Here is a 72,089-nt window from a genome sequence, read left to right as displayed (position 1 = left end):
AGGGGTGTAGTTTTCAAAATGGGGTCATTTATGGGGGTTTCCATCATTCGGACACCTATGAGCCTCTGAAAACTTGGCTTGGTGCAGGAAAACAAAATGTACTTCAAAATGTATAAAATTATTATAACACTTGTAAGGCCTCATGCACACGACCGTAGTCATGTGCACAGCCATGATTTTCGGGTCGGCTGGCAGCGGAGTGTCACCTGTGAGCCGCTCGCAAATTGCGGGCCGTGGTCCTGGCCACGGCCATTATTTGCTATGAGCCTGGACCGCAGAACACGGCTGTAATAAGATATGTACGTACCTTCTGCGGTCCAGGCCTCTGGGCCATGCACGGACCGTGGAAACCATGGTCGTGTGCATGGCCCCATAGGAATGAATGAGTCCACAATTCTCCCGTGGATTTTCGGGGGAATTGTGGCTGCAAAAGCACCGTTCGTGTGCATGAGGCCTAAGTCTCCTAAATTGCTAAAAAAAAAATAGTTGTTTTTTTCAAAACTTCTGCTAAAAGAGTAAAGAAATGTATATATATATATTTAATAAAGTGTGCGGTATGTATGTATAAATGGGACATATTGCAGTTCAAAATAGGGAAAATTAAATTTTTTATCAAAACTTCATACATTTTTGTAATTTTTTATTAATTTACGCAACTCGTATCCGTCTACTTTTACCACCTAAATAAAGTACAACATGTGATGAAAAAATAATGTCAGAATTACTATAGATATGCAAAACTATTGCAGTGTTATTGTCTGATTAAGTTACACATGCCAGATTTCGAAAATCTGGCTTGGTCATTAAGGCACTTTCTGGTCTGGTCACTAAGGGGTTCATTTTCACTATTGCCAAATGACCATACAATTCTGGTGTCCTTACTTTGGAAGGGGGAGTCGGGAAAAAAGATCAGCCATGAACACATGCCAGATCTAATTTCATCTTTCTTCCTCGAGTGGATGCTCAAGGGTGTCTAGCAGCCTCAGTACTCATTAGGCTTTCAGGAAATTAATGTATATGGGCAGTTCAATTCATCCATAATCAGATAATAATTAGACCCATAGTCATAACATCCTGAGTGGCAAGAACCTTACACTGAAGACAAGAGCTTCTTGACTGTAAGGAATGCTACAGTAAAAAAAATTATATATATATATGTAACATCCCTTTGGGCCGACCTCTGTAGGCATGGTGTAGTGTAGTTCTCACCTCACTATGGCGCAGTGCCTCCACCCGAATCTTGCTAGGAGCTCTATAGGAAAGCAGGAGGGTCTTCCTCTTCTGCCAGGGGTCGACTTGGGAAACCCCCACCTGAGCTCAGTACACACTCACAAGCGGTTATGGTGAAACTACTCGACCGTTTTATTTAGGGAAAGGTAAACAAGGGCGATCTGAATAAGAATGATGCAAATAAAGAAATAAAGCACAAATGACAAAACAGTTACAGTTCTGTGTGATTGACCCCTCGACTGATGTAATAGACTGGTCGCAGAGAACCACCATGATCCTGATACAGGACTGCCCCGAGCCCCTCTAGGGAAGCATCCACATGCAGAACGTATGGCTTGCTGGGGTCCGCATAGGCCAACACTGGAGCCTGTGTAAGGCAGGACTTCAGGTTTTCAAATGCCTCATCACATGCCGGTGTCCATCTTTCTCCAAACGGCTCATTAACCTTGAAGTAGGCCTGCTTAGCTAGCTTCTTGGAGTGAGTTGTCCCTCTAGGACAGGGGTCTCAAGCACGCGGCCCCTGGGGCTGTCATCTACGGCCCGCAGGACACAGAGCCGCTAGTATTGGCTCTGCTCCGAGACTCTGGAATTCCCTGACATCGCTGTCCACGTATGAACAGCGATGTCTGGGGCTTCCCCAGAGTCGGAGTCCCGGGCAGAGAACTAGTACAGGCTCTGCTCCGGGACTCTGTGGATTTCCCTGACATCGCTGTCAATATATGGACAGTGTGTCAGGGTCTTCCCCAGAGCGGAGTCCCGTGCAGAGCGCTAGTATCGGCTCTGCTCCGGGACTCTGTGGATTTCCCTGACATCGCTGTCAATATATGGACAGTGTGTCAGGGTCTTCCCCAGAGCGGAGTCCCGTGCAGAGCGCTAGTATCGGCTCTGCTCCGGGACTCTGTGGAATTCCCTGACATCGCTGTCCATGTTTGGACACACGATCTCTGGGGCTTCCCCAGAGCCCCGTGCAGAGCGCTAGTATAGGCTCTGCTCTGGGACTCTGGGGAAGCCTCTGACATCGCTGTCCATACATCGACAATGATGTCAGGGGCTTCCCCAGAGCAGGAGTCCCAGTGATGTCAGGAGCACAGCTGGAGTCCCAGGAAGAGCCTACTAGCGCTCTGCCCGGGACTCCAGTTCTGGGGTTGCCCCTGACATCTCTGTCCATATATGGACAGTGATGTCAGGAGCAGAGCTGGAATCCCAGGCAGAGTGCTAGAAGCGGTTCTGCTCCGGGACACCAGCTCTGGGCAAGCCCCTGACATCAATGTGGTAGCATCTGCGGAGGGCATTGTGGCAGCATCTGTGAAGGGCACTGTGGCAGCATCTACAGAGGACACTGTGGCAGCATCTACAGAGGACACTGTGGCAGCATCTACGGAGGACTCTATGGCAGCATCTACAGAGGGCACTGTGGCAGCATCTGTGGAGGGCACTGTGGCAGCATCTACGAAGGGCACTGTGGCAGCATCTACAGAGGGCACTGTGGCAGCATCAACAGAGGGCACTATGGCAGCATCTACAGAGGGCACTGTGGCAGCATCTACAGAGGACAATGTGGCATTATCTACAGAGGGCACTGTGGCCTAATCTAAGGGTGTGTTGCAGCATTTACAGAGAGCACTGTGGCAGCATCTACAGAGAGAATTGTGGCAGCATCTACAGAGGACACTGTGGCAGCATCTACAGAGGACCACTGTGGCAGCATTTAGAGAGGGCACTGTGGCAGCATCTACAGAGGGCACTGTGGCATTATCTACAAGTGGGAGTGTGGCAGTATCTGCAGAGGACACTGGCATTATCTAGGGGTGTGTTGCATTATCTACAGAGGGCACTGTGGCCTTATCTACAGAAGGCACTGTGGCCTTATCTAGGGATGTGTTGCATTATCTACAGAGGGCACTGTGGCAGCATCTACAGAGGACACTGTGGCAGCATCTACAGAGGACTTTATGGCAGCATCTACAGAGGGCACTGTGGCAGCATCTACAGAGGGCACTGTGGCAGCATCTACAGAGGGCACTGTGGCAGCATCCACAGAGGGCACTGTGGCAGCATCCGCAGAGGGCAAAGCGGCAGCATCCGCAGAGGGCACAGTGGCAGCATCCAAAGAGGGCACAGCGGCAGCATCCACAGAGGGCACTGCGGCAGCATCCACAGAGAGCACTGCGGCAGCATCCACCGAGGGCACTGTGGCTCTATCTAAAAAGGGGCTGCCCAATCTTGACATGTGTGCTAACTGAGCCGCCGGACTGCATTTAGCGACACTTAAACTGGAAAGCTGGATTGTTGAAATAAGCACGTAGAGAAATATCTAAAATTTTAAATCTAGCGGTATTATTAAAGTAATATAGTGTTATAGTAGTTCAAATAACTAATTGATTAACAATAATTTTATATTGTATCAAATTTGAAAGTAATGCGGCCCGTCAGCTTCCCATTGTTTCTATATGCGGCCCACTTACCCGGCCGTGTTTGAGACCCTGCTCTAGGAGCAGGATACCCCTGGGTGAGGGCAGTCAGAGGCTTTGTAATCTCCGAGTACTGTGGTACAAATCTTCTGTAGTACCCACAGAATCCTAGAAAAGACCGGAGCTCCCCCAATTTGGTGGGCATGGGCCATTTGACTACAGCTTCCACTTTGGCTGGGTCTGTAGAGATCCCTTCCCGGCTGACAATGTGTCCCACATATTTCACAGTCTTCTGGCAAAACCAACACTTGTCGAGGGACAACTTGAGCCCAGCCTTCTTCAGCCGATACAGTACCTTGAACAATCTCTGGTTGTGCTCTTCTATGGTTTGCCCAAACACGATCAGGTCATCTAGGTAGACCAGTACTTCCCGGAAATTCATGTCTCCCATCACCTTATCCATGCACCTCTGGAAAGTGGTGGGAGCACCAGTAACTCCTTGGGGCACTCTCTGGAACTGGAAGAACCCAATGGGGATTATAAAAGCGGTCTTCTCTTGATCCTCTTTATTCATGGGTATCTAGTAATAACCAATCTGGAGATTAAGCACAGAAAACCACTTGCTGCCTTGTAGGCAATCCAAAGCTTCATCAATCCTGGGCACAGTGTATTGGTCAGGAACCATGCGCCTGTTTAAAGTGCGGTAATCCACACACATTCGGATATCCCCATTTTTTTTCTGAGCATCAACTATGGGAGAAGCGTATGGGCTGTTGGACTCTAGGATGACTCCAGTTTCTAGCAGGCCTCTTAGATGCTGCCTGACATCTTCAATATCGGCAGGAGCTAGCCTTCGGGAACTCTCTCGGAAAGGCTTCTCATCATTCAGTCGGATGCGGTGTTCCACTCCTTGTGCCAGGCCCAGATCCCAGTCTCCTAATGAGAAGGCGGCACCACGCTCCATCAGGCCCTTTATTAGTGACCACTTTCCTTCCTCCTGCAGGTCAGTATCTTCAAAACAGGGATTGAAACATTCAGGACGTAGTTCCCTTTCTTTTTCCTCCTCCTTTCTCACGTAAGCAGCCACACAGGCTGGGTGAATGGTGAGGGTCTGTGAATAATTATTGCCCCCGATTTCTCGACACCACTGTGCTAGGGTACGGAAGATGTTCGCATTTGTCCCCACTATAATAGGCACGGATCTCTGGTCTGCTTCAGACTCTGGACAGACTAGTGCTATGATGGGTATCCCCTTCTCTACTCCAGCAACTTTCTTCTAGCAAGACTTGAGATCCGCTATCCAACAACACAGTACATGGTTGATCATTGATACAGGCTGGCACATGTGGGGCCGGTCCTACTAGACCTTCAGGAAGATGTTCCAACCGAACAAAAGTAGATGGGGCAGTAGGGTATGCCTTTGATTTTTACGGGGGGGGGGGGGCAGTATGGGACTCTACTGGCCTACTTTCCTGATTCCCGACAGCCTATTCTTCTGATGGGGAGGAGACAGAGACGTCTTGGAATGCCACCTCTTCAGGCACTGGCGAGCTGTGTGGCTGGACTCCCCACATACAAAGCACCCCTCTGTTTTCATATCTCTACCTCTCCGTGGATCATCACTTGCCCTTCTCGGGGACTGCTGATATCTCTCACTGACAGCCTCAGCAACCTGTTTTAACCACTCCACTTCCTTAGCCTGGGCACTTAATAGTTGTGCAATTTGCTCCCCCTGCTTCTCTATGATTTTAAGAAGCTTCTCCTCACGACAACTTGGCATAGGCTTTAGAGCAACAGAAGCTACCATCTTGGGTGTCTGCTCCCTGGCTGCCAAAGTAACTTCCTCTAGTCACACTTCCTTAAGTAACTGAGGGAAGGAATGGGGAATTTTCTCTTTATCGCAGCACCTCAATCTTTGAGCGATAGGGTCCTGGGTCAGAGCTCCACGCAGTACTTGATCAAGGCGGCACCGGTCAACTTCTCCAGGGCTAAGCCCGCCTTTGGATACTATTCTGTGAACCAGTTTGTCTAGTCTGTAAAGATAGTCAGACATTTTCTTACCACGATCTTGGTATGTAGTACGGAGTTTATAAAGTAGGTCTGTGGCATCCTCTGGGGACCCAAAAGCATCCTCAAGAGCAGCCATATAGTCTTGGGAAGTTGCTTGGGGCTTGCTTCGTCATGCAGCCTGTACCACTTCCATAGCCGGACCCCTCAAACTCTCCACTATTCTCTGCTTCTTTGCCATATCAGTACACTGCCACTCTTCTAGGTACTGCAGAGTAACATCTCTCCATGTGTCATACCCTTCTTCTCCAGCTGGGGTAGGGGTGACACCTGAGAAGGTCCTCAGACGGCGGTAGCTCCCCTCAGGCTGCATCTTTGCAAATTGGTTGACTAACTTCTCCATGGCTGCCATCAGCACATCAGCAGTAGCAGAAGTCTCCTCTGAATTTGGCCTGAGGTGGAGTAGTAGATAAACATCTACTGGGCCTCCTATTCTGAGAGAATGGATCCTGATGCAAGAGTGCTGCAGGCCTCATAGGCCATATGATCTTCCATTGCCGACCATGTTCCGGTGGCACAGCTATAACAGATGGGAAGTATTCTCTCTCTAAAACTCTTTCCGTGGCTATTAAAGCTGCTGACAATTGCCCACATTCTTCTTCCCGGCGGTCAATCACTTTGGGGTGGACAATCCCATGAAGCCTGTTCACTATCTGCAATATGTCATCATTAGACGCCTTAAAGAGTTCGCCCCACACTACAAAACTATGTTCCGCAGCAGAGCTCATCTTCTCACACCACGTGTACACCTCTCCCTCGGTGAACGTTTCCATGGCGGCTATTTCTTTCGTAATCTCAGCAGTGCCTCCACTGTAACACCCCTTTGGGCCGACCTCTGTAGGCAGGGTGTAGTGTAGTTCTCACCTCACTATGGCGCAGTGCCTCCATCCGAATCTTGCTAGAAGCTCTATAGGACAGCAGGAGGGTCTTCCTCTTCTGCTAAGGGTCGACTCGGGAAACCCCCACCTGAGCTCAGTACACACTCACAAGCGGTTATAGTGAAACTACTCAACAGTTTTATTTAGGGAAAGGTAAACAAGGGCGATCTGAATAAGAATGATGCAAATAAAGAAATAAAGCATAAATGACATAACAGTTACAGTTCTGTGTTATTGACCCCCTAGTGGTGGGCATGGGCTATATGCCAGGCCTGGCTGGCACAACACATCAATATTCCCTGAAATGTTATGGGGATAACAAAGGGTTAAGATACTGTCTTCACCAAACATATACAGTATATCAGTGACCCACACAGGATAATGATCACGCACCCACACTTATACTGTTACTTAATGGTTGCAGTAATGCAATGAACACAGTCCAAACGTTGGGGCCCTGTTGCCGCGGACGTTGGCCCGCTTTTCAGGAACCGTTGGTGCACTTAAATACTGAAATTCCTTTTAAGAACAGTTCTCTCACTAAGTCCTCAATATCAGCACAATAAGTTCCAGCAATGTGTACTCAATACTTCTTGCAGCAAAGATGATATTCCCCCAGGATCCAGCTCGGGGCCGCATCGTTCAGACGCGTGGACGATAATGGAGTGGCAGGAAAAATCCTCCTGTGCTGCAGACCAGGGCACCTCCCTGGAATCAGGCTGTTTTGCAGAGGTGATGCTGCTGCAGCATTTCTTCCTCTCAGTGAGCTGCTGGGCTGTCAGGACTGTCTCTGGGTCTCTGTGCTGTGTGTCCCAGTGCAGGACTCTCTTCTCTCTGCAATGCACTCAAAGTCTCCCTATCTCCTGACCATGTGTCTCTCCCAAAGATGGCCACTGTCTCTCCTCCCTGCTAAGCCTTGTCCCACAATCCCCTCCTCAGCCAATCAGTGCTCCCCTTTGCTGCTCCTCTCCTAGGCTGCAGGGGTATAGAGAAGCAAGTGGTGCTGGGACATGTAGTCCACTGCACTTCAGAAGAAGTGCTCATGTCTGTTGATGTGAGTCACTGCTTGGCATTAACTGCAGCATCCTCTATACACAATGCTTTCTCTGCAGGTGTTACATATATATACTGCGCTCTTACATTGTATTGCTAGCAATGATTTTGGTGTCTTAGGCTGGGTTCACACGAGCATGTTACGTCCATAATGGACGGAACGTATTTCGTCCGCAAGTCACGGACCAAACACACTGCAGGGAGCCGGGCTCCTAGCATCATAGTTAGTAATCATGTTTTCAACACGGGACAGTAGTTCCATGGAGAGGCAGGGACTCCTAGAATCGTACAGTATGTGTGTGTGCAGTGTGTTCGATCCGGGACTTGCGGCCGAAATACGTTCCGTCCATTACGGACGTAACATGCTCGTGTGAACCCAGCCTTACATTGTATTATTATTGTTGTTGTGTCCAACTTTACCATAGCCCCGGATTAATGTGCCACAGGTGATTTAGGAATGTAGGTTCTGCTACCACTCTACTAGTCATGATATAAATCAGTTACAAGTACCCCTTACCTAAAAAAAATAATATCATAGTACCCACATTACTATGATCATACACTGTTCTATACATTAAAAGCACAGCTTGAGGGACATGCGGTTATCCCCTAGAGACATGGAGTGTACCCCTTGGGGGTACATGTACCACAGGTAGAGAACCTAGGGTATAAGTGATTGCTGCCAAAGCAGTGGCTTGCAGACATGTGGCTCTCACACTCTTTACCTGTAAGTCACAAACGCTTTACCAATACAAATTATATTATGTACTAACGGCACATGGTGACTGCAGAGAATCAGACTTGTAGCAAAGAGGAAGTCAGCTTCAGGATATAGAGTGCCACAGTAACTTCCGAAAAACCTGAATTCAGCAACAAGAAACACTCATCTGCTCCATAAGAAGACCAGGTAAACCTTTTCCTTCTCCAAATCTTTATCATATTATCCAGGTAGGTGTGGGCAATAAATACCAATAAGTGCCTTCTCAATATAATGAAATGACTGTCATCAGGCACTGCACATTTTCACTGATGCTTGTCACATGGGATAGATAAGCGTCTCTATATCTTTATAGTTACTGACACAAAAGATGTCACGTTATAACCAACACTTGGCACCAGTGTCATAACCATATCACAGCCCATTGACTTCAGACTAGGAACCATATCACTTGCACTTGGCTGTTGGATAACAGAACACTTGTTACTACAGTGAGAGAACTGGACGTAAAGTGGTATTCCCAGAATCAACATTGGTGAGCAGCGGGCCCTATGCGATCAGACACTTATCACCTATCTTGTGGACAGGTAAGAAAGGTTGATTCTAAGAACACCCCTTTAAGCGATAGCGCTAGCCAGAGGCGTAATTTGAAGCTCCAGTTCCTCAAACACCTGTAATGGGGCCCAAACTATGACAGATCAGTGACGGTGCTGGTGTTCTTTTATGGGGCAGCAATTGGACCCATGAGGCACCAGGTGCGACTGTAACCTCTGAATCTCCTATAGTCATGCTCCTGGCGCTGCCATCCATTTCACAATGAAATTTTTTTATTCAGCTGGTTGATTTGTTCTTATTTACTGTTTGTCATAAATTGCTTATAAATGTACCATGTATTTGATTTAGGGCATTAACCCTTTCATAACCTGGTGAGTTTTGGGCCTCGATACCCAGAGCAAAAATTTAACTATTGGAATGCGGCATTCTAAAGGTGATTTATTCTTTTCACTTTTCAAACTTTTTGTGGGACACATAGGGCTTTCTTATTATTTAAAATTAGTGCTAATATCGATCACTTTTATAGGCTTTATTTAGGGAACAATGGTCAGCAACAGGAAAAAATATATACAGTCGAGTCACAATATTATGACCACCAGCGTATCCAGAGAAACTGCCGTATGCAGCACGGACAGCAGCTACAGTGAAGGAAATAAGTATTTGATCCCTTGCTGATTTTGTAAGTTTGCCCACTGTCAAAGACATGAACAGTCTAGAATTTTTAGGCTAGGTTAATTTTACCAGTGAGAGATAGATTATATATATAAAAAAAAAAACAAAACAGAAAATCACATAGTCAAAATTATATATATTTACTTGCATTGTGCACAGAGAAATAAGTATTTGATCCCCTACCAACCATTAAGAGTTCAGCCTCCTCCAGACCAGTTACACGCTCCAAATCAACTTGGTGCCTGCATTAAAGACATCTGTCTTAAATGGTCACCTGTATAAAAGACTCCTGTCCACAGACTCAATTAATCAGTCTGACTCTAACCTCTACAACATGGGCAAGACCAAAGAGCTTTCTAAGGATGTCAGGGACAAGATCAGACCTGAACAAGGCTGGAATGGGCTACAAAACCATAAGTAAGACGCTGGGTGAGAAGGAGACAACTGTTGGTGCAATAGTAAGAAAATGGAAGACATACAAAATCACTGTCAATCGACATCGATCTGGGGCTCCATGCAAAATCTCACCTCGTGGGGTATCCTTGATCTTGAGGAAGGTGAGAGCTCAGCCGAAAACTACACAGGGGGAACTTGTTAATGATCTCAAGGCAGCTGGGACCACAGTCACCAAGAAAACCATTGGTAACACATTACGCCGTAATGGATTAAAATCCTGCAGTGCCCGCAAGGTCCCCCTGCTCAAGAAGGCACATGTACAGGCCCGTCAGAAGTTTGCAAATGAACATCTGGATGATTCTGAGAGTGATTGGGAGAAGGTGCTGTGGTCAGATGAGACTAAAATTGAGCTCTTTGGCATTAACTCAACTCGCCGTGTTTGGAGGAAGAGAAATGCTGCCTATGACCCAAAGAACACCGTCCCCACTGTCAAGCATGGAGGTGGAAACATTATGTTTTGGGGGTGTTTCTCTGCTAAGGGCACAGGACTACTTCACCGCATCAATGGGAGAATGGATGGAGCCATGTACCGTCAAATCCTGAGTGACAACCTCCTTCCCTCCACCAGGACATTAAAAATGGCTCGTGGCTGGGTCTTCCAGCACGACAATGACCCGAAACATACAGCCAAGGCAACAAAGGAGTGGCTCAAAAAGAAGCACATTAAGGTCATGGAGTGGCCTAGCCAGTCTCCAGACCTTAATCCCATCGAAAACTTACGGAGGGAGCTGAAGATCCGAGTTGCCAATCGACAGTCTTGAAATCTTAATAATTTACAGATGATCTGCAAAGAGGAATGGGCCAAAATTCCATCTAACATGTGTGAAAACCTCATCAACTACAAAAAACGTCTGACTGCTGTGCTTGCCAACAAGGGTTTTGCCACAAAGTATTAAGTCTTGTTTGCCAAAGGGATCAAATACTTATTTCTCTGTGCACAATGCAAATAAATATATATAATTTTGACAATGTGATTTTCAGTTTTTTTTTTTTATATAATCTATCTCTCACTGGTAAAATTAACCTAGCCTAAAAATTCTAGACTGTTCATGTCTTTGACAGTGGGCAAACCTACAACATCAGCAAGGGATCAAATACTTATTTCCTTCACTGTAGATGGGCTGGGAATGAATTAATAAGGTGCTGGTAGGTCGTCTCAGGTATCTGGGGCAATGCTGGCTGCAGTGGATCCCACATTTTCTGGAGGGTGCTTGTGGGAGGATCCATAGAGCGAACAAGACAATCGAAGTGGTCCACAGATGCTCAATTGGTTTCAAGTCTGGTGAATAAGGGAGCCAGGGAAGTACTTGGAAGTCTTGGTCGTGCTCTTCCAACCACTGTCGGACATTTCTAGCCGTGTGACATGTCGCATTGTCTTGCTGTAAGATTCTATCTGCCCCAGGGAAGACAAGAAGATAAACAGCATGTATGGCTGGACGTGATCTGGAACAATGGATTCATACCCAAATCGGTCCAGAGTGCCTTTCATATGTATGAGTGGGCCCAGAGAACGCCATGAAAAAATTCCCCAGACCATAACGCCGCCGCCACCAGCTTATCTTCTTCCAGCAATGGTTGCAGTGTGTTTGTTCTCTGATGTTTCTCGCCTGACACGCCAACGTTCATCCGTTCAGAAACCGTGACTCATCGGAGAAGGCAACCCTTTGCCAATCATCGGTGGTCTAATTTCGATACTGCTGTGCAAATTGTAGCCTTTTTTCTGATGCACCTTTGTTAGCATAGGAGCAGTAACCATCTGTCTGCTTCGGAACCCAATTCGCAGTAGGGTTCGCTGAACTGTTGTTTTAGACACACGTCTGGTAGCCCCCTGGTTGATTTTCAGGGTGAGCTGCTCGACTGTAGCGTGTCATTCGGCCCTCGCGCACCTTCGTAGCCGATATTTACCTGTCACATCAATAACACGTGGTGCTCCGCAGTTTCCACATCGGTTATTCCCAATGGTGCCATTTGTCCACTCACTATACACTTTCACCACAGCAGCACATGAACAGATCACAAACTGCGCTGTTTGAGAAATACTGCCACACTTGGCCCGAAAGCCAATAATTATCCCTTGTTGCAACTCTGATAAATCGCCCCTTTTACCCATGGCAACGAGTGATATGTGTTCAGACAGCCTATCGCACACGTTAGATACCCCCCAAGCCAGCCCACGGCACATCACTACCTCCATGGGCTAGGTGGTGCCGACGTCGAAAGTAGTAGGTGGTCATAATAAAGTGACTGGTCTGTGTATATTCCCCAATATTTCATGATCTGTCTTGTTGATCATTTTTACCACAAAAATTCTAATTGTCCCATGCAAAGGGATGGCAAATATGTGTACCATATGGTGTCTCTATAGCGCAGAGAACAAAGGCCTTATTTTAGTTTTATATGTAGCTTCCTTCCTTAAAAGTGTTGTCTAATAAAGACAACCCCTGTCCAAATACCCTTTATGTTTATATGGACATCATCAAAGGGGGAACCATACATGCGGCTCCCGTTATGGCGGACTCGAGCTGTCCTTGTATTACATTGATAGACATTTATCTGAATGGCTGCCATGTAATATTACATTTCCCTTGGTCACTAGTGATGGCCGGGTGTGTGATAAGCTCATTGTCCCAAAGGCCGCATTTTTGTCTCTGATGATACAACCGCTTTAATTACATCACAGGGATTCCCTGTGCAGAGTAGGGCCAGAGGCATGCAGAGAAGTCACAATCTGCAAATTCTATGCATGTCTGTGTATACAGATCACTGGTAACAGTGATCTAATGTGATTTTACCATTAGATCACTGTTAGCCGTGATCTGTACATATGGACAGCAAGGAACACAAAAGTCATGCGTCCCCTTCTAAGGCTTTGTTCACATCTGCGTTGGAGCTTCCGTTAGGTGCTACTGTTGTCAATTCCATCATAAATGCTGTAAAAAATAGAGCAGCATTCTGTGCTAGTCTTTCAGTAAAATGACAGACACCATGACGGAAACCCGACTAATCCCATGTCTTAAGTCCAGTTGTTTTCCATCATGTGATGAAATGGTTACAGCATTGAGTTCTTAGCGCAGATGTGAACATAGCCCAACCTGAACCCCCAAAGTAACAAAATTCTAAATATGGTCAATTGTAAAAAAATATATGTATATATAGTAGTCTCGCGAGATTACGCTGTAAGCTGTCATTCACAGCGAGATCTCGCTGTGCTGTAGTCTCACAGAGACGCTACAGAAGTGGTCAGGAGAATGAATAGACATCACGTCCTGGCTGGAGCTAATGTATATTCATTGTCATGACACATGAGTAGTGTTATAGTGTGTTTATGTGACTGCACATAACGATATAGCTATATCGCTATTTGCAGTGTAAATGAATGGAGAGAAGTGTATGACGCTGATTGGTCACTGATTGGTCAGCGTCATACACTCCTCTGTACAACGCCCACTTGGTCATATAGTAAAACACGCCCAGTTGTCCATTGAGAAACTCATTAGCATAAATCTAATATAGGTCAAAATTGATCGTATTTCTAAATAAAAAAACACTGCTGTGATCTTCATTACAGTTCCGATCCCATCATGTACAATATAGGCCACTTATAATGTGGTGACAGAGCCTTTTTAAAGAGGCTCTGTCACCAGATTTTGCAACCCCTATCTGCTATTGCAGCAGATAGGCGCTGCAATGTAGATTACAGTAACGTTTTTATTTTTAAAAAACGAGCATTTTTGGCCAAGTTATGACCATTTTTGTAGTTATGCAAATGAGGCTTGCAAAAGTCCAAGTGGGTGTGTTTAAAAGTAAAAGTCCAAGTGGGCGTGTATTATGTGCGTACATCGGGGCGTTTTTAATACTTTTACTAGCTGGGCGTTCTGATGAGAAGTATCATCCACTTCTCTTCAGAACGCCCAGCTTCTGCCAGATCACGCTGTGACGTCACTCACAGGTCCTGCATGGTGTCAGACGAGCGAGGACACATCGGCACCAGAGGCTACAGTTGATTCTGCAGCAGCATCAGCGTTTGCAGGTAAGTATCTACATCGACTTACCTGCTAACGCCGATGCTGCTGCAGAATCAACTGAAGCCTCTGGTGCCGATGTGTCCTCGCTCGTCTGACACGATGCAGGACCTGTGAGTGACGTCACAGCGTGATCTGGCAGAAGCTGGGCGTTCTGAAGAGAAGTGGATGATACTTCTCATCAGAACGCCCAGCTAGTAAAAGTATTAAAAACGCCCCGATGTACGCACATAATACACGCCCAGTTGTACTTTTACTTTTAAACACGCCCACTTGGACTTTTGCAAGCCTCTTTTGCATAACTACAAAAATGGTCATAACTTGGCCAAAAATGCTTTTTTTTTAAAAATAAAAACGTTACTGTAATCTACATTGCAGCGCCTATCTGCTGCAATAGCAGATAGGGGTTGCAAAATCTGGTGACAGAGCCTCTGTAAGTGACAGGGTTCCCTAGCAACCACTATACGAGGACACAGTACTCAATATGAGCGCTGTGTTTAGGGGTTATGCTGACAGGGAATTGATTATTTCAGTTCCCAGTCACAGTACAGAATAGGGTTGTCAGTGTAATCCTGCCAATGGCACTGCGTGCATCAGCGCATTATTTTACGCAGTGGGGTGGGCCGGAAAGGGTTAAGCAAGGGCTGGATGGATTGAATAGATAGACTGATTTGCCATGCCCGCTTCAAGCAAGTGGCACAACTCAAGTTGTACAGGGAAACTTTTGACTTTTTTTTACATAGCACTCCAACAGAAGTCAAGATAAATGTCACTTGAGATTTACACTCACTTATCTGGGAATGTGATTAACTAGTATTTAACGTGTTAAGAGTCAAGTTAAGTTTTGCTACATCTGTATAAAGTCAACTGCAATTTGTGTTGTTCCTAAAGATACTATAAATGCCACATGTCTAGTGTCCAAAGTGTAGAGGGCTGTTGCTTTGTGTAGTGCCATGGGCAAGGAGCCTGTATGGCGGCACATGAAGTCCCTACGGTTCTGTATTAGGGAGCCGGAGGCAGGGCCCTGTATTAGGGCACAGGGTGAATCACTCCAGCAGGTGGAAGGGGTTGAGGCGCTGGCTCCCTTCCCTGCTTGTTTCAGAAGCGCCTGGGCCCGGCGACTCAGCAGCCGCCTTTCCACCAGGGCGCTTCTGCACTCAGTGGCGTCGCTACCGCTGTAGCAGCCATAGCGGCTGCTAGTGGCGACACCGGGCATGGGGGCGCCCGTCGGGGGTATCTCCCTGCTCTGCTATCTACTAGCGCCACTGTAGCTCCCTGAAGGAGCGGAATCCCAGTGTGGTCGGGGATTCCACTCCTGGACGGAGCGCTTGATGTCTCTGTCCATATATGGACAGTGACATCAGGGGCAACTCCTGAAGCAGAATCCCCAACCACAACAGTGCCGGAGATTCCACTCCAGGAGTTACCCCTGATGTCACTGTCCATATATGTACAGAGACATCAAACGGATCGCTCCAGGAGTGGAATCCCCGGCCAAAGGGGTATTCCGCTCCTTCAGAGAGCTACAGTGCCACGATCTACAGGAAGGGGGGGGGGTGCTATCTACAAGGGGCTGTGTGGGACTACCTACCAGGGGTCTGTGTGGCACTACCGACCAGGGGGCTGTGTGGCACTACCTACCAGGGGCTGTGTGGCAATACCTACAGCGGGCTGTGTGGCACTACCTACAAGGGGGCTGTGTGGCAATACCTACAGGGGGCTGTGTGGCACTACCTACAAGGGGGCTGTGTGGCAATTTTACTGTGAGTGGGGGGCTGATGGCCATTTTACTGTGAGTGGGGGGCTGATGGTAATTTTACTATGAGTGGGGGGCTGATAGTCTTCAAGTGATTTCCACCTCTGAGCTCCAATTGAAATTAATAGGAGGCAGAAAATACCTGCGGCGCCCGTTTGGAGTGCTTTTTTGCCTGCGTCTTTCGCTTTAGCTTCAATGGCTTAAAGAAAATATTTGGTAGGGGTGCCCTGAGGAAATTTTATTTTTCTAGTGGTGCTTCGAGTCCGAAAAGGTTGGGAAACTCTGTACTGGGCTACAGGATCATCACAACGGCGTGGAGCATCTCAGTTCGTCGTGGGAACGGGGCCTTGGTGAGTACAATTTTCGTTTTGTTTGGGGCTACTGTCTACAAGGGGGAGATGGGGGGCTGTATGGCACGAACTACAAGGGGGAGGTGGGGAATTATAGCACTGTCTACAGGGAGACTATGGCACAATCTACAGGAGGGCACTATCAACAAGGGGAGGGGGCTGTGTGTGGCAGCCAGGGGAAGGGGACATTATACTGTGTAGGGGCACTACAGGAGGCAATATACTATGTGTGGCACTTAGGGGGCATAATACTGTGTGTGCACAGAGGACAAAATACTGTGTCCTTGAAGGAGTTATAATATATTATTAAATATTATTATACTGTATGGGGGGGCGCTAAAGGGGCATTATACTGTGTGGGCACTATATGGGGCATTATACTTTTTTTATGGGGCATTTTTTTTATTATGGGGTTGGGTGCCGAAAGATAATTTTGCACGGGGCGCCATCTTTCCTAAGGCCGGCCCTGGCTGGAGGTACTCCATTATCTGCTGTGTGCACCCTATTTTCCACTAGTAGCAATGCTATATTCCATTTTACAGCATGTCATGGGACATGGCACTTTTCTCTCACAGATTCAGTATATTATCTGACAGAAAATAACTCTATGCCATATGAAATTGGAGGTACAGTATGTGCCCATGGATTTCTATAGGTGATGTATTATGGATCTGTAAGGCTATGTTCACACGGGGTATTTTGCAGGAGGAATATCTGCCTCAAAATTCCGTTTGGAACTTTGAGGCAGATTTTCCTCTCCCTGCACGCCGATTTTCGTGCCGTTTTTCGCCCGCGGCCATTGAGCGCCGCGGGCATAAAACAGCGTGAAATACGCTTTCTCTGCCTCCCATTGAAGTCAATGGGAGGTCAGAGGCGGAAGCGCCCGAAGATAGGGCATGTCGCTTCTTTTTCCCGCGAGGCAGTTTTACTGCTCGCGGGAAAAAGACGCCGACGCCTCCCATTGAAATCAATGGGAGGCATTTTCGGGCCGTTTTTGCCGAGTTTTGCGACGCGGTTTCCGCATCAAAAAACTCGGCAAAATACCCCGTGTGAACATAGCCTTAGGCCTCTGTATGAAGCCTAACCTCAGATTACTACTATTTAGTTTAAAAAAATCAACACAGGAGATCAAATTTTCAGATTATGAGTAGAACGCTGGGAATTGTGACAAAAAAAACATTGGGGTTGTTCATTTTGTCTGATAGTTATGTAACATGAAATGTTGGCATCAGGACTGAGGTGAAATTTATATAACTTGCATTGTCCTGTGTAAACAATTATCATCCATGAGAAATATGTCAGTGTGTGAATGAGGACAAAAGGGAAGTCAGATGTGTGGAGCCAGCCTGAAGAATCAGCAGACACTGTACCTTACAGTAGTGGTGACCCAGAGGAATGTTCTCACCACAGTGCAGGTTTACTATGAGCGGCCATATTGTTACATGAAGAGGCTAGAGGCGCAGAGTATGAACGCTTGTCTATCTAGACCTGTGTAGACAAGTTGACTCTCGGCACACAAGGGGTTACCGCTTCAGCCATCATTGACAGCTCCGGCACTAGTACGCGCCTGGACACGCCCTCCCGAAAGGAGCGCGAACCGAGGCGGCCGGCGCACGTTACCATGGAGACAATGGGGGGGGGGGGGGAGTACGTGCTGACGCCTCCCGTTGTATATGAGCGCGGGCGGCGGGCTATCTGCTCCTCTTATTATTTTGCCGCCATCCTAGAGGGGCGCTCTCTCTTCCTCCAGTCAAACTGCGCGGCGGCAGCGGACTTTTCGCTCTGTCACCCCGGTAAGAGCTCTTGTCGCTTATTTCCTGAGCGGGGGCTCATGGTATGTGGGTTTTTAGGGCTCGGTGTGACGTGAGTTGCCGCGTGTGTAGCCGCAGGCAGCGGTGACTTAGGGCGTAGGTACTCCCTCCAGTGTCAGCCTGTATGTCTGCTGCGCACGTTGTGTTGCTGCTCCTGGATGCCTGGGCGATGTCCTGGTAGGACAGACAGGCCGCGGGCTGCAGGTCCTACTAGGCAAATCTATACAAAGCATCTTTCTCGGGGAGCGCCCGGTACTAGGTCTTGACACCGAAGGCCATTAAGCCCTGTAACACTAAGGGCGTCACCGGTGCCCTCTATGATGTTGGCATGTAAAGGCAGGTGCATAGAGTCCCTGAGCGGCCTGTCTCGGATGATGTCGCACACACGTAGCGGCATTGTCGGAAAACCCGCAGAGAGCTACACGTGTTACTGTATTGATCGCACCGAGTAGCGGATGCGGTTCTGCACATCCACGCTCTGCTGCAACGTGCTGTTCTCTTCCTGCCGGAACCAGCAGTGACCCTGTGGCTGGTCCACCACGTGGTGTCGGCGGCCTCCTCATCCTGGATGGGCTCACGCTATGACTACTGAGCTGTATGTGGCAAGTTACCCTGACCAGAGTGATCATAGCGGTGTCATCCTGCTTCCAGTCTTGTCCTGTAGGCCGGAACTTTTGTCAATTGCTATTTAAACCACAGTTGACTTTGTCATTGTCTAACACATCCTGCCATGTTATTGAAGCGCCTGATCCTATTTCACTGCTGTACCGTGGCGTTCTTGATTATCTTTGGCCTTCTCCTGATCAGATTAGTTCGGGTCAGATTAATGATTTATCTATAGTATCAAAAACGATTAGTTCTGTCCCATAAAAATCTCCCATTGCATGGGAGTTTCCAATGACTGACTTGAGAAAAAAAAAAGGCATGGAGAAGCACTGCAGCCCTTCATTGTAGCAAGTGCTGGGGGCCACAGGGCATGGACCTCACTTCCAACCATAAATGACATGTGTAAAGGTTAACTTTTCCCTATAAAGGGATGATCAAAAGGAAATGGAGTTTCTTGTCTAAATAGCATCAGTCCTGGTGATGGACTACTTTTAAGTGGAAGCTTCAATCAAATAGAGCTTTTTAATGTCTGCTTTGGTCAGCCACTGGTTACCTTCAAGCTTTGGTGCAACAACTGGACTTCAGTGATGTTGCACCCATTGCGACCTGTCACAGATGTGCGATGTAGTATCACATTGAACCATTGAGGGCAGAAAAATAACTTTAAATGGGGTCTCGTTTGTCCATCTGCCCCCCCCCCCCCCCAAACGCTGACCTTGCTAGTTAGGTATAATGGAAATCGGTGGTAACGTTCCTGTTACACAGCTTCGTTGTCGCATAAGTGTAAAGTACTCTTATTGTGCCACCATGAGCTGTATACAAGGGTTTGGCATATTGAGGCAGTTGACAGATTCTGTATGGAACGGCCTATGATGCTGAAGATGGCTAGATTGATCTTTCAACTTGGGAGGGATGGTAGGTATTAGAACTTAGGATGCCCGGTCGTGGATTCTTGCGGTCTAGTTTACGTAATGCGTGTGGTACAATAAAGTACTTTTTTACACTTGTGTAAGAACTTAGCTGTGTAATGGAGGAATGCCACTGCCCTATAGATAACTAGTGTGGTGTGAGTGGTTGAGAGGGGGACAAAGCTGTCAGACTCCCTTTATAAAAAAAAAAAAAAGACCGGTCACTAGGTCATATGTTGAACAGGTTAACTGACCTGAATCCCTGACTCAAGCACTTTTTTTCTTTTCTTTGAACCCCTCCCCCATTCCATATGTGGCTCACTGTTGTCGGCTCCCTCTCTTGCTATAGTTAGCCAACGAGATGGAGCTAGCTTCCCTGTCTCTGATTATGACCAATCAGCACAAGGCATTTCACTCCCTGTTGGCTAGCTACAGCAAGTGGGCAGAGGTAGCCAACTCAACAGTGGGCCATATCTTTGGAATGGACGGTCCAGTAAAAATTTAAAAAAAACGCCGGCATCGGAGAGCCGTCTTTGGGTCAGTAAATCAGTTGAACTTATATGACCTAGTGACAGGTCTTTAACAGTAGGTTTATTAGAAAGTGTTTAAAGAGAACCTCTTCACCTGCCCATACGTGTGCAGCGGAGTGTACCATGTAATAGGCAGGGCTGGACAAACGGTCTCACAAATTTTTAGTCCTCCTTTATTTAGATAACGGTGACACTATACTTGGCGCCCAATGTTTAACCCCCTGAATTGTCAATGAGGCGTGTTATTGGCAAGTTGTCGTGTAAAATCGCTGTAACAGTGTCTAATCCGCTACGGACAGTGTCACAGCAAGAGCTGGAGAGGAGCGTGTGCATGTGCAGCTCTGCCACCACCACGGACCAGAAGATGAGAAGGTGAATTTATCTGTTCCATGGCGGCGGGAGTATCGGGTGCCGTAAAGGGTTCTGTTTTTTTTGACGGAATCAATAGCGCAGTCGACTGCGCTATTCTGTCAAGAAAAGGAACCCTTTCGGGACAGTAACAAAAGGAAACCGTTAGCAAAGTTTCCATCACCATTTAGATCAATGGTGATGCAAACGGAAGCTATGGTTTCTGTTTGCCTTTCCGTTGAGGGGTTCCCCTTATGTAAAGCTCAGATGGAACACCTGAAGAGAAACACGATGCTGATGTGGACAGGCCCTAACTCTGCAAATAATAAACATTTCTGGGGAAAACATACGCTAGTCATCAACATCATAGCGCCTAATACACTAGTAGATAGGGCCTTCATAAACTAGTGACCGGTCCTCTAATAAAATAAATTGGCTGCTGCGGTTATTTACCCCGGAGCATAAGCGTGTGAATACATCCTGTGTCCTGGCTGCTGCTTGCAGGGATTGCTCAGGGCTGCTTTACCTACCTGGGTAACTTGTCTGTCTGCTGAGGTGTTAGTAATGGATAGTACTTTTGTTCCTAGGACTTAGCTGTTGAAAAGGTGAGAGTATCCACCTCTGGTTTTCAGTTGCTTTGACTTGGCACTTTCTTTTAAATCATATCTTGGTTTCTTTTTAATGTATATGCCACAATTGTCAGGCAGGTCCCAGATGTATCTCTAGAACGGGGCCCCCTAAACCCGTTCTTCCCTTCTGTGTGCCAGCTGCCACTTGCAATTTCTGACCATGTATGTAGAAAACAACATGGCTCGCTGAGCTTTGCTATTTTCGTAACTCCCATAGAAGCGAATGTCCGTTATGGAAACAGTTTAGCGCGCATGCTATTTCCCACATCGTTGCGGATATGTCACTCAGGTCTCGTGGGTACAGCCACTGTACCCACGAGATCAGGAGCGCGATTGTCACACAGCCGGCCTGTCGGTTTTACATTGACAGGCAATACTCTGGCAAACCAAAGCATTATATCTGATTGGAAAGTGAAGTCCCCTAGTGGGACTAAGAAAAATAGTGGATTTGATTTTGTGTAAAGTAGTTTTATTTAGTAAATGTAAAAAAAATAAATTAACGCTTTCACATATATGGTATCACCGCGATCTTAATGACTCAAACGAAGTTGACACATTAATTAACCCCTTAACTACCACCTATACGCCTTTTCATGGCGGCCATTAAGGATACTTATGCCAGAGCGCCACCTTTTCACGACGCTATGACATAAGCCTGGTACGGGTGTCCTGTGCTAGCTAAAGCAGGTGTCAGGTGGTCTAAAGACTGCCGGGCACCTGCTCTTATGGGTGGGATCTTTCAACAACTCACCCTTTTAACCCCTTAGATGCGGCGCTCAATAGTGAGCGCCGCATCCAAGTGGTTTTTGAGGGAGGGTGCTCCCTCTCACCCCATCGGCACCCTGCAATCGTAGGGTACTGATGGCAGCCAGGGGACTAACACAGGCCCCCAGGTTTGCCTGTAGTGGATGCCTGCTAGGCCATGCCTTAGGCATGACCTAGCAGGTGCCTGTCAGTTTTACACTGACAGGCAATAATACGCTGCAATACAGAAGTGTTGCCATGTATTATCAAAGCGATCAGAAGATCGCATAGTGATGTCCCCTAGTGGGACTAAAAATAGTTATCAAAAAGTTTAATAAAGTTAATAATAAATAAAAAAATGTTAAACCCACTTTTTCTCTTATAAAATACTTTAATATGAAATTGCGGCGTTTGTAGCGACCCCCACCTATAAAGCGATTACATTGTTTAACCCGCATGGTGAACGCCGTAAAAAATAAAATAAACAAACCATGCCAGACTTGCTGTGTTCTGTTCATCCGGCCTTCCAAAACATTTGATAAAGTTGCATGTACTTCAAAATGGTACCAATAAAAAGTAGAAGTCATTCTGCAAAAATCAAGCCCTCATACAGCTTAATCGGTGTAAAAATAAAACCATTATGGCTCTTAAAACATGGCGACACAAACAAATTTTCTAACGTTTTTACTGTATAAAAGTAGCAAAACCTACAAAATCTATATAAATTTGGTATCCCCACAATCGTAATAACCTTCAGTGGGTCATGTCATTTATACCACACAGTAAACGGTGTAAATCTAAGACGCAAATGTGCGAAATTTGTTTTTCCATTACTCCCCCAAAAAAAGTTAATAAAATGTAATCAATAAATTCTATGTACCCCAAAATGGTGCTATTAAAAAATACAACTTGTCCTGCAAAAACAAGACCTTGATACAGCTATGGCGACACAAAAAAAAAAAGTTATAGTTTTCGGAATGAGACGATGGAAAAACTTAATAGCTTGTCATTAAGGTTTAAAACAGAATGGTCAAGGGGTTAAACCACTGGGTGAACGGTGTCCAAAAAAACAAATTTTATTTTTGGTGGGGGGGGGGGGGGGGTGTGTGTCAATGTACCATGCACACCAAAATATTACCAATGAAAACTACACCTTGTCCCGCAAAAAAAACAGCCCACAAGGCTACAGTGACACAAAAGTAAGTTATGGCTCTTTGAATGCAGCGATGCAAAAAACTTTTTGTTTTTTTTAAAAAAGATTTTTATTGTGCAAACATAGGAAAACGTATAAAACCTTTACATATTTGGTATCCCTGTAATTGCGCCGTCCCATAGAATAAAGGTAACATGTTTATGCCACAGTGAACAGCGTAAATGTTAAACGCGAACAACAATGCTGGGATAGCTCTTTATTTTCAATTCCCTCCTAAAATAAAGTTAATAAGAGTAAGGCCTCATGCACACGACCGTAAAAACTCCCGTTATTACGGGTCGTAATTACGACCCGTAATAACGGGCTCATAGACTTCTATTGGCGACGGGTGCCTTCCCGTTTTCTCACGGGAAGGTGCCCGTGCCGTTGAAAAAGATAGAACATGTCCTATTTCAGGCCGTAATAACGGCACGGACAGTCCATAGAAGTCTATGGAGCTCTCGTAATGACGGGTGGCTACATGTGTGCACCCATCATTACGGCAGCGTTGCTAAGCGACGTCAGTAAATAGTCACTGTCCAGGGAGCTGAAAGAGTTAACTGATCGGCAGTAACTCTTTCAGCACCCTGGACAGTGACTACCGATCAGTATAAACCTGTAAAAAATAAAAGACTTTCATACTTACCGAGAACTTCCTGCTTCCTCCAGTCCGGTCTCCCGCCCGTTGCCTTGGTGACGCGTCCCTCTCGACATCCGGCCTGACGTCCTGGATGACGTTTCAGGCCATGTGACCGCTGCAGCCAATCACAGCTCAATCACAGGCTGCAGCGGTCACATGGGCTGCCGCGTCATCCAGGGATGTCGGACGCGTCACCAAGACAACAGCCGGGTAAGTATGAATTTCTTTAACTTTTATTACAGAAAAGGCTGTCCCTTCTCTCTATCCTGCACTGATAGAGAAGGGGCTGCCGATTAGTGCAGTGCTATTTTGCCGCCAAAAACGTGCCCGTAAATACGGGTGGAATACGGGTGACACCGGACCCATATTTACGGGCATGGGTTCGTAAATACTGGTGCAAAACGGGTGGAATACGTGTGACACCGGACCCGTATTTACGCCAGTATTTACGGGTGGGAAAAAATACGGTCGTGTGCATGAGGCCTTAATCAATATATTATGCACCCAAAGATGGTGCAATTGAAAAATACAACTCGTCCTGCAAAAAACCAAGCCCTTATAGGGCTATGTCGACTGAAAAGTAAAACAAAGGTATCACTCTTAGAATGTGACAGTGAAAAAACAATAAATACTTCTTAGTCATTAAGGGGTTAAACTGCAGACTACCATATGCTCCAGGCTTCTAGTGACCCCCACAAGATGGAAATACGTCAGTGGTTGTGCCCTGTAAATGCCTTCTTTCAGCAGAAAATGTTCAATTCCTCCCACTGTCATTCAGCGCTGCTTCCCTTATTTATATAGTGGTTTTGGAGTTAGAGCCTGAAAGGATTTCCCAGCCTCATACACAGGTTGTGTGGAAGCTGCTGATTGGCTACATGTTACTTAGCTCCTTATTGGTGATTCAAATGAGGTGGAAACTTTAGCCGCAAGAGGGAGGCTTCAGCTTTGTTCAGAGGTATACATGGAGCTGCAGATCACACACAATGAAGGTAAAATTAAAAAAAAAACAAAAAAAAACTAATTTTGATCAGTAGTTTGTTACATTGCATGTACTAGTCCTTAATGAATTAGAATTAACTTTTTTGATATTCTATTTTAGTAAAGCGAAACTCCTATATAGATTCAGTACACAGTGATCTATTTCTAGCATTCTTTTCTTTTAATGTTGATGCGTATAGCTAACCGTTAATTAAAACCCAAAACTGCTCATCTTCTTACAATTGTAGTAGAAGACCCCCCCCCCCAAATGTGACAGAGCACATATCGCGTCTCTTGTGAAAAGTCCCTTTATCACGCACCCAAAAACGAATAGGCAAGTCTGGGTTGCAAAAAATGGACCAGAATAGGGTACACTGTTTTTCAAAATGGACACGCACCGTGAATAAAAAGTGGAACTGATGTGTAAATAGGCCCATTGAGCTGCATGAGTCAGTGTGTTGTCCGTTGTTAAAACGCAATAAGTTTGTGCGAATAAGACCTTAGATTGACGCTAAACAGGAAGTTGGCAAGCGTGAGCTATCTTACTATAGCTAAAATGGCAAATGGTACAGTTAAAGGCTATGTAAGCCTTTTGAACATGTTTTATAAAATAAAAAAAGTAACTGTTTTAAGCAATAAATATGTACTCTGAGATGCATCGCTTGTATCCTGGATACATAGAAATAGAAGCTGTATCTTGTGCTTAAAGAGGCTCTGTCACCACATGTGCCCTATCTTCTACATAATATGATCGCCACTTTAATGCAGATTACAGCAGTTTTTTTTATTTAAACCATAAATTTTGACAGTTATGACCTATATTAGCTTTATGCTAATTACTTTCTTAATGGACAACTGGGTGTGTTGTTTTTTGACCAAGTGGGTGTTGTTGAGAGAAGTGTGTGATGCTGACTAATGGGTGTCATACACTTCTCTCCATTCATTTACACAGCACATAGTGATCTAGCTAGATAACTATGTGCAGTCACTTACTCACATATTAACGTTACTGAAGTGTCGGGGTTGTGAATAGACATCACTACCAGCCAGGACGGGATGTCTATTCACAATCCCGACACTTCGGTAACGTTTGTGTGCTGTAAGTACCACACAAACGTTACCGAAGTGTCAGGATTCAGAATAGACATCACATCCCGGCTGGTAGTGATGTCTATTTACTGTCAAGACACTTCAGTATAGGGATGCATCGAAACTTTGATACTGTGCATCCCCAAACGGTTTGATACCGCTATTTCCTGTATTTCGATACTTGGCTGCACAGCTAAGTATAGTAATACATAAATGTATGAGAGCGGGGCTGCAGCTGTGTAATTCAGCCATTGCCCCACTCCTGAGTCCTGATAACAAGTGCGCTGGGTCAGGATGATGTGCCGCGGCCAGCGCTGCACTAATGAGCGGCGGCACTGAAGACAGAACATGGGTGCACTGCAAAACACCCCCGTTCTGTCTTCAGTGCCTGAACCGCCGCTCATTAGTGCAGCGCCGGCCGAATCTCCTCATGCTGACCGCGCACGCTCTTCCTGTCAGGAGCGGGGCAATGGCTGTATTACACAGCCGCAGCCCTGCTGGCGGAGATCAGAGATACCTCATCTCTGCCGCTATTCCCCTGAATGCTGCGATCACAGCGGACTTCAGCATTCAGGCGAAAATGAGAAGGGGGGATGCCCATAGATCGCGTCACAGGGAATTCCTGTGACTCTATCGAGGGACATCCAATTTATATGGGCAGACGGCTCAGGGTCTATTGACGGACCCCAGGACTGTCTTACCATATTTCTTGTTAGGGCATACTGAGGTATGTCCTAACTGCCAGTGTACTATCAGCACACAGTCTAATGTACTGGCACATATCTGATATATGTCAGTACATTAAAGTTTAAAAATAAAGTAATGTTAAATAAAAAAAAATACACACACCTTTTTTACAATAAACATTAAAATAAGTCTCAATACATAAAACATCCACACATATTGGGTATTGGTGCGGCCCTAATAACCTGCACAACAATTTTTTTTTGTCATTTATGATGTGTACGCTGTGAAAAAATGAAATAAACACTGCTTTCAATCACTTATTAATGTGAGCCACGAGGTGCGATGAATTTAACCTCCATGTTCTTCACATTAATAGTAATTAACCCCATGTACCTCACACATTAACCCATTATGACTGAGAAACATGATGGGATTAATTACTTGCTCCTCACATCAGAAAACGGAAGAACTTTTTTTTTATTACTGTTGGCAAAGTATCGAAATCGCAATACTAAACTAAGTATCTGTATCGAAGTCCAAATTCTGGTATTGTGACCCCTACTTCAGTAACATTAAAATTTGAGTAAGTGACTGCACATAGTGGTCTAGCTAGATCACTATCTGCTGTGTAAATGAATGGAGAGAAGTGTATGATGCTGATTGGTCACTGATTGGTCAGCGTCATACACTTCTCTCCACAACGCCCACTTGGTCAAAAAGTAAAACACGCCCAGTTGTCCATTAAGAAAGTAATTAGCATAAAGCTAATATAGGTCACAACTGTCAAAATTGATGGATCTCTGTCAATTAAAGTCATTAGCATAAAGCTAATAGGTCATAACTGTCAAACTATCGTTTTCTAAATAAACTCTGCTGTAAAATGTCCTCTAGTCTGAACCCCATCACAACTGGGACCTGGGAAGGCAGCATCATGTTGTGGGTGTTCTTTGCAGGAGGGACTGGTGCACTTCACAAACTAGATGCCTTTATGTTAGGCCCCATGCACATGAACATGTTTTTGCATCCGCAATTCCCCCGAAAATCCACGGGAGAATTGCGGACCCATTCATTTCTATGGGCTCATACACACTATCCATGTTTTCACGGGTCCCCGCATGTCCGCAAATCCGTGCCGCACAAACTCAGGACATGTCTCATTACGGCCCGCAAACTCGATGCGGACATGCCCATAGAAGTCAATGGGCCCGTGGAAAATGCGGGTACACCTCCGTGTCAACCGCAGTTTGCGGATTTGCGGAAGTGTTGCTAGGCGACGACAGGGAATGAGTTCTGTCGTCCTGTTTTACCTAAGCTTTTTTTTTTTTATCCGCATTTTGCGGATTACATCCGTGAAATGTCCTCCGCAGTTAATCCGTAACACTGTCCTGGAATTTGCGGACCAGAAAAACACTACGGTCGTGTGCATGAGGCCTTAAAGAGAAATCAGTCCGGAAGGTAAAGCTGTGTGTTTTTCAAATGGACGACCCCAATCGTGCTTATAAAGTTGTGACAAAATAACTTTAGGACAACAAAGTGAAGGTAACTGAGTGGCCATCACAAAGCCCTGAATTCAGGCCCATAGAAAAATGGGCCAAACGAAGTGTGCGAGCAAGGAGGCCTACAGTCCTGACTCTGTTACACCAGTTCTGAAGCTTGTGAAAGGTTACCCAAAACATTTCACCCAAGTTAGACAATTTAAAGGCAGTGCTAACAAATACTAACAATGTGTGAACTTCTTAGCCACTGGGATTCTGATGAGAGAAATAAATCATTATACTAGTAATCTGACCTTTTCACATTCTTGAAATATAGTAGTGATCATAACTGACCTAAGAGGGAATGAGTACTAAGATTAAATGTCAGGAATTGTGAACGTGAGTTTTAATGAGGCTAAGGTATGTGTAAACATATGATTCATCTAATGTATGCATGAATTCATATGAAGTTTTATTACAATGTATCTGTCTGCTATTGTAAGGCTATGTTCACACGGCAGATTTTGCTTGGCGGGTCCCGCCACAGAGTTACTCCTGCTGTCTGACGGAAGATTCTTACTCCCATTCACTTCAGTGGGACGTTTGTGTGGACTCTGCCCGAAGATCAGGCAGGACACTTTTGTCCGCTAGCAAGGAAAAAAGTGTTTGCCTCCCTTTAAAATGAATTGGAGGCGGAAAAATCTGCTGGAAAAAAAAATAAAAATCCTGTGAACATAGCCCGAACTGGCTTGTTCACTATGCAATATTTTGTTTGTAAGCTGCTTTATAACCAAATCACTACAATCTGTTTCTCTTAGGTGTTAAAATCTGAACAGAATGGCTAACATAGACAAGTGAGTATACTGTGTGCGTGTTTGCTATTTTTGCCGCAAAATCTCAGCTTTTCCATTAGCAACTGTTGCTTTTTGTTGCAGCTTTTACCTCCAATGAAATTCTGCAGAGCGTGGATAGTTTTGCAGCGACTGTAATACGCTGTGGATTTTCAACCATGAAATTGTTGTGAATTCAGTGTGCACATACCCTATGTGTATGCTTGCATATACTATGATTTGGGTCCACACACTTTTAACCCCTTACAGTAGAATGACTTACTTATACGTAATCTGGTGCGGTTAGTTTCCGTACATGGATGTCATTCTGAACGCTGCGGGAGCCAGGCTGTGACTGAGTTAGGCTTTCGTTGCAATGGCCGGGATTGGAGATAAGCCTGATCCCGTCTGTTAAAAAAATAAATGAAAAAGTGTTCACCTAAAAGGAAATTAAGGCCTCATGCACACGACCGTATTTTTGTCCACCCGTAAATACGGGTAGTTGGTCACACGTATTTGACTTGTATTGCACCTGTATTTACGGGCACGTTTTTGGCTGCAAAATTACTGCAGTAATCGGCAGCACTTCTCTCTATCAGTGCAGGATAGAGAGAAGGGAGAGCCCTCTCCGTAATAAAAGTAAAAAAATTCATACTTACCCGGCCGTTGTCCTTGGTGACGCGTCCCTCTCCTGACATCCAGCCCGACCTCCCTGGATGACGCAGCAGTCCATGTGATTGGCTGCAGCGGTCACATGGGCTGTAACGTCATCCCAGGAGGCCGGACTGGAGGAGGAAGCAGGGAGTTCTGGGTAAGTATGAACATTTTATTTATTTTTTTCAGTGACTATTTACGGACGTCGCCTAGCAACGCTCCCGTAATTACGGATGCACACACGTAGTCACCTGTAATTACGGGAGCCCCATAGACTTCTATGGGCCTGCCCGTGCCGTAATTACGGCCTGAAATAGGACATGTTCTATCTTTTTCAACGGCACGGGCACCTTCCCGTAAGCATACGGGGAGGTACCCGTGGCCAATAGAAGTCTATGGGCCCGTAATTACGGGAGTTTTTACGGTCGTGTGCATGGGGCCTTAAGCCATTTTTATGGAAAAAATAGTTTTCTAAAAGTATTAAAAAAATAATATTTTACGTATGGTGTCACTGCGATCGTAGCAACCTGAATAATTTAGTTGGCGTGTTATGTAAGCCGCAGGGGATATGCCGTACAAAAAAACGGATTGCTTTTTTTCTCCCCCTCCCAATAAAAAGGTAATCAAGAAATGCCATGTACCCCAAAAATGGTGTGTTTTTTTTTTTACCTTATCCCACATAAAACAAACCCGCATATGGGTAAATAGACTGAGATGTTATGGCTTTAGGAAATCAACGACGCATGAAAACAGTGAAACATAAACAAACTGAACATATTTTGTATTACCGACCCATAGGATAAAGTTAGAACATTAAACTCACGCCATTTACAGTGTGGCGTAAATAACAGGTAACTAAAGGTTCAACAACCTTCTGACATCTCAGAAGTCTTGATTGGTGGGGGTCTGAGCACTGAGACCCCCCACCAATCGCAAAAAACTAAGCTGCAGAAGCGCTCGTGTGAGCACTGAACCGCTTTGTGTCTGGCTTTTTCCAGAGAGCCGATGTAGCGGTGTACTGGCTCATAAGATTTCTATTGAGCCTGTACGCTGACTTTATCCCGAAATCGATGTAGCAAACAAGGCAGCTCACACAAGCGCTCCTGCCGCTTCGTTTTAGCAATTTTGGTGGTTGGTCTCCGTGCTCGGACCCCCACCAATCAAGCCTTCTGACATGTCAGAAGTTTGAATGTTACCCTTAAAAACCCAAACAATGGTTCAAAAAAAAAAAAAAAAGATGTCAACATTCCCCTCCCATAAAAAGTTTTATATAATTTATTGATTGACTTTACCCAAAATGCTGCCATTGAAAAATAAATCCTCCTAAGGCCTCATGCACACGACCGTATTTTTTCACACCCGTAAATACTGGCGTAAATACGGGTCCGGTGTCACACGTATTCCACCCGTTTTGCACCAGTATTTACGAACCCGTGCTCGTAAATATGGGTCCGGTGTCACACGTATTCCACCCGTATTTACGAGCACGTTTTTGGCAGCAAAATAGCACTGCACTAATCGGCAGCCCCTTCTCTCTATCAGTGCAGGATAGAGAGAAGGGACAGCCTTTTCTGTAATAAAAGTTAAAGAAATTCATACTTACCCGGCCGTTGTCTTGGTGACGCGTCCCTCTCTTCACATCCAGCCCGACATCCCTGGATGACGCGGCAGTCCATGTGACCGCTGCAGCCTGTGATTGACCTGTGATTGGCTGCAGCGGTCACATGGCCTGAAACGTCATCCAGGACGTCGGCCCGGATGTCGAGAGGGACGCGTCACCAAGGCAACGGGCGGGAGACCGGACTGGAGGAAGCAGGAAGTTGTCGGTAAGTATGAACGTCTTTTATTTTTATTTTTTACAGGATAGGGGATACATGTCTTGTTTATGGCAGAGCGGGGAGATACCTCCCCGCTCTGCCATAGTTTTCATTGTAGTCCCGGCGGTAGTTACGCCACTGGGCTGTGGCCTGCAGACCGGGTAGTCCCCTGACCTCGCCTCACCTCGCAACGCTCCCGTAATCACGGGTGAACACGCAGCCACCCATGATTACGGGAGCCCCATAGACTTCTATGGGATGCCCGTGCCGTTATTACGGCATGAAATAGGGCATGTTCTATCTTTTTTAACGGCACGGGTACCTTCCCGTGAGCAAACGGGAAGGTACCCGTGGCTAACAGAAGCCTATGAGCCCGTTATTGCGGGTCGTAATAACGACCCGCAATAACGGGTGTTTTTACGGTCGTGTGCATGAGGCCTAAAACTGTCAATAAAAAAAATTAGTCATGGCTCTAGGAATGTGCTGATGAAAAATAAAAAATAATTCTTGGTACTGAAGCCCAAGATAGTCCTTGTCTTTAACTGGGTTAGAGGTTGTCTAGTGTGTGTGTGGCACCCTACTCTGGTTTATGGAATAATTTGTAATCCAGCGACACCCTGATGTCGATATGCCCTTATTGAAAGGTGGTGGTCTGCACAAACCACCTCTCTCCTCGACCATTAAGGCATGTGGATGTTATAGATATGGGTGGGTGCCTGCTCTGGATTTATTTTTTGTTAGCGAATTGAACAAAGAGCTATTGCTCTGGAGTGCTTTGTTTTGTGTATCCAACCAATGGGTGTTTTTTAAAAATGTGGATGTGCCAGGGCACTTGGCAGCCCAACCCCTGTCCCTAGGTCTCCATTTTCTCTACCTGCCTAGATAAAACGGGTTAGCTGAGGTGGTAAACCCCTTTTAATATCTGTAATTATTACGTTTGCATAGGGCAGTGAACAAGATTTGTCATGACTCAGGAGCAGCACATCTAACCTAGACGTGTAAATATTAAGTTTTTAATGTTCCCTATATTTTTAAAACCCCAATCTTTAATCTGCCTACATTCATTCAATCTACTAGGAGTTAAAATTAAACTCTGAAGTCCAGACCCTTGCACCCATGTAGTGAGCATTTTCATAGTGATTATCTAGAATTGAGGGAATGGGCTAAAGAAGTTAAATGGATTTATTTAACCCGTTGGAGACATGGCCAATTTGAGTTTTTTTCCTTTTTGTTTTTTCTTATTTTGGTGAAATGTGGGGAAAAAAATAGAGATTACGCCATTTTTTTTGAGGGGGGGGGTTTGTTTTTACGGCATCAATCAAGCGGTAAAAACTACATGTGCACCTTATTCTACTGGTTGATACGATTACAGCAATACCAAATTTAAATGTTTTTATGTTTTACCACTTTTAAAAAATAAAAAATAAATAATGTTAAACTTACTAAAAATGGCGTTTGGGGGAGCACCCCCTGGTTCTAAGAATTTAAATGCCGATGCTGTGATTGACCGTGGCATTTAATGTGTTAAACAGGCGGAATCAAAGTGATCTTTGATTCCGCCCGTTGGAGTCGTGTCTGCTGTATAACCCTGCCGCCACCAGCTTAGTATGGATCACGCTCCATACTCCCCCCTCTGACATTTCAGTAATCGTGTGTCGCCAAGAAGTTAAATATGCCAATCGACAAAGCTATAAACTGGAACTGTCTAGGGGTATCAAACTCGGCAGGGTAAATGGGCCACACATTGAAAAATATGAAGTTGAAGGGGCGCATTACTTTCAATTTTGATTGATTAACAAATAATTTTGTATTGTATCAGTCATTTGAACTACTATAACGCTGCTAGGTTACTGTAAGGCCTTATGCCCACTTCAGGGTGCTATCTGTTTGTTTTTTTTCACTGACCGCACCCTGACCCATTCATTTCAATGGGCCCATGCACACTTCTGTTATTTTCACAGATCCGTTCCGTCAAAAGTAGAGCATGTGCTACTTTTGTCAGCGATTCCGTGACCATGGGGCCCATAGAAGTCAATGGTTCCGTGAAAAAAACTGACTGCACACGGAAGGCTTCCGTGTGCTATCCGTTGCCCTAGCAATGGCAGGGCGTGTCCAAGTTCACAGACAGACATGTGACAAGTTCAAATGAAGTTAAATGCCTTCCGTTTTTTTAACAGAAGTGCAACGTCCGTTTGAAACTAAAGACACGAACTGACACTGCGTACACACGGATACCATAACGGACACATGGATCCGTGAGAAACGGCCGTGAAAACGGTGATGGAAGTGAGCAGTGTTAGGCCTCATACAATGTTTAAACTATCATTAAAATTTGAGTTTACTCTGTGCTTCTAACAATCCAGTTTGTCGCTAAATGCAGTCTTGCGCCTCAGTTGGCAGAATCTGGCACACTATGTCACGATTGGGCAGCCCTTCTGTAGACTGTGCCACATAGCCTGCCTCCCCCCCCCCCCCCCAATAGCTCTGTTGGGGCTCCCTCTAGGAGTGGAATTACCCAGCCAGAGCATTGCCGACTCTTTGGCCAGGGTTTCCTCTGCTATAAGAGTCCTTGATGTACCTGTCCAGACAGTGATGTCCAGTTCAACACCAGAGTCCCAGAGCAGAACACTAGTATAAGCTCTGCACCTGAACTCTGGGAAAGCCCCTGACATGACTGTCCATATATTGACCGTGATGTTAGGGGCAACCCCAGAGCCATTCCCAGGCAGAGCGCTACTAGCCTGAGATGCAAGCCCTGGTACTGACATGTTCCATACATGGACAGTGATGTCAGAGGCTTCTCCAGAGTCCCGGAGCAAAGCTGCTTCTAGCACTCTGACACTCCTCCTTCGACCTGCTCTCTCCCGTGGGAGCTACAGGGCCCTGTGGGCCGCAGATGACAGCCTGACGGGCTGCGTTTTTGAGACCCCCGGTCTAGTTAGTGAAACTTTACATAACCTTGAATCGTCTTGCTTGCATTCACTGTCTTCTGGCGAGTCCAGAAATGTTATGTAGTAGTGCCAATGACTGACCGAAGGGTGCTTGTTTGATGGTTTTTACCCACCACATTCTCAGTAACATGTGCCGCATTTCTTGTCACATGACGAAGGGTTAACCCTTTGCAATCCTACTTGAATTTACCACTCGCGTTTGTAAATCCTTAAATGAAAAACTGGTAAAGTTAGTACTGCTATTTGTGTGACCCTGAGCTTTCCTTTTTAAACCGTTTTTCACTCTTACAGCAAAGACCAACCAGAGTTCGATCAGCAAGAGATGGAAGATGTGGAAGAAGTTGAAGAGGAGGAAACGGGGGAAGATGCGAACAGTAAAGGTAGCCATTGAATTGAACTATCATAAATTTATTTGAATGGTGACCTTTGCATATGCTTCCATCTGATCTTTTGTGTAGGATGGTCAGTGGGTGTACCAGTGGTTGACATGAGCAATGTTTTATGAACCATCCTATCAATAGGTCAACACTTATTCGTCATGTATTCTTCTAACTGCCACAGAATACCCCCCCCCCTTTACCGCAGGAGGCAAATGCTATTTTAACCGTTTTGAGTACACCAACGCAAAACTTCCTATTACGTTTGTGTACTGTTTTAGGCTATGTTCACACTTGCATCGGTGTGTTCTGCATCAGGAGCTGTACGGTTCTGCTGTGCCACATTCGTCCATCGGAACCCATTGACGTAATTGGGTTCAGTCAGGGTGTTTGTCATTTTACCGGAGACAATAGTGCAGCATGCGGCACTTTTTTTTTTTTTTTTTCTTCGTTGTTCTCGGCCGGAACTGCAATAGAGGCCCCCTGAGGGAGGCTTTGTTCACACCTGCGTTGGAGGCTAATAGATTGCTGGTCGACCAGTAGATAATTGACTAACTGGCCAACATAATGTACTGATGAGTGTTGTGACTTGTCCATGGCCCTGCAAGTTATTTGATTTAAGTTTTTCATAAATCAGACCCGGTTCCCTGGTAGCGTAAACACTGCAGAATTTCAGCAACTCGGTTCGGTGCGGAAATTTCCCAGCATAAACAGAAGCCGCAAAGTGAATAAGTTTGAGTATCTCATGCCCACACTGGAAAAAACGCAGCGGAAACGTTAAATCGACCTGTGGTACAGAATTTAAATCTGCAGCATGTCAATTTATGCTGCGTTTTTGTTATGTTTTCTGATGTGGGTTTTTCCCATCGAATTCCATGGGGATGCAAAACCCGCAACAGAAAGCCAAGTGTTGGGACCTTTGCTGTGGAATCGCAGCTACTCCGCCGCAGAAATTAACTCGGAGAGAAAAAAATTCTAGTTGCCCAGAACTCCCTGCTTCTTTCTCCAGTCTGGCCTCCTGTGCTGATGGTTCATCCCATGTTACTGCTACAACCAATCGCGGACTGCAGCAGTCTCATAAGCTGCAGCATCACCCAGGTAGACCAGATGTCAGAGGGACGTGTCACCATGACAACGGCCGGGGTAAATAACTTTTTTGGGGTAGCCGGGGGTGAAACTGCACCTGGACTTTGTCTAAAATCTTTTGCTTGAATGCTGTGCAATTCAGTGTCTTGTGATTTGCAAAAGAATCTCAGCATCTCTGTTTAAGGAATCTGTTGGCTCAAAGGTACTTTTTGCACGCTACCTTCAATTGGTGTAGCTGACTACTTATTAATTTTATTTTTTGGGGTTTTATTTCAGCCAGGCAATTGACTGCGCAAATGATGCAGAATCCTCAGATTTTAGCTGCTCTACAAGAAAGGTTAGATGATCTTGTAGGTACTCCTACAGGATACATTGAAAGGTAAGCAGTCTCCTGAAATACCAACGTATATCTAAGCTGCATGAAAATTTGACTAGGCCGATCTGCCATTTCCAAGTCTTAATGCCAGCAGCTGAGCCTTTAATAAAGCACTAGTTTAAATTCACTAGATGGCAAATAGTGTTACCGATGAGCTTTGATAACCAGGCCTGGTTTCATTTGTGGTAGGATATTTCCTTGATTGGTAACTGATCCAATGCTGCTTTATGACTATTCATTTCTAGCTCTAGCTAATGCAAAAACCGCTAAATTATCTTGATGTCTGCTTCATGTTCTCGGTGATGAAATTAACTTGATGAATTGGGCTTCATCACTTCCTGTGCATTCACACTTAAGTTTAATGACTAGTTATTGTGACACACTTCCTACAATATTTAGTGTGATCTCTGCATGAAGACTGCCACATGGGACACTTGTTAGCTGAATCTATACTAAGCTTGATGGTAAGGCTGGGCAATTATGCTCTAAGGGTATGTTCACACGTAGTCAACAAAAACATCTGAAAATCCAGAGCTGTTTTCAAGGGAAAACAGACCCTGCTTTTCAGACGTTTTTTTACCAACTCGCAGTTTTCGCGGCGTTTTTTACGTCCGTTTTTGGAGCTGTTTTCATTGGAGTCTATGAGAAAACAGCTCCAAAAATGTCCAAAGAAGTGTCCTGCACTTCTTTTGACGAGGCTGTATTTTTACGCGTCGTCGTTTGACAGCTGTCAAACGACGACGCGTAAATAACAGGTCGTCTGCACAGTACGTCGGCAAACCCATTCAAATGAATGGGCAGATGTTTGCCGACGTATTTCCAGACGTAAAACGAGGCAAAATACGCCTCGTATACGTCTGAAATTTGGCCGTGTGAACATACCCTTAATCAGAATTTTGATTGCACATGTAACCTCTTTTACGATTAATGAACGCTTATTTAGGTAATGCCCGTTTTACGTGCAACACAACACTATATTCTGCATACCACTCAATTGAGTTTTGGTGATTTCTTGATTGACCAGCCCGACCTCATAGTTCAAGGTCAGGTGATGGGTGTGCAAATGCTCAACTATTAAAGGGCAACTAAATGTTTAACAAACTCCTGACATTTCATATTGACAAGTCAGAAGTTTTGATTGGGGGGGGGGGGGGTCCAAGCACTGAGACTCCCGCCAATCTCTAAAACGAAGCGTCTGAAGCGCACGGTGAATGCCATAAAAACGAAACAACCCCCCCTCCCAAAAAAAAGAGGTTGTTTTTGTCCTATTGCACGCCACAATTCCCCCCACCCCCCCTGTTTCCCACTACATTATATGGTACAATAAATGGTGCCGTCAAAATCTACAACGCATCCCGCAAAAAACAAGACCTCAAACAGCTATATTGATCGAAAAATAAATAAACCTTAGGGCTTTTGGGAGGTCGGAAGGAAAAAAGTGAAAATCCCAAAAATTGCAGCTGTAGGAAGGGATAAGCATTTCTTCATAAAATAGTTCAAAGGTGTACATAGCTTTTAAAGCCAGACCTAGATCCCAGCTTGAACTAATGCCTGTTGTAGTAAGGACGTATCAGATATGTCCTTGGCTTCTCAAGTGCCTCCCTGCGAGGATGCCAAATCATACAATTCCTTGTTTATGCAAAATAAGATTCTAGCCTTTTTTTTTATTTTTTTTAGTTTGCCTAAAATAGTAAAACGAAGAGTGAATGCGCTTAAAAACCTTCAAGTAAAATGTGCACAAATTGAAGCTAAATTCTATGAAGAGGTCCATGCGTTGGAGAGGAAATATGCAGACCTCTATCAGCCGCTGTTTGACAAGGTAATTTATAGGTATCCATTCTAATTTTTTTATTTTTTTTTTTGTAGCTGATTCTTTTATGGCTTAAAAGCTTTTTATTTTTTTTCCCCTACACCATAGAGAAGTGAAATCATAAATGCCATTTATGAACCTACAGAAGAAGAGTGTGAATGGAAAGTAGATGAAGAGGAAGAAATTTCAGTGAGTAACTTTACTTGTGTGTGTTACTATTACATTGGCTATGAAAGAGTGTTCTGGCAGTGAAGGGCCTACATAAAAATAAAATTGTACCCAGTGAAAAGGGATATATCCATGATTTATCACTTAGATTTGCTATGCGATAATCCCCCTAGTGCTAGACCGTGTGTTTGTACAAAGTCTAAAATTTGCACCAAAAAAGCGATTTGGGATGCTTTTGTACACAAATAAGTGAGAAAAAATAAATAAAAATACCATACAAAATTAAATGTTCCTCTTCTAATTTCCATAAATGTTTAAGATGAAAAACTGGCATTTTTAATTTCTTTGGTCATCCGTTTTGAGTAGTGTAACACCTGTCCCTTTCTAAGCATCGATGGGGGGGCCCAGCAGTCAGACCCCCAACGATCAAAGATTTATCACGTATACTGTGGATAGGTGACAAAGGGTTTTTTCTCAATGATTAAGTAAATCCTGCTTGGTCTCAAAGTAAGAGGCATTCTATACAGACTATTTGGTAATTGTATTGTATGTTTGCGTGATTCATGATTTTCTGCTAAATTTTAGATTTAGTTGGCAGTGAACATGTTCTATCTGTATTTTGGTGGTTTTACCTTATAACCTTTGCGCTAGGAGGATCTGAAAGAGAAGGCGAAGGTTGAAGAGGAAAAGAAAGATGAAGAAAAGGAAGACCCTAAAGGAATTCCAGAATTTTGGTTAACTGTATTTAAGAATGTTGATCTCCTTAGTGATATGGTTCAGGTATGTCAAATTAAATTTTTGATGTGGTTAAGAACATTTACAGACTTTATGATTTTTATTTTCTGTTAATCCTATTAAAGGAACATGATGAACCAATCCTGAAGCACTTAAAAGACATAAAAGTAAAGTTTTCAGATGCTGGTCAACCAATGGTAAGAATTTTTAATGTTTGCATAGTTATTGCTGATTTTAAAGTGTAATAGCGAACAGAACTTCAAGCAACTTTATGTTGATCTAATAGTATACTGGATATAGATCGAATTTATAATTTACTTACTGTTAAAATTATTTTTGTTCGTGCAAATTCTATGAAGTTAGTCACTAGGTTTCCCACTTCCTGTAATCTGCTGTCCACCCCTGGTTACAGATGGGCAGCAGAAGGTGGGGGTGTCACTTCACTGCCTGTATAGACCTGTCTATTGACAAGGGAGGAGGTGACGAGGGAAGGGGGAGGAAACTGGAGCAGAGTGAGAAACTAAAGTCTTAACCAGCAGGTCTCACCCCAGTGCTGGATTCTCAGCTACACTAATCAATACTGCTGTATAATGTCAGCCATGCTGCTATGTATGTATGGCTCTGCCCACTAGTCATATAATGGATATAAAGTGTTACTTGTGTGTACCCATGACTCCTTATTCTTAAGTCTGCTGAAAAGCTAGGTACTCTTTAGTATTGTGTAAATATTGCCAATAAAATGTTCTTGCCTATCTGGGTAGGGATTAGTTATGTATGCCTTTTTAATTAAGAAAAAGGCCACGTCAAATAGGATTGACCCATATTGTTCCCATCCAGCACTCCAATCATTAATGGCCACAAACATTGCATGTGATTGGGTTTTCAGGGGAAGTCCTACTTATTTTAATTTTATTTTTGGGCACACTGTTAAAATTTGTTCCGTCTGGTTACTTTTATATTTTATTTAATGTATCTGAACATAGCCTAACCAAAAAAAATAAAGTACTACAAATGGCAACTGGGTTTTCAAGAAAAAAAGCACTGTAGATTTCAGGCCGTGCTGGTGATCTGCAACAGAGAAGTGAAGTTCTCTGAACATACCCTTAATGGCCTAAAGAACTGAAGGGAGTTGTAAAATAGAACTTACCTGGTTAGGGAGAGTTCATAACACTCTTAGGCTGGGTTCACACGACCATGTTACGTCCGTAATGTACGGAACGTATTTCGGCTGGAAGACCCGGACCGAACACACTGCAGGGGGCCGGGCTCCTAGCATCATAGTGATGTACGACGCTAGGAGTCCCTGCCTCGCTACCGGACAACTGCCCCGTACTGTAATCTGATTTACATCATATAATGTTATATCACTAGGATACGCCATCACCTTGGTTGGTGGTGGTGGTTCAACCTCTGGGACCCCTTCCGATTCCAACAATGAAGGGGCCCCATTCACACCCCCCCCCCCCCCCCGCTTCACACTAGTAGCATTCTGTTTGCTTGAGCCTCAGATAAGCTTCATTCTATAATAACGTCCTTCTGCTTTTTCTGACCAGGAAGCATTGCTGTTATGGGGAGACTTGTCAACTACAGCTTAGATTCCAAAGGGGCATGTTCATGTTTTCTTTTGTTTTTTTGTTTTTTTTCCAGAGTTTCACTTTAGAATTCTATTTTGAGCCAAATGAGTTCTTTACAAATGAAGTTTTGACGAAGACATACAAAATGAGATCAGAACCTGATGATTCTGATCCGTTTTCTTTTGATGGACCAGAAATCATGGGCTGTACAGGGTAAGTGATCTTAAGCAGGTTTTAGGAAATCTAAGAAGTCTCCAATTCTATTTTGTACTGTAGTTACTCACGTCAGTGATGTAAAGGTGCTTTGGTGTTTTGTATTGGGGCTTATTCACACGGCGCTCAAAAAATGCTACTTGTCAAATACGCTAGTGTTTTTATACAGTGCTTTTTAAAATACACACCAAAAATGAAAGTAATTGGGACACCCATTGACTATGGTAACTTAGTGCCTTTTACGTGCCAAATAAATGACTTGACTTTTTTCACAACGTGTTTCTTAGACAGTTGCGTAAAAAACATCTATGTACGAACTGGGTGTTTTCCAAATTATTTTTAGTAGTGTGCTTAAGTGTTTGTCACGTATTTCAGCACTAAAAAATGTGGTAAAATACGCATCAAATACATGCCATGTGAACAGGGCCTTATAGTAGAAAATCTCAAGCTTTACCATTGTAGTACAAAATACAGGCAAAACCATTTGTGATTCATGAGGATTGGGTGATGGAACACTACTATGGAAGGAGGGGAATTCTATGTTTGGTAGAAGTTCTCTAAAATTAGTACTTTGGTCATGGTCTCTATAGTTTAAATAAAGACCTAGTTAAAGGGGTTTTCCAGAGATTATTTTTTTTTCCAGGCTGGGCAGCGCACAAGAACTTTAGTTTTAACAAGAGGCAAATGGGGCGGGCGTTAAGACGGAATCTAAGACTTCAAAGGGGCGGTCATTGAGGGGACTGGACCAATAGGTACCCTCAAACCCATGTCTACGTCCCAGGTTTGAGGCATCCTATTGGTCCACAGCCTCCACTTTTTACTGTCCGTTCATTCTTTGCTTGTACTTGAATAGCCGCACCATTTTTCTTTGCATGCTATTCCACAGTGAAAATTGAGGAATGGCATGCACACACAGAAAATAGTGCTGCTGTTGAAGAAGTAGTAAAGAATGAATGGAGCGGACATTGAGGCCATGAACCAATAGGATGTCTCAAACCCGGGTATATATACGTCAAGTCCCGGGTTTGAGGCATCCTATTGGTCCACAGTCTGTCCGTTCATTCTTTGCTTATAAAACTGCTGCTATTGCATGTAGTTATAATGGTGGTACATATATTTGGGGATTACACTAGTTATCTGAGGTGGTCACAGGATTCTGTGACAGCAACTCATATAAAGCAGGTGTGCAGGATAAACTAAAGGGGAAGGGAGACCTAGTGGAGGGCCAGTAGAAAGAGGGGGTATAGACACAGGACTGTGTATTCTAACTCTAGCACGAGCCTGTGTCGAGTAAAATGCAGAACTTCCGGCAGGGTAGAGGTAGGGAGAATCGGTAGGAAAGTGTTCAGATTTAATACAGACTATATATTAGAAACTTTAACTTTATTAAAGAGGCTGTGTCACCACATTAGTGCCTTATCTCCTGCATAATGTGATCGGTGCTGTAATGTAGTTAACACTTAGTTTTTTTTGTTTTTTTTTTAAATCATTTTTGAGGAAGTAATGAGCAATTTTAGATTTATGCTAATTACTTTCTTAATGCCCAACTGGGCGGTTTTTAACTTTTGACCAAGTGGGTATTTTAATGAGAAGTGTATTGCGCTGACCAGTCAGCATCATACACTTCTCTCCATTCATGTCCATTTGTACTCAGCACAGCATGATGTAGCGAGATCATGTTGTTCTGTCACATACACCCACATTAACTTTACGGAAGCGTCTTGACCGTGAACAGACATCACCTCCAGCCAGGACACTGACTATTCAAACTCTTGACACTCCGGTATAGTTTGTGTGGGACTCAATTGCTGCATAGCGTGATCTTGCGATATCACGCTATGAATGACCGCAGTAGTGTGGTCTCATAAGATCACGCTGTGCAGTGATTAAGTCCCACACAAACTTTACTGGAGTGTCAAGAGTTTGAATAGACATCGTGTCCTGGCTGGAGGTGATGTCTATTCACGGTCAAGATGCTTCGGTAAAGTTAATGTGGGTGTATGTGACAGTACAGCATGATCTCACGAGATCACGCTGTGCGGAGTCCAAATGGACATGACTGGAGAGAAGTGTATGATGCTGATTGTATCATACATTGCTTAACTTTTGACCAAGTGGGCGTTGTAAAGAGAACAGTTGGGCATTAAAGTAATTGGCATAAATCTAAAATTGCTCCTAACTTCCTCCAAAAAGGATTGTTTTTCAAAATAAGTATTCTCTCCATTACAGTGCCGATCACATTATGTAGGCGATAGGGCACTTCTAATGTGGTGACAGAGTCTCTTTAAATAGTTACGTAGTAAATTAGTTAAATGGATTTTCCAGGGACACTATTTTTTAAGGCTGCATTCCAGACTTGAAATTTTAATATAAGTGTGTGTATTTTAGATATTGTACAAAGTATATACATGCTAAGGCCTCACTCACCAAATTGATGTCATGCCAGTGTGCCATCTGTTTAGATAACTGACCGCACACTGACCAATGCAATTTAATCTGGCTTTTCATACATCCGTGTTTTCTCAGAGCGTGTCCTTTGCGTGAATCTCACTGCATGTCCTATTCTGGTTTATTCAACTTGTCCATTTAAGTGAGTGTATGATAGACACGGACGAATCAGTATTCTGTTCGTTTTTCACGTGTCCGTAGCTAAAGAAATTCAGAAAATAAAGTGCTTTCAGAGGAGAAACACTGAGAAAAACGCACTGATACGACACGGATAGTCATGATAAACTGACCCTTTTTTTGCAGGCGCAAATTGGAAACGCTTGTGTGAATAAGGCCTCATGCACATCGTGTTTTGGCCATACGTTTAGCATGCATGTCTGCGAAAGCTCCTGACTTGCATGCTAAATGAGTCCACAGGTTTCCATTATCCAGACAGGGGGTGTGTGTGCGCGTGTTTCTCCGTCCCCATGGAAGTCTATTTATGACATATATATATATATATATATCACAGGTATACGTTTAACATATATGCCATGGACTTTTCAATATCATTTAATGGATACCATATTAGTCTGTGGGTGAGAGATGTTAGTCTACGGATGCTACTGCATTAGTTTCTGTTTCATTCTCTACCTTCATTTGTTAGACTTGTACATAACGTATACAATTAAACTGACAAATGCCACTGTTAAGGCATCTGTCACAGCCTACGTTTAACCCGTTAGTGACCGGCCCATAGTGTTTCTACGTCCGTCACTAACGGAATAAGTAAACCGAGCAGGGAGCTGTCAAATCTCCCTGCTCTCAGCTGCCAGAGGTAGCTGAGAGCTGGGGGGCGTCCCTGCTTGAACGTGTGAGATCTATAGAAGTATCGATCTCACCTTTTTAACGCCTCAGATGCGGTGCTCAATAGCGTGCGCCGCATCTGAGTGGTTTTGGAGAGGGAGGGAGTGTCTGTCTCCTAATAAAGGCCCCCAGGTCTGCCTGCTAGGTCATGCCAGAGGCATGTCCTAGCAGATTCCTGTCAGCTTTAATCAGACAGGCAGTAATACACTGCAATACAAAAGTATTGCAGTGTATTATAATAGCGATCGCAGAATCGCATATTAAAGTGACCTAGTGGGACTAGTAAAAAAGTTTAAAGTTAATAAAAAAAAGTGAAAAAAAAATCCCACTTTTTCCCCTTACAAAATGCTTTACTATTAAAAAACCAAAATAAAGTAAAGTTACGCATATTTGGTATCGCCGCGTCGGTAACGACCCTGACTATAAATCTATTACATTATTTAACCTGCACGGTGAACGCCATAAAAAAATTAAACTATGGAAAAATTGCTGTTTTCTGTGAATCCTGACTTTAAACAAATGTGATAAAGTGATCAAAAAGTCGCATCTACTCCAAAATGGTACCAATAAAAACTACAAGTTTTCCCGCAAAAAAAAGCCCTCATACAACTGCATCGGTGGAACAATAAAAAAAGTTATGGCTCTTCAAATATGAAGATACAAACAAATAATTTTGAAGAAATCGTTTTTACAGTGTAATAGTAAAACATACAAAAACTATACAAACTTGGTATCGTTGTAATCGTAACAACCCGCTGAATAAAGTTATTGTGTTATTTATACCACACGGTAAACGGAGTAGATTTAGGATGTGAAAAAGTGGCAATTTTCTATTCTCTCCCCCCCCCCCCCCCCAAAAAGTTAATAAAAGTTAATCAATAAATAATATGTACCTCAAAATGGTGCTATTAAAAAATACACTTGTCCAGCAAAAAACAAGACCTTATACAGCTATGTCGTCGCAAAAATAAAGTTATATCTCTTGGAATGCGACAATGGAAATTCGTAAAAAATGGCTTTGTCATTAAAGAGGCTCTGTCACCAGATTTTGCAACCCCTATCTCCTATTACAGCAGATCGGCGCTGCAATGTAGATAAGAGTAACGTTTTTGTTTTTTTTAAATGAGCATTTTTGGCCAAGTTATGACCATTTTTCTATTTATGCAAGTGAGGCTTTCTAAAGTACAACTGGGCGTGTTTACAGTAAAAGTACAACTGGGCGTGTATTGTGTTCGTTACATCTGGGCGTGTTTACTTCTTTTACTAGCTGGGCGTTGTGTATAGAAGTATCATCCACTTCTCTTCACAACGACCAGCTTCTGGCAGTGTAGACACAGCCGTGTTCGAGAGATCACGCTGTGACGTCACTCACTTCCTGCCCCAGGTCCTGCATCGTGTCGGACGAGCGAGGACACGTCGGCACCAGAGGCTACAGTTGATTCTGCAGCTGCATCGGCGTTTGCAGGTAAGTCTATGTAGCCTGTCGCCTGGTGCCGATGTGTCGCTCGTCGACACAATGCAGGACCTGGGGCAGGAAGTGAGTGACGTCACAGCGTGATCTCTCGAACACGCTGTGTGTCTGTGCACTGCCAGAAGCTGGGTGGTAACGAAGAGAAGTGGATGATGCTGATTCGTCGGCATCATACACTCCCATTCACAACACCCAGCTAGTAAAAGAAGTAAACACGCCCAGTTGTACTTTAGAAAGAGCCTCATTTACATAAATATAAAAATGGTCATAACTTGGCCAAAAATGCTAGGTTTTAAAAAAACAAAACAAAAAAACGTTCCTCTTATCTACATTGCAGCGCCGATCTGCTGCAATAGGAGATAGGGGTTGCAAAATCTGGTGACAGAGCCTCTTTAAGGTTTACAATAGGCTAGTCATTAACTCCTTCCCATCGTAAACCACTTTCAGATTTTCGTTTTTTCCTCCCCACATTCCAGAAGTCATAACGTCTTTATTTTTCCGTCGATATAGTACTGAGGGCTTGAGTTTTCGGGACGAGTTGTAGTTTTTCGTAGCACCATTTATTTTGCCGTATAATGTACTAGGAAACGGGAAAAAATATTTGTGGTGTAGAAAATGAGAAAAAAACAGCGATTTCTCCGTTTTTTTTGCGCACTGTTTTTGCTGAATTCACTGCAATTAAAACATGTTAACTTTATTCTGTGGGTCAATAAGATTACGGCGATGTATGAGGGCTTATTTTTCGCGGCATAAGCTGTAGTTTTTAATAATAGCATTTTGGTGTAAATGTGACGGTTTGATCACTTTTTCTTTCATTTCTTTGTGGGAGGTGAGGTGACCAAAAAATAGACATTCTGGCGTTTACAATTTTTTGTGTTTTTTTTTGTTTTGTTTTTTTTACGGCGTTCACCGTGCTGGTTAAATAATGATATATTGTAATAGTTCAGACTTTTACAGACGCGGCAATACCAATTATGTTTTGTTTTTTTTTACGATGCTCTAGGGGGAAAATGGGAAAAGGTTTTTTTTTTTTTTTAACTTTTACTATTTGTATTTTTTTTTTCTTTTTTTTTTTTTCTTTACACAAAAAAAAGTAAAAAATTAGTTAATTTTTAAGTGTTTTTCGGAGTCTATACATTCCTATCCTGCCTAACCTCAGTGAATCCAAATCTCCATTTGAAGTCAGCACTGATTGCATAATGACTATCTGAATATTCGCCGTGACTCATTCACTAGACTTGGTTAATTGTGTTGATTGAAATACATTTTAAAGTGAATCTTGCATATTGTAGTGGAGTGGATGTTAAAAATAAAACGCAAACCACACACCCCTTCCTTTATCAGGTGATTTTTTTGTTTTTGTTTTTTTTGTACCCCATCTTAAATAATCGTGGTTGCATCTGAGTAAAAATCCTGTTTTAAGATGTGATGGCGTGAATTGCTTTATTTACACAGGTGCCAGATCGACTGGAAAAAAGGCAAAAATGTTACTTTAAAAACCATAAAGAAGAAGCAAAAACACAAGGGCCGTGGTACAGTAAGGACGGTCACAAAAACAGTGCCCAATGACTCATTTTACAACTTTTTCAGTCCCCCTGAAGGTGAGCTTGGCCCAGATTGGGACATTTTTGGCTATATTTACTAGATGTTTTCTTTTTTTTTCAAATGTAATTTATGGGGATGCTACAAAGAGGAATCCAAGCAGTAATCTAAAGCTTGACAGTGGTTTGGTGCTTGCTTGAACTCTTTATACCCTCATTCGGTTGGTATGGTGATTACTAAAATAGTGTTGGCTGTTGCCAGACTTTAGCTACACCAGGGGTCTCAAACTCAGCTGGGTAAATGGGCCGCACATAGAAAACAAAAATGTTAAGTTGACGAGCTGCATTACTTTAACAATACTTTTGCATTGTATCAAAATTTAATCAATTCGTTTTTCCAACTACTATAGCAATACTATGTTTAGACTTGATGGAAATTTGCGATATTACTCCACGTGCTTATTTTAACAATCCAGTTTGTGTCACTATATGCAGTCTGGCTGCTCGGGTGGCAGCGTTTGGCAGATGCGAATATCAAGATTGATGGTGCCCTCTGTAGATGGTACCCCCAGCCAGCGTGTTGCCAACACTGGAGGAGCCCCTGACATCTATCCATAGACAGTGATCTCAGGGGAGCCTCTTGGGCCAGAATGTGATGTCGGGGGCAACCCCAGTCGCAGAGCACTAGTATAGGCTCTCTCTGGAACTCTGGGGAAGCCCCTGACATAACTGTCTATATAGACAGTCATGTCAGGGGCTTCCTCAGAGCAGGAGTCCCCGAGCAGAGCGCTATTATAAGCTCTGCTCTGGGACATGAAGGAGCACGTGCGCACTCCTCCTGTGGCCTGCTCTCTCCTCTACCGAGGGAGCTATGGTGCCCTGCAGATGCCACCCTCAGGGACCCCTTCCGCCCAAGCGTGTTTGAGACCCCTGGGCTACACTAAATGGACAGGAACTGTACGGTGAACTGCCACATCTTTGGGGAAAACGCATTATTATGAAGCTATTATTCTTACATACTATAGAGTCTGTATGTGTCCTGCATGACTGAACTTAACATTGTCTTTTTATTCTTGACTGAAAATGTATTTAATAGTCAGCATGCTTTGTCTCTCCCCCCCTTCTCCCACTGCTCACTACTCGAGTAATTTAAAGGGAGTCTGTCACCAGATGTCCGTATCAAACCAGCAACAGGCTGTTATAGATTAGGCTAACCTGATTCTAACACTTATTGCCTTTTTTTCAAGAGTGCCTCCTTTAAACGGAACAGAGCTATTTTCTCTGCAGTCATATTAGTATTTTGGAGCAATGAGGGCGTCACCGTTGCCCCGTTCAAACTCCCCCCCCCCCCCCCCCCTCCCTTCTTACATTGACAGGGACCAGGCATTGTAATAGTCCACACCTGGCCCTGTAGTGTCCTGAACACACGCGGCCCTGCTTCATAATCTGCGCAGTCGTGCTGCTCAGAACGGTGACCGTAAAGGTACTGCGGATGATTATTATGATTACTGCGCGTACGCCGTACATTTAAATCACCGTTCTGATCAGTACTACAGCGCATGCGCCGTAATCCTAATCTGTGCAGTACAACCTTTAGTCAGTTTTGATGTGCGTGCGCAGATTATGAAGCAGGGGCGGTGCGTGCGGTCTGGACACTAGGGGGCCAGGTGTGAACTCTCCTATTACACTGCCTGGTCCCTGTCAATAAATTTAAGGAGGAAGGGTTTGAACTGGGGGACACCCTCAGTGCTCTCAAATGCTCATTTGCATAAACTTAACTTTTCTCTGCAAAGCAGGCACTCTTGACCAAGTTAATACAGGTTTGAATCAGGTTAGCCTTATCTATAATAGCCTGTTGCTAGCTTGATACGGACATTTCTGGTGAGCTAGCAGTGTATCTCTTTGGGTCAGCAATAAGCACTACAGCGCTGCTGTAAAATACCTAGCTGGTTATTTCTTGCATATGCACCTGTTAGTAGGCAAACTAGACAATTAGTTCTGAGTTCAGACTTCCTAACTTGATAAAGTGGAGAAAAGCTACAAATTTAACCCAAGATATGCAACAGCCTTATATTAGACTTGGGCTATGTTCACACGGAGTATTTTGGGGGAGGAATATCTGCCTCAAAATTCCGTTTGGAACTTTGAGGCAGATATTCCTCTCCCTGCACGCCGATTATCGCGCCGTTTTTCGCCCGCGGCCATTGAGCGCCGCGGGCATAAAACAGCGAGAAATACGCTTTCTCCTGCCTCCCATTGAAGTCAATGGGAGGTCAGAGGCGGAAGCGCCCGAAGATGGGGCATGTCGCTTCTTTTTCCCGCGAGGCAGTTTTACTGCTCGCGGGAAAAAGACGCCGACGCCTCCCATTGAAATCAATGGGAGGCGTTCTCGGGCCGTTTTTGCCGAGTTTTGCGACGCGGTTTCCGCGTCAAAAAACTCGGCAAAATACCCCGTGTGAACATAGCCTAAATGTCTGCATGTTTGAAATGTTTTATTTTTTTTTTGCTCTAGAACAAGAACTAACCTGTCAAGCAATAGTTATCTTTAAAGTAAACCTTTGCATAGCTTAATTACTTTTTTTTTAAAATAAATTCAGTGTGGTTGTAACTTTATAAATGGTTTTTATAAATTATTTTTACACTTTGAAATACAGCTGAACTGTATTCTATATTGTGCCGCTTCGTTTGTTAAATACTGCTCCCATTAAGTCTGCAGGACCACCTGTAATCTCACATCTAAGATCATCATTTATGTGATAGATCACAGGTAGAACCTGTCAGACGCAGGATCCGCTGACTGTCCCGCAAACCTGACAGGCTCAGACTGATCCAGGGCATAGCGAAAGATACAGCTGTTCTGTATAGATAATATAAAGCAGCTGCATCTCAAAGTAAAGAATTTTTAATAAACTATAAAATTGCACCAAAAACAATGACCTTTCTTTTAATTCAAAATAAAATCAAAAATGCCATTGGTTTACATAGCCTTTAAAGAGAACCTTTCACCTGCACATACATGGTGCAGCATGTAATGTGCAGGGCTGCACAAACCCTGGGGCGCTATATATATATATATATATATATATATATATATATATATATATATATATATATATATATATATATTTTTTTCCTACCCTCTATTATTTAGATATCTGTGCCGTTAGATTTGGCGCCCGATATTTAAATAACCCGCTGAACTGTCAATGGAGCATGTAATGGCAAGGGGTCGTGTGACGTTGCTGTGACACTGTCCAATGAGCAACGGACTGCCACAGCAAGAGCTGGAGAAGTGCGTGCGCGCACATGCAGCTCGAAGCAGTGCTCTCACGCTTAAGCTCCCTTCAGACAAGGACCAGACTGATCTTGTACTTGTCTGCCGGGTGCTGAAGAGAGCACGTGCCCACGCTCCTCTACAGCACTTGCTGTGGCACGGTCTGTAGTGGATTGGATAGTGTCACAGCAAATGTTACATGCTCCTCTGACTGTTCAGGGGGAGATTTCAATATCTGGCTCCAAATATAACGGGGCAGATATCGAAAATAATGGAGGAGGGTAGGAAAAATGGTAAGTGCCCCAGGGTTTGTGCAGCCCTGCCTATTACATGGTGCACTCGACTGTGAGTATTAGAAATCAAATCTGTTCCAATGAAATGTCCAAACTTATTCTTGTAACATGGTAAATATTGTATTGGGGTAATTTGCTTACATGAATAGGCTTGTAAAAGACAAAAAAAAAAACGCCACAGGTTGTAGGGCATTGCAGATAACACATGTAGAGGTGTGACACGTCTTTTGGAAGAAGGCAGCTATGGAAATTGGCATGAGCATAATTGAAATTTTATTTTTATTTTTCTTAGTACCGGAAAATGGAGAATTGGTAAGTCCTGTTAACTGGAATTGTATTTTTAATTTGCCTAAATATTTAATTTTTATGTACCCATGCTGCGGATAAGTTGTGCATTTTTGGTGCAGAGCCACATTGCCTATAGTTGTACTGTTTAGTTTTTTTCAATGTGCCCACATACAATGCATGTGAATGGGCTTAAATGCGTGTACATGCTATTACGTCTGAAATGCAGGAGCTGTTTTCTCCTGAAAACGGCTCCGTAATTTCAGACGTATTTGCCGTTCTCGTGTGCACATACCCTTACACTAAAAAGAACAGCCTTTTTTCCCATACTATGTTTTCCATCTTTTCCTTTAATAAAACAAAGTACACGTGGTATCATTGCGTCCGTAACGACCCAAACTATAAAAATATGCTATTGAACGCCATAAATAAAAGATTCTGGAATGGTTTAATTTTTATTGTCTAAGTCACCTCCCCTCCCAAAGCAGAATAAAGGGATCTATAAGTTGCATGTACCCCAAAATTATACCTTTAAAAACTACAGCCCGTCCCGCAAAAAACAAGCCCTCACACAGCTTTTTTTTGGACGGAAAAATAAAAAGTTATGGTTCTCAGAATATGGCAACACAATAAATTGAAACAAAAGTAATTATGCTTTGCAGCATCTGCACAATAAAAACTCACTCACTTCTGAGCCCTGCAGCGTGCCCAAACAGCAGTTTACATCCACATATATGGCATCGCGATACCCGGGAGCACCCACATAAAATGTCTTCAGTGGTACAAGCTGGGCACAACTTATTGTGCACTAAAATGGCACATACCTGTGGAATATTGCAATTTTCACTTTGCACCATCCGCTGAGCATTTGTTTCTAATAAAAAAAAAAACCTGTGGGGTCAAAATTGTCACTGCAACCCTCAAGGCATATTTTAGTGGGTGTAGTTTCTAAAATGGGGCTCACTGCTTGGGGTGTTTTTTACTATTTGACCCCAGAGCCCTGCCATTGTGGGCAAATGCTGCAAAAATCACCAATAGGCCTCACATGCACATTTTGCTCTTTCACTCCTAAGCCCTGTCATATGTCCTGGCAAATGATAAATGCCTTGAGGGGTGTAGTTTACAAAATGGGGTCAAATCTCAGGGTTTTCCACTCTACTCTGGTACCTAAGGGAGCTCTGCAAATGCGACATGGCGCCCGTTTACCAGTCTGTGCTCTAAAAGCCAAATGGCACTCTTCCATATTGAGCTCTGCCATTTGCCCAAACAGCCGTTTAGGGCCACACATGGGGTATTGCCATACTCGGGTAACAAATTGTGTTTTTTTTCTCCCAACTACTTCCATTACCCCTTGTGAAAATCAAAATTTTTCTCTGCCTAATTCTAATACAATCTATGAAACACCTGTGGGATCAAAACGCTCACTACACCCCTAGAAATGCCCTGAGGGGTATAGTTTCCAAAATGGAGTCACTTGGGGGGTTTCTACTGTACGGATACCGCAGGGGCCCTGGTTTTTGGGCACCATGTCACTTTTGCAAAGTTCCTAATGGGCCAAAGGTGCAAACCCTGCACAAGTGAGCATTTTCACCCCTGTTTTGTTTTTTGCTGAATTTATTGGAATTGGGCAGTGAAAAGGAAAATCTACGTTCTTTACACAAATGTTGAATTCTCATTTTCACGAGGAACAACGTAGAAGCACCCCAACAATTGTAAAGCAATTTCTCCCAAGTATTACTACATATGGGGTATTGCTGTAAGCTGCTGTTTAGACAGATGACCGGTCTCAGAATGGCAGGAGTGCTACTTTGCATGCAGATTTTGCTTGATTGTTTTTTGGGCGCCATGTCATATTTGCAATCAAGCAAAATATGCATACCTGCTATTCTGAGCCCTGCCATGTGTCCAAACAGCAGTTTATTACCACATATGGGGTACTACTATACTTGGGAGTAATTGCTTTACAATTATTGGGGTGCTTTTTCCTCCTTTTATTCCTTTGAAAATGAGAATGCAACCTTTTAATGTATAAAGAATGTAGATTTTCACTGTCTAATTCCAACAAATTCAGCAAAAATCAGTGGGGTCAAAATTCTTTTATCCAACTAGATAAATTCCTCTTTTGCAGGGTTTGCACTGTTTTGGCCCCTCGAGTGCTTTGCAAATGTGACATGGCGCTGCAAAACTTGAGCTCAAAGTCAAATGGCGCTCCGTACTTTCTAAGCCCTGCCGTGTGTCCACACAGCAGTTTATTACCACATATTGGGCATTGCTGTAATCAGGAGAAGATGCTTTACAAATGTTTGGGTTTCTCATTTATTCCTTAGGAATTTTTACAAGTTTTTTCAGAAAAGATTTTCATTTTTACAAACTAAGGCCTCATGCACACAAACATATTTTTGTCCTGGCGTAAATACGGGTCCTTGGTCACGGGCACATTTTCGCTGCAAAATTACACTGCAGTAATCGGCAGCCCTTCTCTCTATCCGTGCAGGATAGAGAAGGGACGGCCCTTTCCGCAGAAAAAGTAAAAGTAATTCATACTTGCCCGGCCATTGTCTTGGTGACGCGTCCCTCTCGACATAAAGTCCGACGTCCCTGGATGACGCGGCAGTCCATGTGACCGCTGCAGCCTGTGATTGGCCTGTGACTGGCTGCAGTGTTCACTTGGGCTGAAACGTCATCCCAGGAGGCTGGACTGGAGGAAGAAGCAGGGAGTTCTGGGTAAGTATAAACGTTTTTTAAAAGGTTAATCTATATTGTGATCGGTAGCCACTGTCCAGGGTGCTGAAAGAGTTACTGCTGATCGTTTAACTCTTTCAGCACCCTGGACAGTGACTATTTACGGACGTCGCATAGCAACGCTCCCGTAATTACGGGTGCGCACACATAGTCACCCTGTAATTACAGGAGCCCCATAGACTTCTATGGGCCTGCCCGTGCCGTAATTACGGCCTGAAATAGGACATGTTCTATATTTTTCAACGTCATGGGCACCTTCCCGTAAGCATACGGGGAGGTACCCGTGGCCAATAGAAGTCCATGGGCCTGTAAAAACGTGCCGTAATTATGGGCGTTTTTATGTTCGTGTGCATGGGGCCTAATTGCAATAAGTTTAGTAGAAAAAAAAGCTGTTGGGTAAAAATGCTAACTATACCCCTAGATTTTCTTGGGGTGTAGTTTCCAAAATGGGGTCACTTTTGGGGGGTTTCCACAGTTTTGGCACCACAAGACCTCTTCCAACTTGACATGGCGCCTAAAATATATTTAAAAAAAAAAGCAGACGCAAAAAAGCACCTAAAGGATTTTGGGGCTGAGGCCGGTGTTTCGGTCCATTAGGACACTAGGGCCAAATGTGGGATATTCCTAAACTGCAGAAACTGGGCAATAAATATTGAGTTGCGTTTCTCTAGTAAAACTTTCTGTGTTAAAGAAAATGTATTACCAATGAACTTTGGCAAAGACAACCAATTGTAAATTTCACCTCTACTTTGCTTTATTTCCTGTGAAACGCCTATAAGGTTAAGCTTTCTGAATGCTGTTTTGAATAATTTGAGGGGTCTAGTTTTTAAAATGGGCTGATTTATGGGGGTTTTTGTGTAATATATATAAGGCCCTCAAAGCCACTTCAGAACTGGTCTCTGAAAAAATAAGCCTTTTGACATTTTCTTGAAAATGTGAGATTGCTGCTAAAGTTAGAAACCTTGTAACCTCCTAGAAAAATAAAAAAACTAGGCCATCAAAGTAGACTTGTGAACTGTTGACTATGACTGGTAACAATTTTGTGTGGTATTACTATCTGTCTTAAAAGCAAATGCATTTTTCAAGAGTTTTGGTGTTTTTCACAAACACTGAATATCGACCACATTTTACCACTAACATAGTAAATTGTGTCTTGAGAAAATTGTCTTGAGAAAACCGTCTCAATCTCTTGGATACATAAAAGCATTCCAAAATTTATACCACATGTCTACTTTGTTTGCATTAGTTTTTGAATGTCCTTTTATTTTTCTAGGACGTTATAAGGCTTAGAACTTTAGCAGCAATTTTCACATTTTCAAGAAAATTTCTAATGGCTATCTTCTCAGGGACCAGTTCAGATCTAAAGTGGCTTTGAGTGCCTTGTATATTAGAAAACCCACAAGTCACTCCATTTTAAAAATTGCACATCTCAAAGTATTCAAAACGGCATTCAGAAAATTTCTTAACCCTTTAGGCATTTGACAGGAATTAGAGCAAGAAATGTTTTGGTTTTTTTGTACCACAGAAGGTTTTACCTGAGAAATGTAACTCTATTTATTGTCCAGATTCTGCAACTTCTAGAAACCTACCATGTGTGGCCCTAGAACACAGGCCTCATAAGCAAAGGAGCACCTAGTGGATTTTGTGGTGTTTTTTGTTTTGTTTTTTTATACACCCCTCAAGGAATTTAATCTAAGGGTTTAGTTAGTATTTTAATCACAGGCTTTTTTGCTAAACATATTGGAATTGGTCTGTAAAAATCTACTTTTTTTTTTTTGGTGGAAAGAACGTATTTTTTTTTTTTTTTTTTCACATGAAGTAAAGGAGAGAAATTCAACATTTGGGAGGGGGGAGCCTGACCAACAGATGGACTCTTGTTAACTGAGCTCCTACAGATCACCTCTGCAAACAGCAATTTTGCCAATGGTGACTCCTTAATTATGGTCAAGACACATAAAGACTGGGTCAACAAGACTACTAGCACCCCCAGAGCCCAAAGACCTCAAGGAGATCTGGATAAACTCGAACAGTGCAGGTCAGTGGCATTCTCCTCAGCTCCGGCTACCCACGCTGACTTTGAATCGGACTCTGAACGTAGTGAAGATGGGGGAGAACTGGCTAGAACGTGGGGTGCCCAAATCGCTAGAAAATTCTTTAAAGCAATGACCCCTCTTATTAAAGAATTGAGATATGTGAGCAGACCTTAAACACGTAGGCCATAGGATTGAAACCATGGAAGAAGCACAGAACATGGGCCGTTTTATCATGTAAGGCCTTAAAATAATTCAGCTCCAACACCAACAACATTTAAACATTGCCTTCCTACTTTTGGAGGACTAGGAAAATAGGAGTCGCCGCAGAAACTTAAGGTTCAAAGGCACATTGGAGTCTCTAAGGCAAATCACCCAGTAGCTGAGTAAAAACAGTTTGAGTAAAGACCGGCCTCCCACGTAATTATTGAACGTGTTAATCGTGCTTTGCGCCCAACACCCAAACCAGATGAAACCCTGTGGGATGTGATCTGCGGCCTGCTCAGCTACGTTGATACGGTTGACTTACTGACCTCGGCCAGGGACACGGCTCAAATTCTGTTCAGTTTTCACACTAAACTTTTACAGGACTTCGTTTCAGGAGAGTTGAGGCAGCTAAAGCTTAAACCCCTCTTGGATCTTTTAGTCTAATGGGATGTCTTACCGCTGGCTGTTTGTTTGGGCTGGCCATTTTGAAAGACACGAGACCAATCACCATAAGAGCTCCTTTTGGATTTAACAAGAGCATGGGATAGTTTACAGCTTGACCCGATAGACATCCCACCTTGGATGTCGTTAGAAGACATTGACAAAATGCCACCTTTGCCGAATCTGGAGGACTGGCATACCATTAACAACCATGTCAAGTCACCTAAGACCAAAGGCGTGTCTAATTGATCACATCCACCTTAATTCCTATTGTCACTAATCACCTTCACTTGGCGGTTTCGTCTTGTTCTTTCTACAGTTGTCTTGACCTTCTGGACAGTCTGGTTTTACGGTTTCTGTTTGTTTCGTTACAAGGACTGTGAGTAGCAATGGTCAGTCATGTAATGCTTCTGCTTGCTCTGTCATTGACTACTCTTGATGACACATTGCTAGTTATTGCTGGTCTATTCTGTTCCACACTTCTTGGCAGGTGTGGTAGACACAGGATATCACTCTGGTTATTCTTTATTAATTTTCAGTCACTAGCGGTATTCTGTTAAATTGTAAGTAATTTTCTTGCACTGTGATCCATGTTCCGATCAGGATCTTTTCACCACCCTCATTCTTATCATCCTAGCTTTAACACTGTCGTTTGCTGGATTGAATACTTGATGTATGTGCCTCCCGAAAGGAATATCCTCTGTATATATTTAAATTATTTTGTTTGTTTTACGATGTTTCTACGATGCATCCGAAGATATTCTACTTTAGTATATTCTCTACATGGCATCCCAACAGTCCCTAACTCCGCTTAATGTCATCATTTAATGTGAAAGGTCTGAATAACCATTCCAAGCGCTGCCAGATTATTTCTCCTTTTGGGAGTTCTTTTTTTTATTTTATTCTATTTTCTGTCTTGGAAAGATTACATAAATCCTCAAGGGCTCATGAGGCTCAAACTGAACTCTTATCCCTGAGAAATAAATGTAAAAGATGTACTTAATAAATCTGCTAAGGTTCATCTACGTTGCTGTCAATGCTCTTACGCTCATGGAAATGGAGTAAACTATTGTCCTTACTCAGATAACCGGTCAATTCCTTTATCTGCCAGATTAAGGCCACCACTGCTGCCCACAATTTGTGACAGCTCCATTCCAAGGTCTGCGAGTGCTGGCTCTAGTCTCCTCCTCAGACGCCGGCACTCACTCACCTCGGCCGGGCCCCTTAGGGTGCGTGCCCGCTCTTAATGAGGCCGCACGCACACCGAACTTTAATGTGTAATCGGCCCATGAGTGGCCTAGACTATAAGAGGGGCCCTTGCTTCGATGCCTGAGCGTTTTGTCGTATCCTAGTTTGTCTGCAAATCTATTCCTAATTGAAAGAGCCCTGGTCCAGATGGATCCCCCATGATTTACTATAAATAAATTACAAGATCCCCCTCCTCTCCCATCTTGTCACCATATTCAATGGCCTGTTGAAGGGGGATTCTCTCCCTCAAGCTTTAACAGCCCACTTATCTTTTCCTTCCTTAGTAAGAATTGTTTTGAACTTGTGTAGTAGTTACAGGCCAATTTCATTTCTAAATTCAGAGCTTAAGCTTTGGGCAAAGGGGTTTGCAAGAAGGTTGGGCCCCATTCTCCATCGCGGGCAAACAGGCTTTGACAGATTTGTCCCTTCCTTCACAATCTTTTACAAAGTTCTACATCTGATTAGACCTGCTCGAACAAAAAATTTACCACTGGTACTTAGTACGGACGCTGCAAAAGCATTAGACAGAGTTAGCCAGTTATATATGAGAAACTCTGGAGCACTTTGGCTTCCATAGTCCATTCGTGATGGTGTTGTCCCTCAACTCTAGCCCATATGCAAGGGTTCCTGCAAACTGATCTTTGTCGTCAGACTTCCACATTTCTAATGGGACAAGACAGGGATGCCCATTGTCCCCTTCTCTCTTTATAATGTTTATGGAGACCTTGATTCAGTGTATAAGGGAGACTTCCCCCCCCCCCCCCCCCTAGATTAATGTTCCTCCTACAGAAAAAACTACTCACAAGAAATCAGAACTAATAGGTCGTTCGCAAATACAGCTATCCAAACCCCCTCCTTGCATTCCCAACTCTGGTTTTCATTTCTGAATTAATTTGGACAGCTATTGAATTTTAAATTTTAAATTATTCCAAGTCGGAGTTGTTAAATATTTCCTGTGCCGAAACATTAGTTGATACACTGGAGCAGGATCCTCCCTTTTTAAATGGTCTGAACACAAATACTTGGCCAGGATCGTTGGCTAACCAAATACCCATCTATTTGCCTACAATTATGCCCCTTTTTAGACTCCTTGAAATCCCAACTTAATTCTTGGCAAATTAAAAATAGGATATAAAGAGAAAGCGCTACACAAAGATCGATGGGCTGAATAATAACATGAGCATTTATTTGCAAAAAAACATGCAATGCGTTTCAACGCAGATTCTGAGTCTTCATCAGCAGGCCAAAATTTTGAGCTTCACCTTGGTAGATGGGTTGACTTGTTTTTGTTTTTTTTTACAGCTTTTCACTATGCGGTAGAAACGTAACTTTAAATGCGATACCAAATTTATGTAGAAGTAAAAGTGATCAAGTCGTCAAAGGTGACAAAACAACGATTTTTGGTGGTTTCGATTTAACTTTTACTGTGTTCACCATGCGAGTTAAATGGTATATTGTACTAGTTCGGACTTTTACGGATGTAGTGATACAGCTTATATTTGTTTTTACGTGTTACTTTAGAAGAAAAATGGGAACTTCAAGCTTCTTGAACTTTTTTTTTTTCACTAATATTTAATTTTCTTTACTTAGTCCTCCCAGGGGAATTGAACCAGTGATCATTTGGTCACTGGTACAATATGCTGCAATACTAATGTTTTTATATTGTTTTTACAAGCTTCTGTAACAGCGTGAGTTGTCCCGAGTCCCATTAGTCCCGGGTGTCAGCTGTAATATACAGCTGAGAAGTGCAGCGTATGGAGCCGGCTCAGTACGTGAGCCAGCTCGTACATCAACCCCCGCTCTACGACGTGCCTTTAAGTCATAGTATGCAAAGGGGTTACTGCGCAGCGGATGGTGACAATCAAAATTTTCCACGGATATGCCATTTTAGCGCATATTGAGCCCAGTTTGTGCCACTGAAGATAAATTCCTCCTAAAACGTTAAGCTGTCTGGGCCCGCTGTAGGGCTCAGAAGGGAGGGATCGCCATTTGGCTTTTGCAGTGCTGATTTTGCTTGGCAGTTCTGTTTGGGGTTTTACAGGTATTTCAGTTTATAATGTGGGTATATTTAAGTGTATGGGTATGTCCACACGCCCTATTTACGGACGTAATTCAGTCGTTTTACGCCTTGAATTACGTCTGAAAATACGGCTCCAAACCGCCGGCAAACATCTGCCCATTGACATTAATGGTTACGATATTCTGGGCACAGGCTTTTTTTTACGCGCCGCTGTCAAGACAGCGCGTAAAAAGACGCCCGCGTCAAAGGTGCATGTTACTTCTTGAGATGTAATTGGAACCGTTTTTCATTGACTCAATTGACCAAACGGCTCCAATTACGTCCGTAATTGACGCTGCGAAAAACTCCAGTACGAACAATTACGTCTGAAATTCAGGAGCTGTTTTCGCCTGAAAACCGCTCCGTAATTTCAGGCGTATTGGCCGCTGCCGTGTGAACATACCCTAAGAGTATGTCTGGGTATAATGAATAAATGAAATAATAAAAAAAAGTCCTCCTAGGCTTCGATGCCTGGCAACATGGAGGTCATTGTCTGGCCTCCAGTTGCCTTGACAACGATCAGCAGCCCCCACAGTGGCTTCCTTTTGGGCTGCCGATCTGCTTCAAACCTTTAAATGCAGTGAATGCAATCTATCTCCATTTAAGGGGTTAATTGCCAAAATCAGCATCAATGGACCGCTGGCTGACAAGTGGGGCGTATCAGCTGTTGGGACACGTGACTTCCCAGGCACTGATAGGACAGCGTGCACTAGATACCGCGTAGTAACTGTTCGTCCTGGTACGGGAAGTAACCCCTCATCAGGACATACGGTTGCGGCACAGTGCGGCAAGAGGTTAAATCTGGAATGAGCAGAGGTTTAAATGAGTAAGTAATACCGAATCTGTTTCTAGAAAAATATATATCCATCTTATCACCTACTCCTGCCCTATAACATGCTGCTGGCGGAATATTACCTTTTCAGTTTTGATGTTGGCGTGCCATTGTTTTTCTCTAGGATGATGATGCAGAAGCCATTCTTACAGCAGACTTTGAAATAGGACACTTTTTGCGTGAGCGTATAATTCCTCGATCTGTTCTTTACTTCACTGGTGAAGCTATTGAAGATGATGACGATGATGTAAGTTTCTTATCCAAATAGCCTTTCATTTTTAAAAGACTTATAAAAGCACAAGAAAGCTTCATGCTTCAGTAATATCTACTCGGTTTACTCTTGCAGTGCAAGAGATTAAAATTTTGATTTATGAGAAGTCCTTTTTATTTTATTTTTAGTATGATGAAGAAGGTGAAGAAGCAGATGATGAGGTAAATAAGAATACTTCAATACTTTGTTGCTACGACTACACTTAACTTTGTTTCAACAGTTTATATTCAACACTTGCATTAACAGTGCTGCATCTTGTTCCGTTCTCATAGCTAACTAAACTAATGACTTCGCTCAAAAATCATGACCTGAAGAATTTAACTAATCTTGAATGAGCCCAGTGTCCGACATTGCAAACGGCAATTTGTAGCTTAAGGGTGTTTGTTTTTTGCTGTATCATTGGACTTTTATTTGCGTGTTTTTTTTTTTTTTTTAAAGTGCAGCCAGATGTTACATTAAAGTCCAATAGTAAAATCTGAAACACACTACATATCCAGTTTTTTTTTGTTTGTGGCAGTTATGTAGTTGGTGACACTTTTTTTTCCAAATTCGGCATTCTTGGTGTGGTGTAATTTGACAAATGGCAGAAAAAAATGCACAAAGTGACACCATCACTATATAAACAAATGTATGTTCATTTTTATTGCTTGTTTGGCTGATCGCTGGGCCCTTTTAAATCCCCCCCCCCTTCCTCTCAAGTTACATTCTGTATTACAACTTATGTTTCTGCAGGAAGGAGAGGAGGAGGCAGATGAAGAAAATGATCCCGATTATGAACCGAAGGCAAGTGCAGCATGTTTAAAGTTTAGTTTTTAGTTTTTTTTATGTGCAAAACTACGTGGCATTAGTTTCCAAACATCTCCATTTTCATATTTGGAATGTGCTCGTTGTGCAGTTTTGTTCATTTTTATAAATGCTCCCCTTTTAGGCTTTTGTACGTTTAGTCTAAATCCATGCCAGAGTTTACAGTGAAAAATCCATTCCACTTATGTCCACTCTTGAAATTTTTCCTTGCAAGGTTTTGTATGGTTCCAGTACAATTCTTAAACTGCATATGTAACTCCTGACAGTTGAATACACGAACGGTCTGTTTTTGGTTCCCTTGCACATCTCCCTAATAGAATGATGACAAATACACACTAATTTAAAAACTGCTGGTAAACTACCAGTGTGTAGGGGATGTAATTTGCTTTACCGCACAAATAAATGATACATTCGAAAAGTGCTTTTCTAGCCAAAACATGACTGCCCGGTCCTCACTTTTCATATGTTAAATAGATGTATAGCTGCTGCTGGGTGCTTCACCAGTGAGGCCTTCCTGTGATAGTCTAGCAAAGTGCTTCTCAATCTCTACATTAGTGCGTGATTACATTTAAAACAAGACTGATGAACTGCATGTCTCTAAATTTCCTGGAAGGCAATGAATTTGCTTATATTGTCTCCCATACTTAATGTCTGCCTGCTTGTGACCTGGAGCTTTTGTAGATTTTCTGCAGTCTGTAGAAATTAACACACTGCTTAAAGCTCCTTTGGCTTGACATACGGACAGTCAGACCTTGATATTTCTAGATCTGGTTCTCCGAAGTGGACATGAAGCTTAAACTTATGACCTGGTTACCATCAAATTTGCAGCTTGATAACATATACTTAGGAGCAACTGCCAGAACGTTGGCACTTTAACAGCTGCAAAGCGTTTCATAATCTCAGACAGTCCGTTTTCAGGGATGTGAGCAGAATTCGAAATATGCCATGGAGTTTGTGTGCCATGACAGATTCTCTTTAGTTTGAGGTGTGTGTGTGTGTGTGTGTATGTATATTGGGTGGTGACATTGCTTAAGAATATACATATCATTTCTCTTTTACAGAAAGATCAAAACCCAGCTGAGTGCAAGCAGCAATGAAGTGGCCTTGAGGATTACCTGCACTGTAATAAGTTAAACAACTCTTAGTTACTTACAGCCTTATGTTTTTTGTATCTTGGTAGAATAAAGTAAACCATTTTTGTTAAAAAATATATAAAATTTAAACCTCTAAAAATCTGTTTAAATGGTAAGATCTTTGGACTTAGTATTACGTGTATTTTCCTGCCAAGTATGTACTAGGATGCAGAAATCCCTATAAAGCATGTTCTTCACTGCTTCATAGTCTTGGTTCTTGTGAAGTCTTTTGCCATGTAGATCTCAGCAGTTTAGATTCATCGCAGCTGCCGTCAGACCAGTCTATTTAGAAAAATCTCCTAAGGAACCAAAGTATTTTCTCAGCCCAGTAGTTCAAGCAGGTGTAAGTAGCTTGCAATAGCTGTGCCTTCATGACTTTGTTCTAGAATTAGTGATTACCTAGGAAATGGTACATTCAATAACTTATCCTTGTAATGAATTTGCAATCAAACCATGTCCATTGATCATATCTGCTTGTTATGCTATGGGTTTTTGTATTTTATGTGACTGTGATCTACAAAGCAATCTGATGGTCAACATAAGGTTGTTTACCACTGGGGTGTGAATAAAACCTAGTATTTTCAGAAAGCTTCGTATTTTTATTTATTTTAGAATTTCATCTGGTTGTCATTTGTGACCGCTGCTACAGCTTGCTATGTTTTTTTTCATTTGACCCTGCAGTCTTCCTCAGACATGAGTGCTGAAACATAGTGGTGAACTGCACAAGGAAGCCGGATGGGTGGAGTATTTCCCAGGCTTGTAAAGAACTAGCGGACTGAACATTACTACAGCTCCCCTATCACCCAGGTTTTCAGGCTCACATTTAGGCCTTGTTCAGTGTGTATTTGATGCACTTTTTGTCACGTTTAACAACAAACTATTTCAGCTTCCCATTGACATCAAAGCATACGACGAGTGCATTCAAATAAAAAAAACAATAAGCCTCAGGTCAATTCTTTGGCGTGTAAAACGCACAAAACTCCTAATTCCCATAGCCAATGGGAGTTCTAATTACACATGCACAGCGCATATAAAAAAAAAACACATGGCAAACTTGTCAAACACCTGCATTTTAAAAATCTTTACAAATAAGTTAGCGTTGATGCATTTAGGCCCTATGCACACGGCCGTGCCCGTAATCGCGGTCCGATTGTATTCGAGCGCAGGCCGAAAATGCAAGCGGCTGTGCCCACAAAGTATGGGAGCACGGACTGTAAAACAAGATAGAAAATGTCCTATCACTTGTGGTACAAGTCTACAGTCCGGACACCTTCCCGTAAATAAACGGGAGTGTGTCCGTGAACAACAGAAGTGAATACGCCCGCAACTACGGAGTTTTTTTTTTTTTTTACAATCTTGTGCATGGGGGCCCTCACAGGTTTTATCGCTTATGTATTCACTGGGGGACACAGTACCATGGGTATAGGCTGCTGTTGTAAGGAAGCTTGACACTAGGTAAATTAAAAAAAAAACCCGTGGCTCAGCCCAATGAGCTGCACTCTCCAAGGATCTGAGTACTCAGCTGTTTTAGCCTAGTGTCTGTAGGAGGTGGACATGTCCTGCAAAGTAGGCAATTCTGGTTGACTCGCACACAAAAAAAAGTCTGTGTTCCACTTGGTGACTCTCCTGCAAGGGCTGGGCAGAAGGAATTCCCACTTTTTCAGTTGATGCCCACCATTATGGTGGATGTTCTTCCCAGCCACACTACGTATTTGTTTTCTGACGGGATGACAGGTTGTGCCTGAAGACTGACATGTAAGCGATATATCTGAACCAGCTTCTTCGAGGGACTCCTATCTCCAATTTGGAGTTTGTAAGAGAAGCAACTCCGCTCCTGCTGTGAAGGATCTCATTCAGCCAGTGAAATATACTTAAGATTCCAGTGGTTCCCGCTGAATCCCCTCAGGACGGGTTGTTGCATCGCCACAGGCAGCCCCTTTGGTCTTTCCAGATCATAGAAAATTAATCAACCCTTCGCATGGAAACACCGACCGGTCTATGCACGTGTCGGTGTGCGGACTGTTTCCTTTTTGCCAAATGGTCCGCTCACCCCAAGGTCAATACGCCTATGGCCTGGCTTTATGAAAATACTACCTTACTGGTTGCATATACTTCACTTTAGCATCAATAGGATCCTTTAAAGCAGGAGTCTATGGCAAAAGCCACTTTCAGCACAGCGGTTGCTTCGGTCAGACCCTCTTTTGCAGGGTATTGGGTTAGCTTGGCTAGTATTGTACTAGCAACTCCACTACAGAATGCAATGGAGTCAAGGGACTCTTGGGTGGATACTTCATATACTTGTACATCTCAAAGCTGTGCAGCTAGCAGTGAAGGGCAAAAACCAGCACTCACGGAGTTGCAAAAATATTACATTTAATCCCAATACTAATAAAATCAAATGTATAAATACCGTTTCCCTTAAAGGGGTTTTCTGGAAGTAAAAAATTACTTTTAATTAAACTAAACAATGGAAAACATAACTTTGTAATGTACTAACGTTTTGATTAGATGAATGAATCGTTGTATCCCCTCTTCAGTCAAGTGACCGCTTGTCAATGTAAAATTTGCACTTCCTTTGCATACCCATCCATTCGCGCCTAACTACCGGTTTCTGGCTTTCACATTGTACGGTTAAGTCATAAATGACATAACTGTACCACGTGTTTCCCCATCTGCTTAGAGCATGTGTGGTTGACACACTACCATGCATGCTCTGTTAAATTATATGGCTGCGTCTTCAGCAGCAGTGTATGTTATATTGCACATGCGCAAGTTTTAACTGGTGTCGGTGTGTAGTGACGGCCGGGTCTGCCGTCGCTCGCTCTCTCCCTCCCTCAGTCCGAAGCGCATGTGAGGAGGGTGTTTTTTGCTCACTGTAGGAGCGTGTGGCACTAAATTGACAAATGAAATGCACCCGTTTTTAAAACTGACAAGGAAAAAAAACAGGTTAAAAACGGGAGCATGGAACAGATTCAAAACAGACCAAAACCGCAGTTTCTATCGGCCGACACTCAGACCCTCTAGTGAGAATAGAGCCTAAAGGTAGTTGATGATGCGCCGTGTCTTTACACAGTCGGAAGTGCTGTCTTGGCAAAGACACGGAGCGTCATCAATCACAGAACACGCCCCCTCCTCTGACAATCTCGTCGTCCACACCGTCTCATCCTTCACACTTGTAGTTCCTGCACTGTGTGTGTGTGTGTGTGTGTGTGTGTGTGTGTGTATATATATATATATATATATATATATATATATATATATATATACACACACACACACGATGTGGTTATATTGCTATATATATGTGTGTGTGTGTCACTAAGGCCTCATGCACACTACCGTAGCCTTGTGCACGGCCATGATCTTCGGGTCGGCCGGCCCCGGAGTTTCACCCGCGAGCTGCCCGCAAATCGCGGGTCCATTATTTTCTATAAGCCTGGACCGCAGAACACGGCCGTACTAAAATTCCGTTCTTTCCGTGGTACTGGGCCATGCAAGGACCTTGGAAACCACTGTCTTTTGCATGGGCCCGTAGAAGTGAATGGGGCTGCAATTCTGTGGATTTTCGGGGGAATTGCGCCCACAAAAGCACGTTAGTGTGGATGGGGCCTTGCATACATTTATAGTAAATTATGAAAAAAAAGATGTTTTACCATTATTTGGAGTAGTGTTTGCTTTACTGTAAGGCCCGAAAAGAAATGCAGGAAACCTTGAGCCGTTTTCCGTAGACTGTAGTGAAAAAAGCTCAAAACACACAGTGAAAATCAGGAGCTGTTTTCTCTTTGAAAATGGCTCCGTATTTTGAGATGTTTTTGACTCTGACGGGAGATGGGTGCCTGTACTTAGATCAGGGATAGATGGAGGCACAAAGGATGATTATTTCTGTGTAAGGGCTTATTTAGATTAACGTGTAATACGTCCGTGCAATGCGCGTGATTTTCTGCGTGTCCGCTGCGTAAATCTCGACATCCGATATTTGTGCGTTGTTCGTGCATCACGCACCCATTGAAGTCAATGGGTGTGTGAAAATCACGCGCAGCACACGGAAGCACTTCCGTGTGACACTCGTGATTCGTGCAACAGTAGTAAAAAGTATGAATGAAAACAAAAGCACCACGTGCTTTTCTGTTTACAAACAGCGTGTCGACGTGATGGCGGCTGCGCAAAAATCGCGCAGCCACGAATCATACGCTGCTGACACACAGCTGTTAAAGGAACAGTGTCATCACAAATTATTTTTTTATATGTTAAAGATGTTTGTGCTTTATTAAAAACGTTTATATTAATTTGTGTGTTTGTGTTTTACTTTTTCTTATTTTTACACTTTGTCTTCCCTATGGGGGCTGCCATTTTTTGTTCCATTTCTGTGTGTGTCGATTAACGACACATACAGACATGGAATACGGCAGCCACAGTCCCATAGGGACTGCGAACGGCTCCCGTCCCATTGACTGCAGTGTACGGCGTCTGTGTGGGAACTGCGCATGCGCCGCTCCCACACAGTCCTATTCGAAATTGGCGCCGTCCGGCGCCATTTTCCTGTGGACCGGAAGTCGCGGCCGGACAGTAATATTACTACTTCCGGTCGCGGCTTCCGGATTTGTGCACTTGCACCAGCGGCAGCGGACGGGCCGGAGGGAGCCGCGGCGGCAGGAGCAGGTAAGAGATTTCAATGTATGTTCGTGTTTGTGTGTTTACTACTGTATGTAAACCTACTACACTGTGGGTTAGCTCAAAAAATGGCGACACACAGTGTAGGAGGTTACATCGTTCAAACCCCTAGTTTATCCCGGCACTAGCCAGGATAAAGGAGGGGGGGATGCTGAGAGCTCACTAGAGCGAGGGCTTTTAACCCAATGCTGCAATTTTGGGAACAGCTCCATCTAGTGACCAAAAATGGGTAGTATTATAAATTAGAAATTTATAATATTTCCTGGACTCGTGCAAAAAAATAAAAAAAATTTGAACAATGTTTAATCACCCACACACTAAATGTTTAATTTTTAAAAAAAAAACATGTTTTTCTGGCAACACATTCCCTTTAAGTACGTTTTGCGCGTGCAAAACGCAGTGTTTCTTGGGAGGGAGGGAGCAGTCTGCCTGTAATCTGTAATTAGAGCAGGGAAGGACCTGTGACCATAGAGGGGTGTGGCAGTATGCAAATAGCTGAGCTGCTCTGAAGGAAGGGGGGATGCAACTGTCTCCACAGATGCAGCAGGGGATCATGGGTATGGTGGGTTACAAGACAGGAAACAGACAGTCAGGCTGGGTTCACACGACCTATTTTCAGGCGTATTCGAGGCGTATTATGCCTCGTTTTACGCCTGACAATAGGGCTACAATACGTCGGCAAACATCTGCCCATTCATTTGAATGGGTTTGCCGACGTATTGTGCAGACGACCTGTAATTTACGTGTCGTCGTTTGACAGTTGTCAAACGACGACGTGTAAATGGACTGCCTCAGCAAAGAAGTGCAGGGCACTTCTTTGCCACGTAATTTGAGCTGTTCTTCATTGAACTCAATGAAGCACAGCTCAAGATTTACGAGCGTCTCAGACGGCTCGCAAAATGCGAGGAGGAGCATTTACGTGTGAAACGAGGCAGCTGTTAACAGTCTGTCTTTTAACACGTAAATGCCTCATCGTGTGAACATACCCTAAGGGATGTAAACAGACAGCGCAGCAGTGACGATGGAAATGAAACAAACTGGTTAGAAGTTTAATAGGGGGTATTAGGGAAGGCAAATCAAGGCTGGGGGACACTTTTTAGGAAAAAAAAATTTCCTGGACAACCCCATTAACAATACCAATTACAATAGTATAACAAACCATTAGAAATTAAAACCTTTCCTAATTTACCTGGCCAGGTACAAGAACAGCAGAACCACAAATACCAGAATGGCAAGTTAACAGCCCTAGTATAATCACTGCTACAATGTATGCACAAAATGTTTTCTAACTAGTGAACGTATTATCAGCAAGATTCAAAAAAAATAGTCCTTGTAGAAGAATTGGTTATCAGCAGATTTTCCAGACAAAATGAGAGCGCATTCATTATGTAAAAAGGAATCCTAGAGGAAGGGGAAAAACTTTGATCCAGCGCTGGTTTGATTAAAAGGAAATAATGTTCCAACTTCATTGCAAACTGTTTTAAAGATCCAGTATATGAAGGGGTAATAGCATTGATTGTGTGCCTATGTGTTTCAGACAGTGTCTGTCCTTACTCATGGCATATGATCAATACTGGTGCACACTCCCAACATTTATATCCGCTCAGTGTAACCGAAAACTGGTCTCGTAACAGTGTCCAGAAATTAGGGATGTAATTCAGCTGTGGCTGCTGTTTAGACAAGAGTATCTGAAGAGGGAGCACTAACTGAGCATGCCTGATCTGGGTGGGAGAGCGGAATGTGCATAGTGAATACCTGTACCATGTACTTCATATGAGCCATCCGTGCAGGGCTGTTTCAATTGATGTCTGAAGCTTCCCAGCAGTTCGGAACTGACAGCTCAGTGCAAGAGCAAAGTACAGTGGAGGAAATAAGTATTTGATCCCTTGCTGATTTTGTAAGTTTGCCCACTGTCAAAGACATTAAACAGTCTAGAATTTTTAGACTAGGTTAATTTTACCAGTGAGAGATAGATTATATTTAAAAAAAAAATAAAATCACATAGTCAAAATTATATATATTTATTTGCATTGTGCACAGAGAAATAAGTATTTGATCCCCTACCAACCATTAAGAGTTCAGCCTCCTCCAGATCAGTTACATGCTCCAAATCAACTTGGTGCCTGTATTAAAGACAGCTGTCTTAAATGGTCACCTGTATAAAAGACTCCTGTCCACAGACTCAATTAATCAGTCTGACTCTAACCTCTACAACATGGGCAAGACCAAAGAGCTGTCTAAGGATGTCAGGGACAAGATCATAGACCTGCACAAGGCTGGAATGGGCTACAAAACCATAAGTAAGACGCTGTGTGAGGAGACAACTGTTGGTGCAATAGTAAGCAAATGGAAGATCTACAAAATGACTGTCAATCGACATCGATCTGGGGCTCCATGCAAAATCTCACCTCGTGGGGTATCCTTGATCCTGAGGAAGGTGAGAGCTCAGCCGAAAACTACACGGGGGGAACTTGTTAATGATCTCAAGGCAGCTGGGACCACAGTCACCAAGAAAACCATTGGTAACACATTACGCCGTAATGGATTAAAATCTTGCAGTGCCCGCAAGGTCCCCCTGCTCAAGAAGGCACATGTACAGGCCCGTCTGAAGTTTGCAAATGAACATCTGGATGATTCTGAGAGTGATTGGGAGAAGGTGCTGTGGTCAGATGAGACTAAAATTGAGCTCTTTGGCATTAACGCAACTCGCCGTGTTTGGAGGAAGAGAAATGCTGCCTATGACCCAAAGAACACCGTCCCCACTGTCAAGCATGGAGATGGAAACATTATGTTTTGGGGGTGTTTCTCTAAGGGCACAGAACTACTTCACCGCATCAATGGGAGAATGGATGGAGCCATGTACCGTCAAATCCTGAGCGAGAACCTCCTTCCCTCCACCAGGACATTAAAAATGGCTCGTGGCTGGGTCTTCCAGCACGACAATGACCCGAAACATACAGCCAAGGCAACAAAGGAGTGGCTCAAAAAGAAGCACATTAAGGTCATGGAGTGGTCTAGCCAGTCTCCAGACCTTAATCCCATCGAAAACTTATGGAGGGAGCTGAAGATCCGAGTTGCCAAGCGACAGCCTCGAAATCTTAATGATTTACAGATGATCTGCAAAGAGGAGTGGGCCAAAATTCCATCTAACGTGTGTAAACCTCATCATCAACTACAAAAAACGTCTGACTGCTGTGCTTGCCAAAAAGGGTTTTGCCACCAAGTATTAAGTCTTGTTTGCCAAAGGGATCAAATACTTATTTCTCTGTGCACAATGCAAATAAATATATATAATTTAGAAAATGTGATTTTCTGTTTTTTTTTTAAATATAATCTATCTCTCACTGGTAAAATTAACCTAGCCTAAAAATTCTAGACTGTTCATGTCTTTGACAGTGGGCAAACTTACAAAATCAGCAAGGGTTCAAATACTTATTTCCTTCACTGTATATATGAGGTGTGCACACCTTTACAAGAAATCTTGTATCCAGGTTTAAGACTAGGGTAATGCTACACATCTGCTGACATTTTCTTGTGGCAGTGGTGCAAGCTACTTTGGCACTCTATATATTTGTGACACTTCGTCTGCTGTGGTCAAACAGCCAGTCCAGTGTACTGTAAGTTGCTACAGCTTGTCAGTCAGTACAGTCTAATATAAACTTTTTAATTAAAGGGGTTGTCCACTTTTAATTAGTTTTTTTTTATTTTATAGAATAGGAAATCATACAAAATATCCTTTTTTTTTTCTTCTAAAATTCTGCTCACAACTTTCGTAAATCAGTACAGTTGCCTTGATAAAAATGTCAGCCAAGGATTAGTCCATAGAAATGAATCCATAGGATAACTGGACTAAAGATGGTGGCAGTCATATGACACACACATAGTCATCCTTGGCATTCAGGTAACACTGTCCAGGTATGTAACAGGTGAATAATCGATTAGAACTTCATAGAGTATTTCTACCTACAGCAACATCTCATGTCTGTGAGGAGCAGCTCTTACGTTCTTTTCTGTCTGCTTTTGCTTTTCTTTAAAGTGTAGCTAAACGGTCGACAATATTCTGACATGTCGTAGTGACATGTCAGAAGTTTGGATTGGTGGAGGTCCGAGCACTGAGACCCCCACCAATCGCTAGAACGAAGCAGCTGAAGTTCTCGTGTGAGCGCTCAGCCGCTTGGTGTCTGTTAGGCTTTTTCCGGGAAGCCGATGTATCGGAGTACTACGGGCTCATAGGCTTTCTATTGAGTCTGTACACCGATACATTTATTTCCGGAAAAAGCCGAACAGACACGAAGTGGCTAATCACTCACACGAGCGCTTTAGCTGCTTCGTACTAGCGCTTGGTGGGGGTCTCAGTGCTTGGACCTCCACCAATCTAATCTTCTGACATGTCACTATGACATATCAGATGTTTAGCTACACTTTAAACATGGCAATATAACTTCCAAAGGAAGGCAGAGGTTTTATAAATCTAGAGAAAGTAAATATATGCCCCGTGAAGTAGTTTATCATTATTCCACCATTAGTCCTATTCACTTAACCCATGGATGTGTTCTCGATGTGTGTGTGTGTGTGTGTTCGTCGTCACACGACTGACACCATGTTTAGTCATTCAGTTTTCCTGTGGATGCATTACACAGCACTAATCTGTGGGTAGTACCATTCTACTGTGACAGGTGCCTAATGCACTATAAGAAATGTATATGAACTGCATTTCTAATACAGGTTTATTAAAACTGATTTCCTATTCTACAAATATAATAACTGCACAACCTCTTAAGTGACCAAATATTTATACACTGGATCCCAGCTAACCCTTTTAACTGCCTGTCTGTTGTGCATTTAATTTTGTAGTAGTAGTAGTAGTAAAATATCTTCGCAGATCATCGGTCAGTTGGATGTGATCTTGTTGAGAATCATTATAGTGCCGTCTGTTGCTGGATGTCAAATAATGAGCACTTTTACTACAAGAATTTGAGACCATAGAATGTTCATGTATGCGTTTTACATATGCCTAATGTTTTCAGGAATATACTAGTCCTCAATGTATTCGAATATCATCGAAAAGTTTATTTCAGTAATTCAATTCAAAAAGTG

At 43.5% G+C, this 72,089-nt stretch overlaps 1 protein-coding gene across 5 annotated transcripts; it reads left to right on the top strand.

Moving 5' to 3' along the window:
• The first annotated feature begins 17,816 nt into the window (after positions 1–17,816).
• NAP1L1 (nucleosome assembly protein 1 like 1) lies at positions 17,817–62,909 on the top strand. 5 transcript variants are annotated; one of them, XM_075856988.1, is made up of 15 exons: positions 17,817–17,961; positions 28,624–28,659; positions 34,349–34,437; positions 35,797–35,899; positions 37,574–37,715; positions 37,815–37,895; positions 38,529–38,654; positions 38,735–38,806; positions 40,257–40,396; positions 46,617–46,762; positions 50,562–50,581; positions 60,238–60,360; positions 60,513–60,545; positions 61,117–61,167; positions 62,250–62,909. In XM_075856988.1, the coding sequence occupies exons 2-15, from the start codon at positions 28,643–28,645 to the stop codon at positions 62,283–62,285; spliced, it is 1,179 nt and encodes a 392-aa protein (XP_075713103.1). In that variant the 5' UTR covers positions 17,817–17,961; positions 28,624–28,642; the 3' UTR covers positions 62,286–62,909. The 5 variants fall into 5 exon arrangements, with proteins under 5 accessions (XP_075713103.1, XP_075713101.1, XP_075713106.1 ...); XM_075856986.1 differs by having other exon boundaries at positions 38,526–38,654; XM_075856987.1 differs by lacking the exon at positions 17,817–17,961 and adding an exon at positions 24,546–24,565 and having other exon boundaries at positions 38,526–38,654.
• The last annotated feature ends 9,180 nt before the right edge of the window (positions 62,910–72,089 follow it).

The sequence above is a fragment of the Rhinoderma darwinii genome, chromosome 3 (assembly GCF_050947455.1).
Source record: "Rhinoderma darwinii isolate aRhiDar2 chromosome 3, aRhiDar2.hap1, whole genome shotgun sequence".
In the NCBI taxonomy this organism is placed as follows: domain Eukaryota; kingdom Metazoa; phylum Chordata; class Amphibia; order Anura; family Rhinodermatidae; genus Rhinoderma; species Rhinoderma darwinii.
Note: the sequence above shows the minus strand (reverse complement) of the source record. Positions and strands in the feature narration are given on the sequence as shown.

Excerpts from the sequence above, each read along its gene's own strand:
- NAP1L1 (XM_075856986.1), top strand. Across the intron at positions 35,900-37,573 it reads CCTACAGGATACATTGAAAG|TTTGCCTAAAATAGTAAAAC; the intron begins GTAAGCAGTCTC and ends TATTTTTTTTAG. Across the intron at positions 60,361-60,512 it reads TTGAAGATGATGACGATGAT|TATGATGAAGAAGGTGAAGA; the intron begins GTAAGTTTCTTA and ends TTTTATTTTTAG.